Source organism: Canis lupus, chromosome 5 (genome assembly GCF_048164855.1).
Source record: "Canis lupus baileyi chromosome 5, mCanLup2.hap1, whole genome shotgun sequence".
NCBI lineage: Eukaryota > Metazoa > Chordata > Mammalia > Carnivora > Canidae > Canis > Canis lupus.
The window spans coordinates 10,839,028-10,911,116 of NC_132842.1; the positions used below are offsets into that span (position 1 = coordinate 10,839,028).

The 72,089-nt window shown below is 38.9% G+C and overlaps 3 long non-coding RNA genes across 3 annotated transcripts in view; 2 read left to right on the plus strand and 1 right to left on the minus strand.

Annotated features, from left to right (window-relative positions):
* Positions 1 to 23,789: 23,789 nt before the first annotated feature.
* LOC140632873 (uncharacterized) lies at positions 23,790 to 33,554 on the minus strand. The gene is made up of 3 exons (XR_012030531.1): positions 33,406 to 33,554; positions 33,121 to 33,301; positions 23,790 to 23,959 (listed from the first exon to the last, which is right to left on the minus strand). It is a non-coding gene; the product is annotated as an uncharacterized lncRNA (long non-coding RNA).
* A 23-nt stretch (positions 33,555 to 33,577) lies between these two features.
* Positions 33,578 to 39,316, plus strand: LOC140632874 (uncharacterized). Its single transcript, XR_012030532.1, has 3 exons — positions 33,578 to 33,847; positions 35,370 to 35,531; positions 38,534 to 39,316. It is a non-coding gene; the product is annotated as an uncharacterized lncRNA (long non-coding RNA).
* A 32,405-nt stretch (positions 39,317 to 71,721) lies between these two features.
* LOC140632875 (uncharacterized) overlaps positions 71,722 to 72,089 on the plus strand; it is a 5,776-nt gene continuing 5,408 nt past the window's right edge. The window contains exon 1 of the long non-coding RNA XR_012030533.1: positions 71,722 to 71,966. This is a non-coding gene — a long non-coding RNA (uncharacterized lncRNA). The remainder of the gene's footprint in view (positions 71,967 to 72,089) is intronic.

Here is a 72,089-nt window from a genome sequence, read left to right on the forward strand (position 1 = left end):
TTACTACTGCTTTTCTTTTCTAGAATTTATACTCTCTAAGAACAGGATTTTGGCAACATAGTTACATTTGGAATATACACTTAGTAATGACAACATATCAAATGAAATAAACCCATTTTATAATTTCTGTCCTTTTTTTTAGGATAAAGACTCAACCCCAATTGGATTTTTTAAAAAAACTATTTGCTATGAAATTCTGGTCCCCTTCCAGGTATCAACAACTATCATATAGGAAAAATCTCCTGTATATAATTCTTGCAGGAAAGTCATAACTAACAAACAACAACAAAACAGAAAAAGAATGGCCACCTTGTTAACCTTTTGGCTTATAAACTCTCCTGTGTTTTCTTCCATGCAAATATGTTTGTGTAATTATATAGGCATCATTCCATTATAAGTGCATTTAATCTTTCTAGTTCATATCATTTAATTTGTTTCCCTAAATATTTTCCCTGTGGAATATTTTCTCGGCTGTTCATATTTAGGAATAACTCTTTTTGTGGCAGTTTTCTGATGTTCTCCATGGAAAGCAACGGATTTGGGGCTAAAAAAAATTTATGTCTCCTGACATCAATTTTGCCCCCCATTTATAAAACAGGAGCAGAAAACCCTGAATGCCACTTCCCAGGACAATGTTCCTTGGTTTTGTTTGCTTGTTTTTTCATTATTGCCCCTGTAAGGAGCCTTTTCAGATTTTCTTTCCTCCTAATTTCCCACTAACGACTTTTAGTATTACAGATACATTATAGCTCATGCCGATGGCCCATGGGAGGGTGTATTAGATTTGCAATGGTGCTGTAACAAAATAACCACAAATTTAGAGGCTTGAACAGGGATTTGTTACCATACTGTGCTATGGGAATAGAGACCTGACTTGGGCCTTGTGTTCAAATAACAAGGTTGGTGAGGCTGCATTCTTCTATGGAGATCTAGGGGAGAATCTGTTAGAGCTTTCCGAGGCCCATCCCCACATTCTTTTTGCTTGTGGTCCCCTTCCTCTACCTTCAAAGCAAACATTGTATCTCTCTGTGCTTTTCTTCTGTAGCTACTCTTCCTTTTCTGCTTTTAATGACTCTGGTGATTACACTGGATTTATCCAGATAGGACAGGATTATCTCCCTATTTTGAGGTCAGCTAATTAGCAACCTTAATTCCACCAACAACTTTTTTTTTTTTTTAAGATTTTATTTATTTACTCATGAGAAACACAGAGAGAGGTAGAGACATAGACAGAGGGAGAAGAAGGCTCCCCGTGGGATGCCTGATGGGAGTCTCAATCCCAGGACCCTGGGATGATGCCCTGAGCCAAAGGCAGATGTTCAACCACTGAGCCACCCAGGCTTCCCTCCAACTACAGCTTTAATTCTGCTTTGCCATGTAACATAAGGCATTCACAGTTCCAGGGATTAACTAGGGCATGGGCTTCTTCGATAGAACAGTGTCTGGGGTAGGGGAAACATTATTCTGCCTACTATAGAAGGTCACAAAACATTGCAATACCTAAAATTTTCTTGCCCTTAAGAGTCACTTCCACCCGCTTGAGAGCAGTATTACCCCCGCTGAGAACACATGCACGAGGGATCAGCTCTCCAACTATCCCCTCCTCTTTTTATTTTTGGGTTTTCAGGCCAATGTTCAATATGCCTCCAGACAAGAAATTCTTCATAGATGATAAACACTGTTCTAGATGCACATGTGCATCTTAATGCACAAACATTTTTCAAAATGAAATCAACAACACCCATCTTTTTTCAATATAGAAAAACTCATCGTTGACCCTAATACATCACTGCCCATTTTTTTTAAAGAGTTTATTTATTTATTTGAAAGAAAGAGAGAGTAAACATGGGTGGTGGTGAGGGGGCAGTGGGAGAGGGAGAAACAGGTTCCCTATGAGGGTCGATCCCAGGACCCAGGGATCACAACCTGAGCTGAAGGCAGAGGCAGACATGTAACCACTCCTACATCATTGCCCATATTAAAAGCTTTTTATTTACCCGGTTAGTCTAATAATCAATATTTCTCTATGCCTCATTAGAAATACTAACCAAATTTAAATTGGGGAAAAAAGTGAAGTAAAAAGGTTTTTCCTAGACTGTTCAGTGTTTCTATCTCCTAAATGTACTTTTGCTATGTATTAGCTATCTCTGGGGCTTCTGAAACACAAACTATAGAAATAGCAGTTTAAAATATGTGGTCTTGGGATGCCTGGGTGGCTTGGTGGTTGAGTGCTTGCCTTCCACACAGGTCATGACCCCAGGATCCGGGATCAAGTCCCAAATCAGGCTCCCTGCAGGGAGCCTATTTCTCCCTCTGCCTGTGTCTCTCATGAATAAATAAATCAATCTTTAAAATTAATAAATAAAATGTGCAGTCTCCAGGGAAATGACCAATTGTATTTTTTCCTTTCCTTTCCTTTCCTTTCCTTTCCTTTCCTTTCCTTTCCTTTCCTTTCCTTTCCTTTCCTTTCCTTTCCTTTCCTTTCCTTTCCTTTTCTTCTTCTTCTTCTTCTTCTTCTTCTTCTTCTTCTTCTTCTTCTTCTTCTTCTTCTTCATTTTGTTTGTTTGCTGTTGTTAAGTATTGCTGTGGAAGCAGCAAAGAAAGTTGACATCTTAGACCTTGAAGTTTTTCTTTCAAGAGAGGACCTAAACTCAAATTATCAGGTTCCTGTTCTCTGTTACGTCAGTTCATGCTACCTGAAAATCCAATTCAACTTAATTTTCTTGAAATGGAAATCTAAGGAAAACTCCTTCTCTTTTTCAAAGGAAACCTCCGTGAAAGCTGTCCTGGCTATCAGAGCTGATGGCACTGGGCTTCAGGAGGGCAGAAACCAACTCATGGTAATGGTGTCTGGAAAATAAGACAATCTTAAAGCACATTTTACATTATCTCTTAGATAATTTTCTCTTTAGATAATTACTTGAGAAGTAAGCCACTGATTCTGTGTATTAAAAATAAAATTGCCTGCGATAGAGAGTTCTCTTAATAATAAAGCTTCTCAGCCTATTTAAAGATCAAAGGACTTGGTGATTCCCCACCCTGACCTCCAAGGTGATATTATGGAAAGCCAGGACTTCTTTCAGTAAGAATCCAATTTTTAATTAAATTGTGCAATAGATCAAGTGAGTTTTCAATAAGTTTGATTTGCCAACCCCCTTAAACCTAGCCTTAGGTCTATTTAAGATGGGGCCCTATTCAGGTGGTCCCAAAGCAGAGAGTACCAGGAAATTCCTTCTGGCAGCCTGATTTTGTTCACAAACCACCCCAAAAATAAACAACCCTTTGCTCATCCCCTAATGAATAATCTGATTTCTTTCTTTTTTTAAAAAAGATTTTATCCGCTTATTCATGAGAGACACACAGAGAGATAGGCAGACATAGGCAGAGAAAGAAGTAGGCTTTGTGCAAGGAGCCTGATGGTGGGACTCGATCCTGGATCTTGGGATCACGCCCTGAACTGAAGGCCGATACCCAACCGTTGAGCGACCCAGGTGTCCCAAATAATCTGATTTCTGAACTAATAAATAAACAAATGAACCATTAAACCCTCTTATTGCTTCAAATAGAAATAGTCTCTCCAAAGTACCAGACCACTTCTCACCGCTCCATCACCAGCCACTACTGCTGATCAATCACTGCTCAGCTGGAGGTTTTCCAAAGACTTCCAACTCCATCGCCAGCGACCACCACCCTTGCCCTTCTCAGTTCTCCATGGCAACCAGAGGCATCCTTCTGAAGTGAGATTGTGTCACTCCCTTTAAAAGTTTCTCATCTCAGAATAAAAGTCAAATTTTCGTCCTGCCTACCACACCCCACCTGATCAGCCAAGCAAACTTCTCTCCAAAATCAACTCCAATCACTCTTGGCTCCCTCCTGGTGTTCCAACCACACAGGTATCCTCACTTGCCTCCAAATACTGCAAGTGTGATCCTGCCTCTGGGCCTTCGTATTTACTTTTTCTTCTGCCTGGAACTCTGGTCCAGGCCTTTGCATTGTCTGCTTCCTCTGCTCTTCCCCAGATTACCTGAATGGCTCATTCTTCTGCTTCACTCAGGCCTCTGCTTGATGCCACCATTTTGGAGAAGCTTTCTTTCATTTACATTAGCACATCTCTATCCCCTCTCTGCCTTTACCCAGTTTTATTTTTGTTCCAGGGTCTTATCACCCTCTAATATGTTCAGAAGCTTCCTGCTTCCCCTCATTATAGTGGAAAGTCCACAAGATTAGGGTTTTGCTTTATTCACTCCTGTACATCAAATGCCTGACCTGCGCCTGGCACTGCGGCTCAGTATGTATTCTTTATCGAGCAGACATTTAAAGAGCATCTCTCATGTGGACAACAAAAGATGGCTCTACCATGAGAGAGCCACTCTCCAGATAGTGATATTTGAAGGGATGAATGGATAGAGGGTGGAGATGATGAGAGAATACTGACTGGGCCAGAAATCAGCTGACCCAGCTTCTAATCCATTTATGCTTCTTAAGAGCCTTGGAACTTTATGTAATGAATTTACTATCAGCCTCAGGAGAATCACCTGTAAAAATGGAATTAATAATCTTTACCACACTAAATCATTGCAAGTGTTAAGTGAGATAATACATATGAAAGTGCTTAGCACGCTACCTAGCAAACAGAGGAAGGTCAAATATGTTCATTTAGTGAAACAGCAAATGATGAACCAACATGGAAATATCAGCTGGAACAGTGGCTTTGCTACAGGCCACTCTCTGTCTACATGGAAGAGAAAAATATCATCTTTCTGGTTTCTTTTCATTAAGGCACTGATCCCATTCATAAGGGTTCTGTCTTCATGACTTAATTGCCTCCCAAGGGCCCCATCTCCAGATACCACTGCACTAGGAAGTAGGACCTCACCATATGAATTCTGGGGCGGGGTGGGGGGCACAACACTTAGTCCATAATGAGTAACTGTCAAGGAATCCTTGCTTTATTCTTAGACTCCGTGACTTCTGAGTTGGTAGCCACAATATGCGGAATGCTTGACCATTTAAAACACACTCAAGTAATTAATCTTGCTAGAAAACCCTCCAGTTAATGAGAAGTAGCATCATCTGGATTTGAACCTGTGACTTAGGACTATAAATCCAATGCTTTTATGATCTCTGCAGGTGCTTAGGTGAATCAGAGGGTTAAGTCAGTAGAGAAATGGTTGAGTCCACAGCCCACTTATACTTGAAATGGTGATTGGTGTTGCTGACCTGGGTGGGTGGGTAGAAGCATCTTGTTTTCCGTTCTTTAGAAGTAGTTGCCATTTTGGGACAGCAAATTCTTTTTTTTTTTTTTCTTTAATGTATTTATTTATTAATTCATGAGAACATAGAGAAGGAAGCAGATACATAGGCAGAGGGAGAAGCAGGTTCCCTGTGGGGATCCTGACATGTCGCTCCATCCCAGGACCCCTGGATCACACAGAGCCGAAGGCAGAGGCTCAGCCACTGAGCCACCCAGGTGCCACCTTTTGTTTACTTAAAGAAGAGCAGATATAAATTACTAATAGCATTTCATTCACAGCATTGCCCTGGCTAATGTCCTGCCACCATCACTATCTGCCATTAACATCTTATTTCAGCCATGATTATTGGGTAAAGTACAGGTACCTTCCAGTGTATTCCTGATCCCAACTTTTCCAGGTCTTCAGTGCATATGCAGCATGAAGGCTTTATTTTCAACTTCCTGCTGCCTTTTGTAGCTCAGAACATGAGTGTCACAAAGGGCATGCCTTAGATATGAATTTAACAATTAACATCTTGAGGCATATTCTCTTTTTTGTATTAGTAATTTCTTTTAAAAGTTACAAATCCCAGTAAGTGTCATTCTAAAAGATCTAGCTGTCTGCTCATGGCTAAAAATGGAGGGTCCATATTAATGGACATTTCACGTTTTTCACTGAAAATAATTTGAAAATCACCTTTAAAAGTCTTTATGTAAACTGAATGAAATGTCTTGTTAGAAAAGATGGTACACACACTTATTTTCTACCTACATTCACATATGATTAATGATTTCTTAGTTGTGTATGTGTGTGTGTTGAGATAACAATTCATGCTAAGAATAAATTTCTTGCTTTATTATTTCCTGACATTGGCAATCGGGTAAGATTTAAGGAATTTGTACTATATAGGTAATATATATTACTTGATGAAAATTTAATTTCTGATTTTAATATATTCATATGAAATGGATTATGTACTTAGGGTTTTGAAGTTATTTTACTTCTTGAAATGTTCTCTGGCTTTTATGCTAAATTATAGTAACAAATATTAGCTACATTTGCATTTAAAATGTGCCAATTAAACTATTATGCCACAAATAAATTTTTCTGAATAGAAACATATAAAATACATGGTATCTGACTCTCATATGGGCTGTGGAACTATCTAGACTTGTTAATATCAACAAATGGCTATTTCCTTTTTTTTAAAACAAAACATAATAGAAGTCAAGGGTATCAGTTACATTTAATGGTATCATAAAAGTATAAACTTTGTTTTGAGCTGTAATATCTGTTTTAAAAAGCAAAACAATAACATGCCTTCTCAAAGAACAAACAGCTCTTATTTATAATTTATTACTATAATTAATCCTTTTTATTATATATGCAGCATAAAATAATGAATTGTTCTTTCAACAGCATGGAAAGAGTGATTATGTAAAATTATTCCAGAAGATTTCAAAGCATAGCTCGGTGTTCTCAGTTTGGAATAGTACATGATTCTAAGTTAATAAATTGCATCCGTTTTACATTTATATCTGTGGTTCTAAGAGGCCAGAACGACTCTTAAATTTTTTCTCTCTTGCTCTTTTCTTTCAGAGAAGTCCAGTCATTTGAAAATTGTCATTCTTTCATCAAGCATGTATCTAAAACTCTTGCCAATTGGTAATAAATGTATAGGCTTTATCAGTATTCTAATCTCTGTTGCCTGTGCCTGGTTTCCCACAGACTTTTAGCTGAAAGAAATATCAATAAAAGAAACCCTTAGACACTTTATTTAATCAGATGGTACCATCAGTCTCTGTGGTGTCTCTTTAGGTCAACATGCATGTAACACTATATCCCCATTTCCTTTGAAATGTGTTCTGAATGGTTCTGAGTACACTTTCCCTTTGGGAAATATAAAGTACATTCACAGTGATAAAGGGAGAAAATTCTAGTGAAATGCTCAAGGTTTTGAATTTGTTCCAACACTGTATCAACTCAATTTTTATCATTTTTGGATGCCCTTTATTGCCCTCAAGTCCATTTTAAAACTATACTTTTATCTTGGTAATGTCCTCAAGGCAGTTCTTAGAGGAATTAGGGTAATGTGCAATAAGGCAATTGAGAGAATTCTCTCAGCCCATCATATGCTCTCTCATCTAATTCAATTTTTTCAATTAGATGTCAGAGTGGAAAATTCTAGAATTAAGATTAGTTTGGCTGAAGCTGCAATTTGATTGGTTACAAATTGCCTCAAAATGCTAAAGAAGAATATAACGGAAAGATTTCTTGTGTCAATTTGCTGCCACAATTGCACATAGTATTTTGAGGTCCCAGGAATCTTGACATTGGTTTCTGGAATCATTAGCCTGAATCTTTTGACCCCACTGTTCCTGCTGTGTTTGGGGTTGTGTTATTCTGGCTTTAGAAGTGCTATTAAGTGGAAGTTAAAACATACTATTTAAAATTCTCAATTATGATATTCCTCCCACAATTTGATGTGAAATGAACACATAGGCAAAGGAACAACGTATAAAGAAAAGACTCAAAGGAAATGTAAGAAAATAGTCACGGTTTTTCACTAGAGGAAGGTAGTGATTTTTCCCTATCTTCTATTCTCTTTTCTAAATTTTCTATAAAAAGAAGCAATTTTAGAATAGTAAAAAAAAAAACATACTTATTTAAAAAATCACACTGGATGGCTCAGTCAGTTAAGCACCTGCCTTTGGCTCAGGTCATGATGTCGGGGTTCCGGGATTAAGTCCCACATCAGGCTTTCTGCTCAGTGGGAAGTCTGCTTCTCCCTCTTCCTCTACCCCTCCCCCTGGTCATGCTCTCTCCCTCTTTCTCAAGTAAACAAATAAAATCTTTAAAAAGTTAAAAATAAAATTAAAAACCAGACTGTTTAAAGTAAGGGAATACCTTTACTGTTTAGAGATACACACTTAGCTATTTATACATAATCTCTGCACATTTCACTGGGATTTGTTTAGAAAGCAAGAATAAGAATTTAAAGCTGGTGAACCATTTTAGATTAAAGTAAATGAGGAGATGACAGCTAAATTCAACACATGATACTTTATTAAATCTTTGATTTAAAAATGTTATAAAGGATATCACTGGGAGATTTTGAATTATGGCTAAATATTAGAAGATATAATTGTATCAATGTTAAATTTCTTTTCTTTCAGTGTTAAATTTCTTGAGTGCAATTATTGAGTTATGGTTATGTAGGAAAATATCTTTGTTGTTAGGTAATATAGGTTGAAGTATTCAGAGGTGAAGTGTCAAGATAGCAACTGTCTCTTAAATAGGGCATGACAATTAGAAGGAGAGAGAGAAGTAAATCCAATGTGGCAAAATGTTAATAATCAAATCTGGGTAAGGGATGTAGACATGCTCATTGTTTTATCCTTACAACTTTCCTATAGGTTCAAAACGTCGCAAAATCTCAACTCGAGGGTGGGGAAGGAAACATGAAGACGTCTTTTTAATTTTAAATATTTTTGATACCAAGAAGAAAAAAATAGCTTGTTTTGCTTAAATTTGTAAGATTGGCTTTCTATTTTAATCAAGATGGATTAATCCATTAATCTGTATTAATCCAGGTGGAGGTAGTTCATTACCTTTACTTATTAGCTTTATTACTTTCAATTTCTTCCCATGACAGAACAGTCAAATAGAGCTATATTAGTTCAAGTCACTGAGTTTGAATATTTATAAAGGGTTGCTCTTTGAGTGCTTTCAATTAAAGAGAATAGTTTTGGGAGTGCAAAATCTGAGTTTTGCTAATGGACAGGTAATTTAGGATGCTTTCGATTCAAATTACATGCCCCCTACAATGTAGTTTAAATGTATATCTTCTAAAGTGGTGTTTCGCTTTTTAACTGCCTAGAGGAAGATTGAGAAATAAGAAATGAAAATGGGGGAGATATTATTTTAAAAGACTCCATTTAAAGTAATGTGCTTTTTTTTTCCTTTCAGCTTAAATTTTGGATCCTGATGCAATATCCCTGAAATACCTGAGCTATATATTACAGCCCAAAGAACTGGCACAGCAATTCGAAAGCTCAGTAGGACCATCTTCCTAGTTATAAACTAGACTGGTTGGGATTTCTCACATTATAAATCACATACCACACGAAATAAGTACTCCATAAAATTGGTAAGCGGGTTTTTAAAAGTGCTGATGGAAGAGTGAGCTTTTGAAACTTGGAAAACATGTGCAATGCTCAGAACAAGTGAGAGCAGAATGACTTATAGCCTACAGGCTCCAGGCTACCAGAAGATGAGGTTGAGAGTCTGGTGAAAGGAAAGTAGTCTTTGTCTCTCTGTCTTCCAATGTAGATATCCTGTGCATTCTCTGAACTCCCAAATCACTTAACAAGTTCCCTGACCTTGGCAGGGAAATTTGTGTGGCTCGCCCAAAGTTCTCCTGCTCCTGATGCCAAAGTTTACCATGCCCCTGGGGTGGCTGATGTAAACGCGCATTGGTTTTCATTGTGACATCTCTCTTAAAGCTCACAGTTGAGGCTGTGAGTGGCTTGGACCCAGGCACTGTTCTCTTGATACCATCACTCACAGTTTGGCTGTGTGGTCACTATGATGTGGCCCTGTCATCACTGCTCCTCCCTTACTTGTTCATGCTGATGGAGTTGCTTCCTCATTCCCAGTGTTACAAACTTTTGTGCATTTCCTAACATGGTGGGCTTGCCTCACTACTTTTTTTTTTAATGTAGTTTTTATTGCTTTAGCATATCTTCAGGTTAATCCATGTCAGATCTCATGGTCAGGGCCATAGGATATCTAAGTCAGGGTTGGGGGGTGAGGGTGGGAGTTATGGGGGCTGATAGGTCTGTTCTTTCAAAGCACTTCTTCCTTGCCAAGGATGAATCTACTGTCTAGGAGGGGCTCCAATGTTTAACTGCTTCTTCCCTCAGAATGAGGAACTTTCCTACCCCATACTTTCAAAAATTTTATTCTTGGGGATCAATAATTATTTCCCCTATTCTTTTATTTTTCTAAAGAGACTTATCAGGAGTCTGTGAACAAAGAGTTCCAGGAAGTCTAATAGTCGCATTTATGAAATGGATAACCTTTTCAGAACTCTCAAGAGCAGCCTAGTAAAATTGCTACGATAATTGTTCTTTTGAAAAGATGGAACTCTCAGGTATATATAAAATAACGGACTTAACAAGGTGAATGTTTTTAAGAGATAAGAAAATTTCTTTGTTGAGGATGCTGTCTGCAAAGAACTAGAAGTTAAATTTGGTTGCTTAGCTTCTCTTTTGTGACTTTAGGAAAATATAAATTTGTACACCTCCGTGATTTTTTCTTTCTTTCCTCCCCCAATTTTGGGGGTGGATAGTATGCTGATAATGAGAGTCTGTCATACAGAAACACGGTTTTCCCTAAGAGGAATGAATTGGCTATCAGAATGAAAATTACCTTGGAATTAGAATTTTAAGAACATTAATAATCATTAAAATATAATAAAATTAAACATAAAACTTCAGTGGCAATGTGGCCAGTCTATTTAATTGTGACTATGGAAAATTAAGATTTGTAGCCATTTCTAGTTCACTGCTTCCTCTTTTCTAAGCAGAAAAATTCATTTTAAGAGTTTTCTAAAATCTTCATTTGGAGATTCCCAAACATACAGTTAGCTTTGTGATGAGAATTAAATCTTCCTGGCTCCAAAACCTATATTTTCCATCACCCTATTTCACCCCCGCAATGTGTCAGTCTGGTCTCAGAAAAAGACATTTTAAATGTACTATGTCCATGAACACAAACAGTAAAAGAATGGTAAATGTGCTCATTTTTGTGTTCACATCTTTTTCCCATTCTCCTTTGGATTATTTGTCTTTTTCTTGTTGATATATAAGCATACATATATTCTAGATCTCTGCTATCCACTATAGTAGTTATGTGGCTGTTGAGCATTTGAAATGTGGTCTGGCCAAACTGGGATATTTTTCAAGTGTAATATAAAGACTTAGTTATAAAAAGAGTATGAAAAAAATATAGACTATCTCATTACTAATTTTATATGGATTTCCTATTGAAATAACATTTTTGTTTCATTGGGGTATACAAAATATATCATTAAAGTTATTTTAGGGGTGCCTGGGTGCCTCAGTTGGTTAAGTGTCTGCCTGTGGCTCAGGTCATGATCCCAGGGACCTGAGATCCAGCTGTGCATTGGGCTCTCTGCTCAGTGGGGAGCTTTCTTCTCTCTTTCACTCTGTGCACCCCCCACTCATCCTCGTTCACTTTCTCTCAAATAAATAAATAAATAAATAAATAAATAAATAAATAAATAATTTTTTTAAAAAAGTTATCTTTATGTGTTTCTTTTGATCTTTTTGGATATGACTATTAGAAAATTTGAAGTTTCATATATGGTTTGCATTATATTTCTACTGAGTGTTACTGTTCTAGCCTTACATCAGTCTTTGATAGAAAATCTGTGCATGTGTTTGTGAGTGTGTGCGTGTGTGTGTGTGTGTGTGTGGTTTGCCTTTCACTGTCCTATGTTATGTTTTGATGAAAAGAGATGTTATTCCTACAGAGTAGACACTGGAGTGGTCCAAAGAGAGAAATTAATGAATTCCAGAAAAACCTTTGGAAAAACTACTGATGTGGTGAGAATGTGGCAAACAATGATGCAGAATTTTCAGGTATGACTTCCTGGGTTTCTCACTGGATCGTGGTGCCATTTATGGTGATTGGGAGATCAAGGAAAGAGTAGGTTTAGAGGGAAAAACAGTGTTCAATTTTTGACATGTTAAGTTTGATGCATTCAAGTGGAGTTATAAATTGGGGAAATGAATCTGGAGTGCTCATATTCTAAATTCTGGGTGAGCAAAGGAATGAGGTTTGTCTCCATTAGCTACTGAAGTATAAATAACAGCCATAAACATATCCATGGAGCATAACAATAAGTATTTATTTCCCATGCATTTGCAGGATGGTTGAGGTTCAGTTGAACGGGGCTGGGCTTGGCTTTGGAGTGCAGATGGGGCTTTGGTCTATTCCAAAGAATGTTTATTCTAGGGTTCAGTCTGAAGATACAGCAACTAGCAATCATGAATGCTTATGAAGTAACTACATACTCTTGTCAAAACATGCATTGCCTCATTAACCTTGCCTGGAACTGGCACATATTTGCTTTTGCCTATATTACATCATTCAGAGCAACTCAATGGCCAAATCCAGTATCAGTGGAATTGGGTGCTGAACTCTGCTCTGCTCACTTTAGAATTGGTTTTGAAAAGTCAAGTGGCAAAGGTTGTGGATACATAAGGAATCAGGGGTGTGGTGTGGGGTGGGGTACATAAAAAATTGTGAATAATGATTCAATTTATCTCGGGGTTTATCATTGTAAGATAAAAATAAGGACTCTAGATACTTTGTTTAAAAAATATTCTCAAGAGTTAGTAAATATTCCTAATAAACGATTATAATCTGACAGCATATAAGGGTAAATCTAGATGGGAAGAAGCAGAAGAATGAGATTGAGAGGATATTAACAATCAATAGAGAGAGTGCTAACAGAATGATTGATGCTTCTCGGTCTGTGCTTTTCTTACTGCTGTATAATTAGCCTGACTGAAGGGATAAGCAGAATGAGTCTCGGGGATGCTACTTGACAGATAGAAAAACCACTGTTTTACAATCAGGAGGATATTGGTTTGGGTTTCCATTGTGTTACTTATTAGTTTTTCTGACCTTTTAATAAAGTTCCTTAACTTTCCTGAGCCCTGTATTTCTCATTTGTGAAGTAGAGATGGAAATATCTGATTTACAGGGTTGTTGTGTGTATTGAAATGAAACAATGTATGTAAACCACCTCAACATTTGCTAATATTGTATTTCATTTCTCGCTGCATATCCTATAAAATCTCTTTTCTGGTAAGACAGTCATTATATTTATTTGTTTATATCTTCCTCCTCACCCCTCCCAAACTAGAACCCCCTTAAGGATAAAGAGATCACATTTGTGATTGTAATATCTAGTAGAATACTTGGCATATAGTAGGCATTTAGCAAAATTCTCTTTAAAAAAATTGAATGAATTACTCACTTTTATGTTGTAGGGACTAGAAAACAAAAGGGTACATCCTTTGTAGTTGCTGAACTTCTCTTGAATAATTCTATTATGAACTGTTTTACCACGTAGTAAAATACCTTATAAAGTACCTGGCACACACAAAAAGCTTACTAATTCCTGGCTTTTTAAATTTCCTATATGCAGATATTTAGAAAGAAAAAGAATACACGACAGTGAGCAACTGTACCATCAGACATCATACTAAGACATCTTCAATAATTAAGTTTATTTTATTTTTTATTTTTTTAATAATAAATTTATTTTTTATTGGTGTTCAATTTGCCAACATACAGAAAACACCCAGTGCTCATCCTGTCAAGTGCCTCCCTCAGTGCCCATCACACACTCATCCCCATCCCCAGCCCTCCTCCCCTTCCACCACCCCTAGTTCCTTTCCCAGAGTTAGGAGTCTTCACATTCTGTCTCCCTTTCTGATATTTCCCACACACTTCCTCTCCCTTCCCTTATATTCCCTTTCACTATTATTTATATTCCCCAAATGAATGAGAACATAAAATGTTTGTCCTTCTCCGATTGACTTACTTCACTCAGCATAATACCCTCCAGTTCCATCCACGTTGAAGCAAATGGTGGGTATTTGTCATTTCTAATGGCTGAGGAATATTCCATTGTATACATAGACCACATCTTCTTTATCCACTCATCTTTCGATGGACACCGAGGCTTCTTCCACAGTTTGGCTATTGTAGACATTGCTGCTAGAAACATCGGGGTGCAGGTGTCCCTGCGTTTCATTGCATCTGTATCTTTGGGGTAAATCCCCAGCAGTGCAATTGCTGGGTCGTAGGGCAGGTCTATTTTTAACTCTTTGAGGAACCTCCACACAGTTTTCCAGAGTGGCTGCTCCAGTTCACATTCCCACCAACAGTATAAGAGGGTTCCCCATTCTCCGCATCCTCTCCAACATTTGTGGTTTCCTGCCTTGTTAATTTTCCCCATTCTCACTGGTGTGAGGTGGTATCTCATTGTGGTTTTGATTTGTATTTCCCTGATGGCAAGTGATGCAGAGCATTTTCTCATGTACATGTTGGCCATGTCTATGTCTTCCTATGTGAGATTCCTCTTCATGTCTTTTGCCCATTTCATGATTGGATTGTTTGTTTCTTTGGTGTTGAGTTTAATAAGTTCTTTATAGATCTTAGAAACTAGCCCTTTATCTGATATGTCATTTGCAAATATCTTCTCCCATTCTGTAGGTTGTCTTTGAGTTTTGTTGACTGTATCCTTTGCTGTGCAAAAGCTTCTTATCTTGATGAAGTCCCAATAGTTCATTTTGCTTTTGTTTCTTTTGCCTTCGTGGATGAATCTTGCAAGAAGTTACTGTGGCCGAGTTCAAAAAGGGTGTTGCCTGTGTTCTCCTCTAGGATTTTGATGGAATCTTGTCTCACATTTAGATCTTTCATCCATTTTGAGTTTATCTTTGTGTCTGGTGCAAGAGAGTGGTCTAGTTTCATTCTTCTGCATGTAGATGTCCAATTTTCCCAGCACCATCTATTGAAGAGACTGTCTTTCTTCCAATGGATAGTCTTTCCTCCTTTATCGAACATTAGTTGACCATAAAGTTCAGGGTCCACTTCTGGGTTCTCTATTCTGTTCCATTGATCTATGTGTCTGTTTTTGTGCCAGTACCACACTGTCTTGATGACCACAGCTTTGTAGTACAACCTGAAATCTGGCATTGTGATGCCCCCAGATACCGTTTCTTTTTTACAATTCCCCTGGCTGTTCGGGGTCTTTTCTGATTCCACACAAATCTTAAAATAATTTGTTCTAACTCTCTGAAGGAAGTCCATGGTATTTTGATAGGGATTGCATTAAACGTGTAAATTGCCCTGGGTAACATTGACATTTTCACAATATTAATTCTGCCAATCCATGAGCATGGAATATTTTTCCATCTCTTTGTGTCTTCCTCAATTTCTTTCAGAAGTGTTCTATAGTTTTTAGGGTATAGATCCTTTACCTCTTTAGTTAGGTTTATTCCTAGGTATCTTATGCTTTTGGGTGCAATTGTAAATGGGATTGACTCCTTAATTTCTCTTTCTTCTGTCTCATTGTTAGTGTATAGAAATGCCACTGACTTCTGGGCATTGATTTTGTATCCTGCCACACTGCCGAATTGCTGTACGAGTTCTAGCAATCTTGGGGTGGAGGCTTTTGGGTTTTCTATGTAGAGTATCATGTCATCGGCAAAGAGGGAGAGTTTGACTTCTTCTTTGCCAATCTGAATGCCTTTAATGTCTTTTTGTTGTCTGATTGCTGAGGCTAAGACTTCCAGTACTATGTTGAATAGCAGTGGTGAGAGTGGACATCCCTGTCTTGTTCCTGATCTTAGGAGAAAGGCTCCCAGTGCTTCCCCATTGAGAATGATATTTACTGTGGGCTTTTCGTAGATGGCTTTTAAGATGTCGAGGAATGTTCCCTCTATCCCTACACTCTGAAGAGTTTTGATCAGGAATGGATGCTGTATTTTGTCAAATGCTTTCTCTGCATCTAATGAGAGGATCATATGGTTCTTGGTTTTTCTCTTGTTGATATGATGAATCATATTGATTGTTTTATGCGTGTTGAACCAGCCTTGTGTCCCGGAGATAAATCCTACTTGGTCATGGTGAATAATTTTCTTAATGTATTGTTGGATCCTATTGGCTAGTATCTTGTTGAGAATTTTTGCATCCATGTTCATCAGGGATATTGGTCTGTTATTCTCCTTTTTGGTGGGGTGTCTGGTTTTGGAATTAAGGTGATGCTGGCCTCATAGAACGAATTTGGAATTACTCCATCTCTTTCTATCTTTCCAAACAGCTTTAGTAGAATAGGTATGGTTTCTTCTTTAAACGTTTGATAGAATTCCCCTGGGAAGCCATCTGGCCCTGGACTTTTGTGTCTTGGGAGGTTTTTGATGACTGCTTCAATTTCCTCCCTGGTTATTGGCCTGTTCAGGTTTTCTTTTCTTTTTTTTTTTAATTTTTATTTATTTGTGATAGTCTCACAGAGAGAGAGAGAGAGAGAGGCAGAGACACAGGCAGAGGGAGAAGCAGGCTCCATGCACCGGGAGCCCGATGTGGGATTCGATCCTGGGTCTCCAGGATCGTGCCCTGAGCCAAAGGCAGGCGCCAAACCGCTGCGCCACCCAGGGATCCCCCTGTTCAGGTTTTCTATTTCTTCCTGTTCCAGTTTTGGTAGTTTGTGGCTTTCCAGGAATGCACCCATTTCTTCTAGATTGCCTAATTTATTGGCGTATAGCTGTTCATAATATGTTTTTAAAATCTTTTGTATTTCCTTGGTGTTGGTAGTGATCTCTCCTTTCTCATTCATGATTTTATTAATTTGAGTCTTCTCTCTCTTCTTTTAATAGGGCTGGTAATGGTTTATCTAACTTATTCATTCTTTCAAAGAACCAACTCCTGGTTCTGTTGATCTGTTCCACAGTTCTGGTCTCGATTTCACTGAGTTCTGCTCGAATCTTTATTAACTCTCTTCTTCTGCTGGGTGTAGAATCTATTTGCTGTTTTTTCTCTAGCTCCTTTATGTGTAAGGTTAGCTTTTGTATTTGAGTTCTTTCCAGTTTTTGAATGGCTGCTTGTATTGCGATGTATTTCCCCCTTAGGACTGCTTTTGCTGCATCCCAAAGATTTTGAACGGTTGTATCTTCATTCTCATTGGTTTCCATGAATCTTTTTAATTCTTCCTTAATTTCCTGGTTGACCCTTTCATCTTTTAGCAGGATGGTCCTTAACCTCCACGTGTTTGAGGTCCTTCCAAACTTCTTGTTGTGATTTAGTTCTAATTTCAAGGCATTATGGTCTGAGAATATGCAGGGAATGATCCCAATCTTTTGGTATTGGTTCAGACACGAGTTGTGACCCAGTATGTGGTCTATTCTGGAGAAAGTTCCATGTGCACTTGAAAAGAATGTGTATTCAGTTGAGTTTGGATGTAAAGTTCTGTAGATATCTGTGAAATCCATCTGGTCCAGTGTATCATTTAAAGCTCTCGTTTCTTTGGAGATGTTGTGCTTAGAAGACCTGTTGAGTGTAGAAAGCTCTAGATTGAATTCACCAAGTATAAGTGTATTATTATCTAAGTATTTCTTCACTTGTTGATTAATTGATATATTTGACAGCTCCCACATTCGGGGCATATATATTGAAGATTGTTAAGTCCTCTTGTTGGATAGATTCTTTAAGTATTATATAGTGTCCCTCTTCATCTCACTACAGTCTTCGGGGTAAATTTTAGTTTATCTGATATAAGGATGGCTAACCCTGCTTTCTTTTGAGGACCATTTGAATGGTAAATTGTTCTCCAACCTTTTATTTTCAGGCTGTAGGTGTCCTTCTGTCTAAAATGAGTCTCAATGGTCCTGCTTTTTTATCCAGTCTGAAACCCTGCGCCTTTTGATGGAGTCATTAAGCCCGTTCACGTTCAGAGTTACTATTGAAAGATATGAGTTTAGTGTCATCATGGTATCTATTCAGTCCTTGTTTTTGTGGATTGTTCCACTGGACTTCTTCTTAAAGGGGAATTTTAAGAGTCCCCCTTAAAATTTCTTGCAGAGCTGGTTTGGAGGTCACATATTCTTTCAGTTCCTGCCTGTCTTGGAAGCTCTTTATCTCTCCTTCCATTTTGAATGAGAGCCTTGCTGGATAAAGTATTCTTGGTTGCATGTTGTTTTCATTTAGGACCCTGAATATATCCTGCCAGCCCTTTCTGGCCTGCCAGGTCTCTGTGGAGAGGTCTGCTGTTACCCTAATATTCCTCCCCATAAAAGTCAGGGATTTCTTGTCTCTTGCTGCTTTAAGGATCTTTTCTTTATCTCTGTAATTTGCAAGCTTAACTATTAAATGTCGAGGTGTTGAACGGTTTTTATTGATTTTAGGGGGGGGGGGGATCTCTCTATTTCCTGGATCTGAATGCCTGTTTCCCTTCCCAGATTAGGAACATTTTCAGCTAGGATTTGTTCAAATACATATTCTGGCCCTCTGGCCCTTTCGGCGCCCTGGGGACCCCCAATTAAACATAGGTTTTTCTCCTCAGGCTGTTATTTATTTCGCTTAATCTATCTTCATGGTCTTTTAATTGTTTGTCTCTTTTTTCCTCAGTTTCCCTCTTTGCCATCATCTTGTCTTCTATGTCACTCACTCGTTCTTCCACTTCGTTAATCCTCGTCGTTAGGACTTCTAGTTTGGATTGCATCTCATTTAATTGCTTTTTAATTTCTGCCTGATTAGATCTAAATTCTGCAGTCATGAAGTCTCTTGAGTCCTTTATGCTTTTTTCTAGAGCCACCAGTAGCTGTATAATAGTGCTTCTGAATTGGCTTTCTGACATTGAATTGTAATCCAGATTTTGTAACTCTATGGGAGAGAGGACTGTTTCTGATTCTTTCTTTTGAGGTGAGGTTTTCCTTCTAGTCATTTTGCTCAGTGCAGAGTGGCCAAAAACAAGTTGTATTGGGAAAAGGAGAAAAAGAGAGGAGAGAAAGAAGGAAAGAAAAGAGAAAAAGAAAAAAGAAAAAAGGAAGAAACAAAGAAAAAAGAGAAGAAAAAGAAAGAAAGGAAAAAAAAAGGGTGGGGGAAGCAAACAAATCAAAAAGAAAAAAAAAACAAAACATGAGGGAGTATCTTCTGATTCTGTATACTTTAAGTCCCTTGACTTCTCCTGGAACTTGTCCGTCTAGGGGGTCTTCTGGGGGAGGGGCCTGTTGTGCTGATTTTCAGGTGTTAGCACTTGGGAGAGCTGCTCTGCCCCTGCCTGGTGCAGGGCTCAGTGGGGGTTGTTTACCCCGTGAGGCCCCAGGAGGAACCACCACAGTGGTGGCGGCCAGCTCTGCAGCCCTGGAGTCAGCTCCCGCAGTAACCCCGGAGCTCTCCGTCTGCAGGGCCTGGAGGCTCCGGGGCGGGGCCGCTGATCTGCTCAGCTGGGGCAGGAGCGTCCTCGCTGTCCTGGGCCCTCCCGGCCTCTGCCTGTCACGGGGGGAGGCCGGATCCTGAGCTGTGTCCCCCGCGCCCTGTGCTCTCGGTCTGCGCTGTTGGATTCGCGCTCCAGCCCCGCAGCCCCCTCTGCGGAGCCGCCCCCGAGCCCCTCCGAGCTGCTCCGGGTCCTGCCGTGAGCGCTGCAGCCCTTAGGGAGCTCGGGGCGCTCTCCGGGGCACAGGTGTCTGTTAATGTCCCAGGGAGCCCGAGGGCATCTCCGCCCTCCTGGGTCCTGCTCTAACTCCCTGCGAGGCCTTTCCACCCGGGAAGGTTGGTGCAGCTCCTGCTTCTCCAGACGGAGCTTTCCTGTCCTGGGGACACTCGCCCCGGCCTTAGCCCGGCTCCTCGCCAATAATTAAGTTTAATAACTTAATTATTTTGCTTAAAGATATTTTAAGCAACCCAAAAGTTCCCTTTGGAAAGCTAATTCTCTATTTAAAAAATCCAGTAAGTACTTCAGAATTTAGAATGGCCAGGGAAGTTTTACTGCTCTAGTGAGTTTTCAGAAAAGTAACTGAAGAATTACTATACCAGATAATTATATATGAGCTGTTCCGAACAGCTCATATTTTTCTATAATGAATTTATATGGGGAATTTTTTTTCACCACTAACCATTAACCATTAAATGTCATCCTAAGTAAAATCATCTATTTACTGATCATTATATGATATAGACCTGATGCCCTTTAGGATGCTATATATCTAACTTAATGATAAAGACAAATTCTTATAATAAAGAAAAAACATAGACTTCACCAAAATTAAGGACTTTTGTGCTGCAAAGTATACCATTAAGAAGGTGAAAAAGCAAACAACAGAAAGGAAATATTGGCAAATGATATATCTAGTAAGGAAATTATATCTGAAATGTATAAAAGTAATACAACTTAATAATTAAAAAGACAAATAATTCAATTAAAATGGGCAAAGGATCTGAAGAGACTTTGCTCCAAGAAGACATAAAAATAGCTAATAAACACATGGAAAGATACTCAGCATTATTAGTCATTAAGAAAATACAAATCAAAACTGTGATAAGCTACCACTATACACTGAGTAGTTTGGCTACAATCGAAAAGACAGACAATAATAACAAGTGTCTGGATGTAGAGAAATTGAAATTCTCATACATTGTTGGTGGTTATGTAAAATGGAGCAGGATCTTTAGAAAACCAGTTTGGCAATTCTTCAAAATGTTAAACAGAGTTACCACATGACTCAACGATTCCACTTTTAAGTATATACCCAAGATAAATAAAAAACATATGACCACACAAAAAGTTATAAATACATAAGCAGTATTATTCATAATAAACAAAATTGAGAAAAACCCAAATGTCCATCAACCAATGAATGGATAAACAAAATATGGTATATGCATACTATGAAATTGTATTCAGCAATTAAAAGGAATAAAGTACCTATACATGGTATAAAATGGATGGACCTTGAAGACATGTTAAGTGAAAGGAGCAAGTCACAAAAGAAACACCTGTATGAAGCCATTTGTATGAAATGTCCAGAATAGACATACCTATAGGGAAAGAATGAGGAATGACTGCTACTATGTATAGAGTTTCTTTTGTGAGTGATGAAAATGTGCTAACTATGTGGCATACAACTCTAAATATACTATAAAACACTGAACTGTATACTTTAAATGCATCAATTATATAATTTGTGACTTGTATCCCAATAAAGTTAAGAAATTCAGTGTAGTATAAATGCAGGTAGTGTAGTTTTGAGAAAACCTCAAGTCATCTATGGAAAAGCTCAGGCCGGTTTTAATTTTTTATTCCATGAATAACAGCAATATTGTTTCCATAGTGCATTACTGGTTACCTATCACATACCTAGCTCTGCTCTAAGTTTTAGACAGTGGTTAATGAGAGAGAAGGTATAGTGTTTATCAAACTTGCATTCTTTTGATAGCAGGAGTAACAGATGATAAAAAGCTCAAAAATAATAATTTCAGATAGTTATAAATAATATGAAGAAAAGGGAATAGGACAATTGAACACAGTACAACTGGTAATGGGGACAGGAGGAATGGAGTTGGCCTCTCTGATATTTGAGCTGAGACACAGGGGCTGAGTCATAGGAAGAACTGAGGGACAGTGCTCCAGACAGAGGGAGTTATTATTATTATTAGTTATTATTATAGAGGCCCTGTGGTGAGACTCTGGCAGTATATCTGCAGCAGTAAGTGAGGGGAAGAAAGACCTAATGGGAGCTGGGATGGCATAAGACATTGCTGAAAGTTTGGGTTTTCTTTTCAAGAAAATGGGAAAACATTAAGGGATTTGACAGAGAGGAAAAAGATGAGAAATCTAAGTTTTGTTGGCCAATCTGCACCCAGGGGCCTCATCTACTTCTGGATCTGATTTAAATAATGAGATTCTGAACTTGATACTGAGTCTGATACTGTAATGGAATAAAACTTTTGAGAGAGACCGTGAGCATAATTTGCACATGACAAAAATGTAACTGTGACCAGAGGACAAACTATAATGATTGAAAAAGATGGCAACAATATTTTGAAGGTTCTTTCTTCTGAAGGAGCTGTTTGCCCTGTGTGATGGAAGTGACACGTGATGAGTTTTAGACTCTAGACTTTAAGTGGCCTTAATCCAATAAAGATACTGCCCAAATAGAACCATGCCAAAAGGATCCCTAGGGTGAAAGGTAGAGTGGAAAGAGGGGTCCCAGCATCCTATCCATCCCAGGTGAGTTGTGGCCTAGCCATCCTGCCCACTGAAGGCAGACACATAAGCCCAGACAAGACCTTCAGAAGAACCACCCAATCAACCACAGATTCATGAAAAATAATGAATTCCTGCTGTTTTAAGTCAGTAAATTTAGATTTGTTGATATAGTAATAGATGAGTGATATTTTCTCTCTCTAATGGCTTCAATCTCTTTCTCCCTCATCCTCACCTCTGTGTTTATAGTAATTTGTCCTAACTTCCAGCCCCTTAGCCCTTCTTAAGTTCATAAATTCATTTGTGAATTTACTGTTTATTCTACTTAAAGTGATTTTCCCTCACATATTCCTATACCTGCTTCTTCTTACCATTGATGGTCTTGGCCCCAATTGTCACCTCCCCAAAGAAGACAGCCCTGTCACAATACCTCCACCCCATGCCCAATTCACTTTCTGTGGCACTGTCCTTTTGTGTTCATAACAACACTACCTACAAGAACCTATTTCTTTTTTTCTTGCATTTTGTCCATCTCCCTCCATAGAAGCGTAAGGCTTAGGAGAAGAGAGACTTTGTAAGGTAAAATACTGTATTATCAGTACTCATATCATTTACTGACTTTTACTTATTAAATAAATGAGTGGCGGATGCACAAACGGATAAATAGAGATTTTTTTTTTTTTTTTTACAATTTCTGTGTCTAAAATTTTTAAAAAAGATTTTATTTATTCATTCATGAGAGACACAGAGAGAGAGGCAGAGACATAGGCAGAGGGAGAAGCAGGCTCCCTGTGGGGAACCCGATTTGGGACTCAATCCCAGGATCCTGGGATCATGACCTGAGCCAAAGGCAGACACTCAACCACTGAGCCACCCAGGCACCCCCAAGAAATTCTGAATAAAGTAAATGTTCAGTGATCCTCTATATGCTAGTTATTATGCTTGTCATTTTAAAGGTAATGAACCCGAAGTTCAGTAAGATTAAAAAATCGTCTATGATAGAAATTGGCAGAGTAAAATGTAAACCCAGGGGTGCCTGGGTAGCTCAGTCAGTTAAGCATCTGCCTTCAGCTCAGGTCATGATCCTGGAGTCCTGGGATAGAGCCTCATATCTGCTCAGTGGGGAGTCTGCTTCTCTCTTTCCCTCTGCCCTTCACGCCACTCATGCTCTTTCTCTCTCTCTCTTCTTATAAATAAATAAAATCTTTTTAAAAGCATAAACCCAGATCTTTCATGCATCAAAGACCATGTGCTACATTAAAGTGCTGTTCTATTTAAAGTAGAATGTGGGCCACCTGGGTGGATCAGTGGTTAAGCATCTGTCTGCCTGTTTGCACCCACAGACCAAAAGAAAAATATTTGTAATTGCATTCAAAATGTGTAAGCTATTCTTATACTCAATAATAAAAGACCCACTTCCCAATAAGAAAATGGTCAAAGATAGGAAATAAGCACGTGAAAATATAGTTTAACATCATTAGTCTTCAGGGAAATGAGACACCGTTATTCATTCATTTTAGCATGGCTAAAATAAAAAATACCAACAGTACCAAGTGTTGGCAATGCTGTGTAAAAATTACAACTTTACTACATTGTTGCTGGGAAATGTAAAATGGTACAATCACTTTGGAGACTAGTTTGGCAATTTTTGAAAAATGAAATGATCACTTATTGTATGATTTACCGATATTCTTAGACATGAACCTGTGTTAGTTTATCAGGGCCTCCATAATGAATTACCACAAACTGCGTGGCTTTAAATAATAATAATTTATTCTCTTACAATTCTGAAATCCAGAAGTTCAAAATCTAGGTGTTTGTAAGGGAAGGGTCCAGGAGGGGATACTTCCATGCTTCTTCCAGTGTCTGGTGCCTCCAATTTCTTCTTCTGTCTTCACATGGCCTTCTTTTTGCCTGTTGTCTGTTTTTGAAGGACACAATTATCAGATTTAAGACCCACATTGTAATCCAAGATGATATTACTTCAAGATCTTTAACTGAATTAGGTCTGCAAATGCTTTTTTCCCCAATAAGGTCATATTCATAGTTCTGAGTAGACATATGTTTTGAAGAGTTACCATTCAATCCACTACACTACCTAACAGAAATGAAGATGTACATCTCTACAAAGATTTATATGCAGCATCATTTATAATATCTTCAAATGGAAAAAAAAACCACATATGTTCATTTGCAAATGAACAAATCAACAATGGGGTACATCCATACAGTGAACTCATATTAAGAAAGAATTAACTGGGGCACCTGGGTGGCTCAGCTGGTTAAACCTTCAGCTCAGGTCATGATCTCAGGGTCCTGGTATCAAGCCCTGTGTCCAGCTCTCTGCTCAGGTGGGGAGTCAGCTTCTTCCTCTCCCTGTGCCCCTCCTCCCTGCTCATGCTTGCTCTCTCTCTCTCTCTCTCTCGCAAATAAATAAATGAAATCTTAAAAAAAAAAATGAACTGTGGATACACACAAAACCATAGATGAAATCTTGAAACACGCTAAATGACAAAAGACAAATAGTACCTCTGCATATTATATGGTTCTATGTATATAAAATTTCTAGAAAAGCTAAAACTATAGGGATAGAAACATATCAGTGGTTTTCTTGGGGCTAGTGGTGGAAGCAGAGATTGACTGCAAATGGTGCAAAATACTCATTGGTGTGATGAAGTGTTGCAAAATTGTATTGTGCTCATAGCCACACCACTCATAAATTTACTAAAACTCATTGAACTGTTCACTGACAAGGAGTTAATTTTATGACTTGTAAGTTATAAAACTGTTTAACTTTTAAATTTCATATTAAAATAAACTGAAAAGAGGTTCTTTGCTAACACACCAGTACCCATTCTCTGTTATAGCCCTGGCCCCTGGTCCTGGGATAGCATAAAACAAGAAAGATGGGATCCCTGGGTGGCGCAGTGGTTTAGCGCCTGCCTTTGGCCCAGGGCGCGATCCTGGAGACCTGGGATCGAATCCCACGTCGGGCTCCCGAGGTGCATGGAGCCTCCTTCTCCCTCTGCCTATGTCTCTGCCTCTCTGTCTCTCTCTGTGTGACTATCATAAATAAATAAAAATTAAAAAAAAAAACAAGAAAGATATTTGGCTGCGTCTTGGGAGAGTTGATGGTGCACGTATGTATTTCACCCCATGACGGTCCCTAGTATGCACTTTCACATACGAGGTTATTATTTTCACAACCCGTTAGTCAATCTTGTCAGTATTTGGTCATATTTGCTTCCTGTCTTTGTTCCTCAAGTTGATATTCACAATCATTACATGAATAATATGTAATTATATCATTTTTCTTAACATACAACGTATTACAACCAAATAAAGCTCTTCTAGGGGTGCCTCAGTTGGTTAAGCATCCAACTCTTGGACTCTTGATTTCAGCTCAGGTCCTAATCTCAGGATCATGAGATCAAGACCCACATCAGGGTCTGTGTTGGGCATGGAACCTGACTAAGATTCTGTCTTCCTTGGGGCGCCTGGGTGGCTCAGTCAGTTAAGCATCTGCTTTCAGCTCAGATCATGATCTCAGGGTCCTGAGATAGAGCCCCCCAATGTGGAAGCCTACTTCTCCCTATCCCTCTTCCAGCCACTCCCCCCACTTGTGCTCTCTTTCTCTCTCTGTCAAATAAATAAATAATTATCTTTTTTTTTTAAATTACCTCTCTCTGCCTCTCCCCCACTGCTCATGTTCTTCCTCTCTATCTCCAAAACAAACCAAAAAGCCCTTCTTGACTCTAAACCTGGTCCTGATTTATTCTCCTGTTCTTTGTAATCATGAGTCTAGAGTTATAATTTGTTTTATATATATATATGTGCATTTATATATAAATATAAGTATTTTATATAAAATATTTATTCATATTATATTAAACACAGCAAATATAAATATACAAATTATATCAAATATAAATGCACATTTATATAAATACATATATTAAATATTAAATATTAGATGAAAACAATTAATAATTAATATATGGTATATAATATGAATATATTTATATAAATATAAAGTCTACTCTCCATATTTTTACATTCACATTTAGTAAACTGTAGACATTTTCTTTTGAGTATGTTTGTACTTTTAATAAATGTCATCACAGCTGATTATCCCTTTCTTCAACCTCTTATTTTTTTTCCCACAAAAGCTTAAGGTTTAGTGCTCTATTCAAGATAGCACATAATTATTTCAAAGTGAAACATATATAGTTTATCCTTTTAATGACTGCTATTCCATTATATGAAAGTGTTATGTTCTCCTTTATTCATCCCATTAGCGACCAACACGTAGGTGGTCCTAACATTTTGCTGCTACAAACAAAGTGGTGAAGGACAACATCTTGCGCTTGGCACCAATGTGTCCAACAAACATCAAGAAGTGAAATTACTGGATGAAAGTGTATGTCTACTTTCAGTTTTTCTGTGTCAGGTCACATTGTTCTCCACAGTCTCCGTTAGGCTGGGAAGCTAAGCTGATCAGATCCAAAAACAAGAATCCATCCCAATCGTTCCCAGTCTGTGGTTCACACTTCTCCATGTGGTAAATAGGAAATGTGGACTCTTGGGCATGTGGGTGGCTCAGTGGTTGAACATCTGCCTTTGGCTTAAGTGGTGATCTCAGGGTCCTGGGATCAAGTCCCATATGGACTCCTCGTGGGAAGCCTGCTTCTCCCTCTGCCTCTCTCTGTCTCTCATGAATAAATAAACAAAATCTTAAGAAAAGTGGACTCTTGACCACTTGCATTTCTGCTCCCACTGCATCTAGCTAGCAGAATGGGAACCTGGGAGTGCAGGAGGCACACCTGCTTCATAAAGTTTTTGTTTTTCAAGTGGGTATTTCTTGATTTCGGCTGTGAGAACTATTCTCAAGGCCACAGTCAGCTGATAGAAAGGCAGGAAAATGCCATCGGAGGCTAGTGTGCCAACCACCTTCCAGCTAAAACCATGTGTTCTGGGGCGTGAGGCACTTAGCTAACAGCTAGCCACATCTATCACAGTTTTGTACCAACTCTGAGTCCCATCGACATCCTCCCCAATACCTGGTGTTAGCAAAATATATTTGCCAATCCTATAGTAAAACAGTACATCTCATGAGAGTTTTCCTTTGTATTTAACTGATTTTTACTGAGTTAAGAAACAAATATTTATATTTTTCCTCAAATATAGAAAAAGAAAGGGAACAGGTAAAGATGATATTAAGATCTAAATGTTGGAGTCTCCCCTGAAATTCATAGGTTAAAACCCAATCTCCAGTGTCATATTTTGAAGTGAGGTCTTTGGGAGGTGAATAGATCATGAGGGTGGAGCCGTCAAGATTAAATCATTGCCTTTATAAAAGAAGTTAGAGAGCTAGCTAGCAATCTTTCTGCCATGGGCCATGAGCAGATAAAGGTGTCCACATCAAAGGACATTGGTTGTTTAGTGAAACTATGACAGAAGGTCTGTGTCCTATAGACTCAGGATCATGATGACATTCTATTTTTTTCTATGTCATAGTAGCAAGAAAGCTCCTCAGGTATGTGAAAGCCTGGAGGTAAAACGGCTGCCGTCAACTATGCTGGAGTTCAAGGTTGCTACTGCCTTTTGAACCATGAAATGTTTTGGGTCCCAAAAATGGAGGGCAAACTGGATACCACAATTTTACTTGAGATTCAATATATGTCATCCACAGTTGCATTTGAAGAAAAAAAAATCCATCTTGACATACAAAAAAGACTTCACCATAAATAATAATCAAGCAACAATCAGGCCTTTAAAAAGAGATTTTAAGTGCCAAAAACTAATTCTACCCTAAATCATAGCAACAAATGCCCAAGGAAGCTTCCAAAAACAAAAGAGTAACTACAGTATTTCTTGGCATTCAGAAGCAACCTAATTTGTCTCTGTGGTGTTATACTCATTCACGGGGGTATATTTGACTGCTTAAATACTATGTCGTTTGCCAGTATCTATAAATAGCTATTCATTATTGTGTTTTCAGATCACTATCTACAATTCTGCATCATTTCCCCTCTTTATTTCCCCATATGTCAGGTAGCAGAAAAATAACGTTCCTTTAAGGTTCCCAAAGATGTCAGGAATCATTACAACCTGGAACTGGGATTCTGTTGTTTTACTTTTGCAGCATATAACACATCAAATATTAATTCATGATAATGATTCTCTGAGAAACTTTAATTAAATTAGATTGGCCCATCTCCTAGACTGCTAATTACTATAATATCAACTATAGTTGAATATGAATACTGTGTATGCCAAAATAGACAAATAAATTTTGGGAATATAGACCATAACCCTGTAATTTTGAGTTCCTGATGGCTATGAAAGCAATGTGAGATTGAATCCCTCTGAACTTTTTATCTTGGGTTTGCTGTTTCTGTTTTTATATTTATAAGTCATAGTCCTATTGCAAGACACTTAAGTTCTATTGATAATTTTACTTCCTGCTTTGTTTCTTGCCCTACAGTTTCTTAATTTTTTTTAAAGGATAGGCTTTGCTTCTCTCTCTCTGTGTGTGTATATGTATTTTTATGTGACTTTTGTTTCAGAAGTAGTTTTACTCTCCTTTTTTGAAAACAATGCACTCTATTTTTCAGTTTTCGGTTTACAGAAAAATGAGTGGAAATTAGAAAATTCCCGTATGCCTCCTTCCAGCTGCCAGATTGTCTTCCAAAATGGCTATACCATTTTGCATTCCTACCAGCAATGAATGGGAGTTCCTGTTCTCATCAGTATTTGGTTCTGTTAGTGTTTTAAATTTTGACCATTCTAATGGGTGTATGATGATATCTCAATGCTGTTTTAATTCACAATTCCCTAATAATGTATTATGTTGAGCAAAGTCTCATATGCTTATTTGCAACTTTATATCTTTGGTAAACTGTCTGTCTGCTCAGCACTTTAGCTCATTTTAAATTTTTTTTTTTTTGGTTATGTTTTCCTATTGTTGACTTTCAAGAGCTCTTTGCATATTTTGGATACAAGGTCTTCATTGGATATGTGCTTTGCAAATATTTTCTCCAAGTCTGTGGTGTGTCTTCTCATTCTCTTAACAGTATCTTTCATGGGGCAGGAGTGTTCAATCCTAATGAAGTTCTACTTATCAATTTTTTCTCTCATAGATCTTACTTTTGGTATTTTATCTAAAAAGTCATCACTAAACTCAAGGTCAACTAGGTTTTCTCATATGCTTTCTTACAGTTTTATAGTTTTTTTTATGTATAAGTCTATGATCCATTTTGAGTTAATTTTTATGAAGGGCATAAAGTATGCATCTAGATACACTTTTTTGCTTGTGGATTTCTAGTTATTCCCACACCATTTGTCGAAAAGCCTATCCTTTTTTCTTTGAATTGCCTTTGCTCCTTTGTCAAAGCCCAGTTGTCTATATTTGTGTGAGTCTATTTCTGGGCACTATCTGTTCCATTGATCTATTTGTCTCTTCTTTTGTCAATAACTCAATGTCTTGATTCCTGTAGCTGTATAGTGAGTCTTGACTTTAGGTAGTGTCGGTCTTATAATTTCGTTTTCTTCTTAATGTGTTGGCTACTCTAAGTCTTTTACCTTACATATAAACTGTAGAATCAGTTTGTTGCTATCCACAAAATAACTTGCTGTTTTTTTATTTGGTCACCTTTTTATTTTCTAGTTCTTGTGGTTCAAATTTCCTCTTCCTTTCACTCTTACTGTCATGATAAGTCCCCAACTTTTTTCTCTTACTTTTGTTGCTTCATTGAAACAGAAAATTAGCATACACACCATTTACAAAGATATTTACAACTCATTTGGGAGAGACTTGAGCCTTTCAGAGTTCTACAAGTGAGTTTGAAAGCTACCCATACCTTGCTCAAACAGACCATGAACTCTTTTCAGTCTTACCCTTCATTCTCTATCAGTGATTCATTTATTCCAAATATCTAAGGAATATGTAAACTTGACAGGAGTCAAAAGTAGTTGCTTATCAATGTGAGAAAATATTGACGCTTTTCCTTTATGTTGTTATCTTATCAAACTTTCTGTTGACAACTCTCACATGCAGAGATAGCTCTTTGCCTATTGTCTATGTCACTATATGGAACATGATCATTGGCCTCCATAAACATTGCTAAATGAAGAAATTTGGAGTCCCCCAGGCACAGTTGAAACTGCAGGACATCTTTTTCAAAGAGTGTCCTGCTTTCTGTGTAATCACATACAAGTGGTGCAGTAATCAGTAAATATTCACCAGGAAGGTATTTTCATTTGAAAATATGGGGCTTGTATTGAACCCAATGTCAGGGGCACATTCACAACATAGCATGAAGCAGCCTTCACAAATTTTATCATCTTGTATGTGTGATGGCAAAAATAAAAAACGTCCTTTAAAAATAAAACTCTTAAGTCAATACCTGTACAACTACTTTTCGTGTGTGTGTGTGTGTGTGTGTGTGTGTGTCCATGCAAGCACACGCACAGGCATGCAGGCACATGTGGGTAGACTTTGCTTAGCATCTAGCTCCCAAAGGCAGAGAACTTACACTTCCTGTTCACCATACATGAATGAATGAATGAATGAACAGCTCATGTATGAATGAACAATTGCATGAAGAGCTCTATACACTTTGTACTTTAATACTAGTAATCAGGGTCTTGTTGGGAAAATATTGATTTTCTCTCTTATTCTGTGAATCTCTTGAAGGTGAAGATTGTGTTGTCCAAGACTGTATGCCTACAGTTTCTAGTACAGTGCCTGGAACATAGCACTCAATGAATCTTTTTAAAATTAATAAATAAGTGAACTAGAGGGTGGCCTCAAAGGGAAATTCATTTATCTCTGACTGCCTAAAACTAATTAGTAGATAAAAATTGAAAGCCTTTAAGAGGACAGAAACAAGGATATGTTCCTAGAGAGTCACATGCCTCTGTGTGTGTGTATATGGTGTGTGTGTGTGTGTGTGTGTGTGCACGCATGCACACCACACACATAGCTGGCTTCATCTACCCTTCATGTGGATGAAATGTTGGAAAAACCTTCTACTATATTTTATATTGTATGAAACTGAAGTAAAAGAAGAAGACGCTGAGATATTTGGGGTATAGGAGAGGCCAGTGAAGGAAGAAAGGAGAGGATAAAAGAAAGAGAATGGAATCAATGAGAAGATACCTTTATTAAATTAAGATACGAATATTGAAATCATACCACAGCAAAGTCATTTTTAGGATGTTTTCTTTAAAACAGATGTGATTCTAGAAAAGGGCCAAAGAATAGGAAGCCCAGAGGAGTCAGGAGTCCTTGCCCAGTTAACCTAAACAAACCCAAATCAGGTAGGCCTGTTTGCCACTTGGTCAGTGGCACTGAGGGGAAAGAGTGGTGACAGCTGATAATGCCACCTGGTTGAAACGATTAAACAATTCTTTCAAGGTGACTATTTAATACAGAGTCCTCTGTAAATATTCCCAGTGCTTTGTTGAATTTCATTATAGAGCTTTGCAAACTCTTTTAACCTTAGTAAAATTACTATTAGTTAAACAAATCCTTTTCCTCACAATAGTTCTAGCTTTAAGCAGCATCCTAAATTTCCACTAAATGGAATCTGGGCATCACAAAGGAAATCTTTTCCTGAGTTAAACCATCAGCCAAGGCCAAAACAACCAAAAAGAAGTTCTGTGAACATTGGAGAAATATATCTTAAAGCATAGAGCGTGACGTTGCCTATAACCTGTTATCTAATATGACTATTGCTTCAATTTTTACAGTGGAAGTCACCCTTTAAAGATTCATTGTGTTAAGGGCATTTCCTTTGTACATCATTGCCAAATCTAATTAGAAGTAAGTGTCTCCTGGGGAATCTAAGCCGTGTGTCATTGTGTGTGTTTGTGACCAGGTCATTCTCTCTTTGGGATTAATTCCATCATGCCTACTACTATTTTAATCCTTTCTATTATTGTCCAAATTATAATTTTTCTCTTATCATTCCTCTACCTATTATATTATTAGCAGTATCATTGTGTTGAGACAGCAGTTTCTCAAGCCACAGAGACCATTTATGTTAACTTTAAAAATCTAGCTCTAGAGAATGTTGGGAAATTTTTCCATTATTTAAAAATTTCTTTGCTACTGAATATTATTTGTCACTATCATTCATTGAATCCATTCACCTATATTGTTCAGTATGAATGGAACAAATACCATGTTATTTGCCTTACAAATTAATATACCAACTCAATAAAATAAAAATAACGATACTATGGAAATGTACAAATTAATGTTTTTTCTATTTATAGAAGCACTTTGAATACAATTAGATAGCTTAATATCTACAGTTATACATTTGCTTCCAATTTTGAATAGATTTTGTAAAACTCAGTATTACATGTATGCATAACTATTGTAACTTTGTTTATCAATTTCTATCTTTCTGGAGTCTATTTACTAAGTACAGAATTTTAGAATTTTAATGTGAAAGAAATAATATCCAGGGGCACCTGGGTGGCTCAGTTGGTTAAGCATCTGTCTTTGGCTTAGGTCATGATCTTGGGGTCCTGGGATCGAGCTCCTTGGTGAGTTTCCTGTTCAACTGGGAGTCTGCTTCTCTTTCTCCCTCTGCCCTTCCCCTCTCCCCCACTCATGCTCTCTCTCTCTCTCTCTCTCAAATGGATAAATAAAATCTTAAAAAAATCATATCTGTAGAATTTTGGAAGGTATGAGGTTTCTTTCAATATTTAATCCACTTGAATCTTTGCTTGTTATACCTGCTGATGCCCGTCTACATTTCTTTAATCCTCAATTACCTGTTTCTTATATATATCCTGTGTATTTTCTACCTAAAACTAATTTAACTACAAAGTCGATGAATTTGAATCTTGTCTTGAGAAATCTATAATTACCTTTGTATAGCAACTTGCTTAATTTATTAAACGTTTCATATTTTCAATTCACTTTGTTAATACAATCTCTTATATATTATGGTCTGTGTAATTATCTTTGCCTCTCAAGAGCTTATCTGGGCCCTTCTATAGACTATGACACTGTCCCTAACCAGTGAAACAGCATTTCACAAGCTTTTGCAACTAGAAACTTACCTGTGAATAACCGCAATGCTTGAGAGAAATCTTTGCCACAGTAGATATATTTCATTTCAAAGTCCTGGCAGCTCAACACTCCACAGAAAAAGTGATGAAACTCTTTGGCTGTAGAAACCCAAGGCAAATCTCTTGACCTTTTAAAAGTGTAGTCACTATCGTTCTATTTCATGAGAAGTTTCTGAAAGTAGAAAACAACTTTTGTTCTCTATAGGAAAAGTTTATTGAAGCCAGAAGTGAATTTTGTTGACTCCAAGGCATTTCTCTACATTCGGGCGATCTTACTTGGTTTGGATGTGGCCCTTCAAAGGTGTGGTCTGATTTTGTGAATTCGAGATAAGGACTACATGCTGAATGATCCAGGCCGACTCACCCACAAGCAGTTCCTGAGTAGAAATATGGCAACTTTCAGAACATAAGAGTGTAGAATTTCAATGACACTCTCAGAATATCTTCAGAATATACACAATTGTTATACTTGATGGGTCAAGCCATGGTTACTTCGCTCTGCCTGTGATGCAGAGTGCAGTCCTCTGACCACCAGCATTGGCATGTCAGACATGCAGACACTCAAAGGCCCGCACCAGAACTACTGAGTCAGAATCTAATTTTTTACCAACATCCTCCAGTTTTTTACATCTGTACATTAAATTTTGAGAAGCATAGGCCTCATCAACTTCCTGCTTCAAAAGATGAAAATTCAGGCAGATTCAACAGTGGGCTTCAGGTAAGGTTGAAAACAGGCAATGGAAAACAATGAAAGCCACAATTTGTTGGTGAAATCAAGTCGGTTTACATAATCAAATCATTTGTAAGAGGAAATAGGAAAGTTTGATCTTACATAAGATGCATTCTCAAAGCAAGTGCAATTTAAGACCCATGTTGGTCCGCCCAATGCCAGGACATCCGGATGAGAAAGGAAAGACTGGCAAGCCCTGTGGCGGTGGTCGATTCTAGACATCTGGTCCACTTCAAGAACATCCTGGTGACTTGATTTTAAAATCAGACATTCGAATCAAGATTTTTGACTTCTGATTGATGCAGCTAGCCAAGGTCCATAGCTCCCTTTCAGAATTCTCCAGATGGCACAGAATTTACTTATCAACTGCTGTATGCGCATAGAGGGAAAAAATGGGGCTGTTTTCCTGAGTCATTGTAGATGTCCTGACATTTCAGCATTTGGCCTGTGAGCAGAGAGTGTTCCCATGTGATCCTGGTGTTAAGCTATTGAATAATGGATCCTGTGGTGGTACTTTTAGCTATAGAACTTCAACTGAAGCATAGTTAGCATTTTTCACCAATGCGTTATTTCCAGAAGTGGTTGAAAGTTGTACCTTGAAGAGAGACCTTGATTTTACTTTTAAATTTTCTTACTGGAGGGAGGAATAAGTTCTGATCCTGGTTACATAATTGGAAGCCCCTAGTGCATCTGTTCCAAAGCAGATAAAGGGCAATAGTTTCTGAATCAAATTAAGCCAACCATTATTTTATCACTAAATTACTGGAGTCATCTGTTTATTCTTTTAGCTCCAGCTGGAACATTTTAGGATTAGAGGTGACTTCCTGTTAAAGAATTATCTTCATTTGACTGATCTAATTTATTTGTTGTTCCGATAAAACCCTGGCTTATTTCCCCTGCTTTGGATACAATTATTGGAACTTTTGTGAAACCAGGTGAATCCTGATCCAAATTATGGACGAACTGAGCTCAGCTTTTGTCAAGGAACAAGATCATGGCAAATCAGCCACATTCACTGAGGTCACGTTTCTTCAGCTTAGAGTTAGCCTTAATTTTGAACAAAGAACATAGAAATGGTGAGATTGGACCATCCACTTCATTTCACAGGGAAGCAAAGTGATGAAAGAATTATATAAATGTGATTGTAACAATGATACTTTCAAAAATAAATGTAAATTGTTAAGAATCATTAGTAGTCTTCTTGGACAAGAAAAAGGGCTGTTGGAAAATTTTTTTCCTAGAAACTTTGAGAGTGTGATGATGTCATATATATATATTTATTTATTTTCCTGAATTTGTATAGTTTCAGAAGCTTCTCCCCACTGTTTCTCTAAAATGCACACATTTTCTCACTTCTTCTGCAAGTTAATGATTAAGGAGGATGTACTTCAGCAGCTTTTTGTAAAGTCACCCAGAATCTGTTGTCAGGCATGGTGCTAGGCTCTCTGGGAGAAAGCAGTGCCTTTTTAATGTATGCATTCTGATTAATTTCTTCTTGGACTGCACTTAGACTCACCTCTAAGAGCTTGCCTGCAGTAAGAGCACAAGAATCAGGAGTGGATTGGGTTTACTATCTTACCCAGTCCAGCATTCGAAGATATGAGATATGGAGCCCAAGAGATGTGTTTCTGGAAGATGGATGTGTTTGACTCCATGAGCATCCCCTATAAAGGTAAGAAAAGCACTATGATCTATGAATGGTCCACTTATATTATGAACTTGTTAATTTTTGAGTTTTCTTCAATTGTTTTATTTTCTTGTTCGTGTTAGACTCCATAAGGCTAGTTCACACTGCACTTATATCCCTAGTATTAACCTAAAGCTTCCCTCACTGTAGGTGGAAAAGATTTCCTCCTTGCTTTAATAACCCAGGATTTGATGAACTAGCTGTTATTCTCACCTCTCTTTGCCTTTTGCAATTTTTAACATCAAAAATAGTCTCACTCAATCTTTACCTTTCCAATAAGGTTCTAAATGTTTTCATTTGTGTTCATTAACACCCACCACCACCAATCTTACCATTTTCTTGTCCTTTCTGGACCTCTTCCAGGTCGATTTTATTTTATGCATTACAAATATATTAAATTTTGTGTTAGTGAGCAGAAAAAAAGGGAGATCTTGCCACATAATAAGCCTCATGGTTAATTTAGATCAATGATTAGTATGTATAGTGAACTTTTAATGTTGGCATTTCTTTTTTTTAATGTTGGCATTTCTTTAGCATTCTATTCTACATTTAAAATTCTCAGTTTAACAATGTTTTTATATTTTATGGTATTATTTCTACAATTAGATATCTCAGACTTTACCACTTGGTTATAAGTTGTAAGTCATTAACAATGAAAATAATATTCCCTGACAGGTAAACAATTGTTTCTGATTGTTCTGCTAATGTTGATGTGTTTTTCTGATTTTTCTCACATGAAAAATTTTAAGCATATTTCCATCAAAATGTTTTAATAGTTCATACCACAGTATTGTTAATGTCTAGTCTAAAATGTGAAAAAAGGGGGTTGTTTTTCTTTTTTTAAAAAGGTCATTTCCTATGCTTTTAAAGTGAGATTTTTATTATCTTACAAAGTTGATGTTTTCATTAAAATAGGCCTTATAAGACAGCAGGGTTATATACATCCTATAATTTCGTATTTGAAGGATTCAATTCCATGACTAGATATGACTGTTCTGAAATTATGATTAGGTCAGCAGATATTTTCTGGCATGCTCCCAAATAGTCTTATTATTTATATCATCATCTTTTAAAAAAATTATGTGTATCTAATATAATAATTTTGGTGTGGGGAAAACGTATTTAGTCACTTATCCTAAGTCATATTTGATAGAGCACAACTGACAAATTAAAATCCACTTTTTACGATAGATTTTTATTTATTACTAGTTCATTTGCTTTTTCAATGCTTAGTTGGAATGTATTAATCATTTTTGTTGTTGTTGTTCATCCACAAAGCACAAATTCATCTGTGGTTCTCCTTCCTGGAAGAATTTATTGGCATATAAGCTTGGGAATTTCCTCATATGTATTCTCTACCATTTTATGTAAAATATATTTAAAATAGGACTGACCTTAGATCTGATTTTCTAAGGAATACCACCCTTTACACTTTTTTCTTGTAAAAGTGTTACCTGTTATGCCCTACACATTTTATTTTATTCTTTGTGCTCCTTTTCCTGTTGGGTTATGGATTTGGGGGAATATGTCTTACTCGGTATTTTTCATAATTCCTAACTAAGCATGTAATAAATACTCATTGAATTAAATGTCAATTTTCTGTAACAGTAAAACAGTTTGCTCCTATTTCCAATGCCATGGTGATTTAATTAAAACATAATAGCCTTGGTGTAAAACTTTCTCCAAGACATTCTGAAAGTTTAAACAAGCCATATTTGCAGTGTCTGTTTTTCCACATAAATATGTATCACCTCAAGAAGTCTATTGGATTAGTCAGGCATGATTTATGCTTAGGAAAACCACATTACCTTTTTTCAAATAGATTATGCTAGGGAAAGGGTTCAGTGATCTGCCCTTACTTTATATATATGCAACTCATTCTAACCAATTTTCATTGATGCCAGGCACAGGATACCTGTCATGAGATGCCAGTTTTTAGAGCTTTTACAATTGGAAGGTACTCATAACGTATGTACTGCTGATCCCACAGTATATCTAGGCACATATTTCCCTCCCCCCTTAAAATGTCATTCAATGGACAAAAGTCAACTGAACACAATAACCAAAAGGTGGGAAAACCCCAAGTGTCCATCACTAGACAAATGGATAAACAAATATCGTGTAAACATACAACGGAATGTTCTTCAGTCATAAAAGGAATGAAGCTCTGATATATGTATGCTACAACATAGATGAACCTGAAATACATTATGCTAAATAAAATAAGCCATACAGAAAAAGGCAAATAGTGTCTGATTCCAGTTATATGAATTATCTAGAATAGACAAATTCATAGAATAGAGAAAGTAGATTGAAAGTGACCCACTTGGGGTTTGTGAGAGAAGGGAACAGGCAAGGTCTGCTTAATGGCTACAGAGTTTTTGTTCGGGGTGATGAAACTGCGCAGGGTGAACAGATAGTGGTGATGTTGGTACGATATTCTGAATTTAATTAGTGACACTGTAAAACACATTTAAAAATAGTTAAAATGGCAAATGTGTTTTATATATATCTTACCACAATTTAAAGAAATTAATAATTTAATGTAATAAAAACCATGACTGCATACTTGAAATGGGTGAATTATATGGCATAGGAGTTATATCTCAATAAAGCCATTAAAGAAAAGTCAATGAAAGATTAAAGGTGAAAGCATATAACCATTCAGTGCTCTTGTTATTCTTTCTTTAAAAGAAAAGATGGGAATAATAATAATTATAAAATGACAAGAAAAGTGTCTACCTTACTATGAAATCTATGGAGTCGGGGCTGATTCTGACACATGTGTGGGAATCAATACACGAATGACATTCTTTAATGCCCAATCTCATATACGCATTTTAAAACTTTCAGAATAAGTTTCCTACTGGAAAGATTTGTTACATACATTCTGCTTCACTCTCTATCTTGGCAGAGCTGTTCATATTTCCAGAATGCCTTTAGGTGCCTGTGATAGATCATTTCTTTCTTTTCCCTCCCCCATCTAGGAACTCTGCAAAGTGTGAGAATTGCTTTGTAGTCCGAAGGGCCCCTGAGTCTGTGAGCCGTGTGGTTCTGCCAAGATTGCCCAGCCTGCCAAACTCTCAGCTGCCAAAAGACTAGCCAGGGCTTCCTTGTATAATGAAAGTACAAAAAAGGCCATGTGCTTGGCGGACTTGCCTGATTCCCTCTGCTTCATAGAGAAAATAAATCTCTGAAGAAGTCCAACAGAGAGCTACCATCTGGTCAGACTCCTGGCTTTCTCAACATGGCTCCCACCACCCATCGCCAAGTGTCAGGAGGGCTTCCTGTGTTGGAGGAAGGCGGGCCACGATGTTTGGGGCCAATATGCTAAAATCAGATGGGAGCTTAATGAGGGGGGACTTGGCAGACTGGTGTCGACCTGCCGTCTCATCATTGCTTCTGGCACATTCACAGAAGGGTCAACATTTCAGCAATAAAAATTGGAGCAATTTAAGAGCTGGACCTGGAGTTGCTGACTATCTGTTAATTTCTTGAAGAATCTGCAACACATCCAAGTAAAAACCTACCCAACAGCCACAATACTTTTCATCCCGGATGACTTGAAGGCTGCGCTGTTGGAAAAAGCTGCAGAACTATTTTATAGTGCTGACGCTATGCACTGATTTTGGCCCACTCTCTGCACACTTAGGTTTTCAGTCCTAAAAGCCAAAGCCAACTTTTCTTTCATGTAGGGCAGTTCCTGCTCCACAAAAGTTCATGTCTTGTAAGAAAACTTTCTTTTATAGTAAATGATGGTGTGAAACTTGGTCATTTATTGTATCATAACTGGCCTTGGCGATCTGCTTGGTTTAAATAATAATCATGTTTATTCATTGCAGTTTTGCTTGTAACCTCACAAGTTGACAGTAATTAGTCAAGTCAAAATATTAAACGATATCCATATTTCAGGTTTTTTATGATTGGAAGTCACAGATGGGAGATGCAAATTTTGACCCACAGGGAAGGTCAGTATCACTTTTTGGGTCTCCGTGAGAAAATAGAATAGTTTTCTTATTTGTCTCTTAAGTTCATAAGCAAGGCTTATATATTAATATTTTTCTTCTTCAACTGAAGACTCTTCTGTAAGTTCTCCAGGCCAGCAAAACATCTGTATAAAGTTGTCTTTTGGACCAAATTTTAGCACAAATTGAGCCTCAAGATCACATTGTGAGCTAGATGCTTCTCCTAGCTAGGCTGTGTTGTTGTCACTTCAAACTCAACATAGTCAACCTTCTTCAGGAGTCTCTCTCTCTGTCTCTTTCTCTCTGGTTCCTTACTATGCTTCACATCTCTTCAAAATCTGGGAGGCCTCTAAGACATTTCCCTTGTCTTCCATTTTCTCTGCCTAGTTAGGCATCAAGTCTTATCTCTCTTGTCCCTGTCTCTTCAGAATATGCCAGTCCCAAATAGTGCCACTTGGGCATATTGAGTATTTTGAACAGAGGATGCTTGGGAAACTGCAGATGGAAGAAGTGTTCTCTGTCCTCTTCTTTTCTACCTAAAAAAGAAGGTTGTGAGATTTCCCATGAGAAGTGTGCCCTCCCTTCATCAGGAAGAGAAGAACATTCTTACCATTGGAGACTCAGTGCTGACGCCAAAATAAATCTGTATAAGCCAACCTACTAAAACCACCTTTAACTTTCATTAGTTCCCCAATGGATTGCCTACTTACCAGGCCACAATTTACTGCCCTAGCCCAAGCCCCTTTGTTGTATCCTATCCCCACAATTTATTCTGTGTTTGAAAAGTATAAGCGCTCACAGTCCTCCCTGCTTCTTTGGACCTTCCATTTTCCCTATGAAGATGCACATATGCACATAGAAATATTAAAGCCTGCATGCTTTTCTCCTGTCAAAGTATCTATGTTAGTTTAATCCTCAGGCCCTAAGACCTAAGAGAGTAGAAGGAAGTTTTTCCTCCTATGCACACTGTTACTGTTATCCTCATTATGTCACATGGACGACTACAAAAATTTACTCTTTCCCTTCACACTTTTTACCTCTGCAAACTGTCATGTTAAATGTTCCCAGAGGTTGCTTTTACTACATTTGGTTAAAAAGAAAAAAAAGAGAGAGAGAGAGAGAATTCCCCATTGCCATTAGTATCCTATGGAATAAAACGAAAATGTATGGACATGTTTCCAGAATCAATTATGCATGGGCTCTTCACTTCAGCTCATATCATCTCTTCTGCTAAAAAGACAGCCTCGGGATCCCTGGGTGGCGCAGCGGTTTAGCGCCTGCCTTTGGCCCAGGGCGCGATCCTGGAGACCCTGGATCGAATCCCACGTTGGGCTCCCGGTGCATGGAGCCTGCTTCTCCCTCTGCCTATGTCTCTGCCTCTCTCTAGCTCTCTCTCTGTGTAACTATCGTAAATAAATAAAAAAAATAAATTCCTAAAACATTTAAAAAAAAAAAAAAAAAAAGACAGCCTCTCCACTTAGCTAAGTTGCTCTATTTTTCTGGTTATCACCTTTGTTTACTCAGCCTTGCTTCGCCATCCCAAGCCACAGTCCTTGCTCCATTAAGTCCTTGTACACTTCATGGAAACCATAACTTTAAAAAATTTATTGCACATCTGGTTATTCTTTATTTTAATGTTATTTGTTTGTATTTATGCTTATTTGTGTTTCATGCCCCACTAGACAATGAGCTCCCTCAGATAGCTTCTGGAACTTGTTGTCCTCAGTACTGAGTACACTGTCTGTATTAATTCACATTTATCTAAATCTTTATTGTATCTATTGCCTGTATCTGAGCATACAGGTGGTGACCAAAGCATTCTCTACCCTCCTGGAAGTTATAGTTTATTGAGGAACAAAGAAATAGGTCAATACAATGGCAGAATGTGGATTAAGAGTTTATAGCGCTGAACCTGTTAAGGTGTGTATTAGCAGGTGACCAAATCTAGGCAGGGTAGCCCAGGAAAGTTTTATGAGAAAGTGATATTTAAGCTGAGACCTAAAGGTGAGCAGTAAGTGCTTAATAGCCAATAATAATTCTTTAATAACTGAACCACAGAACTGACTTTACTGTGAAGAGCAGACAAAAGGTCATGGGGGATTTGGAGAGTCAAGCGATTGTCATGGTAACTTCAATGCAGGTGATGGACAACTAGGAAAAGAAATAACTTGATTCCCAATTTCTCTAAAATCTTTCTCTAAAACCTTTTTGTTGGTTTTTTGGTTTAGATTTTTTAAAATATTTTTTAATTTATTTTTTATTGGTGTTCAATTTACCAACATGCAGAATAACACCCAGTGCCCGTCACCCATTCACTCCCATCCCCCACCCCCTCCCCTTCCACTACCCCTAGTTCGTTTCCCAGAGTTAGCAGTCTTTACGTTCTGTCTCCCTTTCTGATATTTTCCACACATTTCTTCTCCCTTCCCTTATATTCCCTTTCACTATTATTTATATTCCCCAAATGAATGAGAACATATAATGTTTGTCCTTCTCCGACTGACTTACTTCACTCAGCATAATACCCTCCAGTTCCATCCACATTGAAGCAAATGGTGGGTATTTGTCATTTCTAATGGCTGAGTAATATTCCATTGTATACATAAACCACATCTTCTTTATCCATTCATCTTTCGATGGAAACTGAGGCTCCTTCCACAGTTTGGCTATTGTGGACATTGCTGCTAGAAACATCGGGGTGCAGGTGTCCCTGCGTTTCATTGCATCTGTATCTTTGGGGTAAATCCCCAACAGTGCAATTGCTGGGTCGTAGGGCAGGTCTATTTTTAACTGTTTGAGGAACCTCTACACAGTTTTCCAGAGTGGCTGCACCAGTTCACATTCCCACCAACAGTGCAAGAGGGTTCCCTTTTCTCCGCATCCTCTCCAACATTTGTGGTTTCCTGCCTTGTTAATTTGCCCCATTCTCACTGGTGTGAGGTGGGATCTCATTGTGGTTTTGATTTGTATTTATAAAATAAATTATTCTCTACATTGAATGAACAGCTTTAATTCAGGCTAGAATTGGAAACAGGATGGGAATCCTGAGTAAAGTAGACAAAGAAATGAAGTTGAGGTAATGGGATGAGAGAGTTAAAGCAGAAGGCCAAGGCAAGACGAGGGGAAAACAAGTCTGAGTCTACAGACAAATGGCAGGAGAATTTCATGGTCAAGCTCACAGTCAGGGCAGTTGGAACCAGGCCGGCTATGCTGATAGCCAACCGATGGACAGTTAAAAGACAGAACAAATATTTATTGGAGTCATTGTCTTTAAAAACAAATTGTTCTCAGTTTAACCAGGTCAGCTCCTTAATAGCATCTGATTTTATCCCAAAGTGTTTGTGAATATTACATGAATTAACCAACAAAGAAGCTTTTTGAGAATTCAAGGTCTCCAAGGATAAAACGCCTTCCTTTGTGTGCTACATGGAGGGAGTTTTCTGTTTACAGAATATATAGTAAAGAGTAATGATTAAGCATGTCCTCAAATAACATTGTTGTGTACAAATAAATAACTACTAAAACTATATGGAGGCTCATGAAAGTATAAATAATAATAAGAAAAGACAGCTTCAGAATCTTTCCCTATAGCCATGTGAGACATCCATGTTCCTTGGAGGCAATGTTGCTCTTTTGGTCCTTCCTGAAAGTGCACAGAAAACAAGAATAGAGTCTACAAACCGACACTAATGCAAGATGAACGGATGTGATCTCCCTAATAACCAGTTTGCTTCCTACAAAATGTCTACAATTAATCAATTAGACTCCAGAGAAACACAAACTTAGTGATTGCAGATAGATCCCTGGGTACCTCCTTTGACGATTATAGCTGGAGTTAAAAATGGAAGGTTATAGGTAAATGTACACAGATGGATCTGGAAAGCGAACTGCCTAAGGACTCCATGAAACGCACACCAGAGAATGTTGTCCTTGCCTCCTATTTTGTGAACTGATTATAAAGCAGTACTTTATAAGGATTAAAAAGCAAAATTCCTTTTGAAAAGGAATTCAAGAAGAGATCTCCATTTTCAAATAGAGAGTAACTGGAACTCTATATAAACACAAATGAAAATAAAGATGCCCTGATCGAGGCTGGCGGTTAAAGGCAACAACTGGCTCTCTCCTTGGCCAGTCTCCATGGTGATGCCACTGCTCTTAGAGTCTCACTCTGGGCAGACATGGATCTTCCATGAATGGCTAAACCCAGGTCCGCCTCTATCTCCTGGAAGCCAGGGTAAGTTGCAAGGCCTGGAGTTATATGCCCACCTTCTGTGATGGCTAAACTAGGCAATTATAAAAGGAAACATTGCCTCAGAGAGACAAAGTTGGTATAATAGTGGTCTGATCACAACTGTGGATATGAAGGTGTCAAAATGGACAGACAACAGGATTAAGTTTAGTAAGTGGTGAGCAGTGCAAGGCGGAGCGGGGTAGGAGTCAGCTCAAAACAGCCAGCAAGGTTTATGAACCTAGAGCAAAGTTGAATTATAATGTATTGAGATTTACCATGGTATTTGAATTTCCATGTTTTCTTTGCAGACATCTGAAGAAACTTCATTTTGTACTTCAGTTTTTGGTTCATGTCGTAATGTTCCCAGACAGAGGATATGTATTTAGAGTTTAGTAAAAAGACATCATTAAAAGGTATCAGAATTTGAAATTAGGCACTGCAGCAATATTTAGCCAGTGACTATTAAGAACTCAATGTGAAAGAAGAAAAGATAAAACTTTCATGTGTTAGGGATTTATTTTTAATGAAGAGCATTTTCTGTCTACTTAAATGAAGTAGTGTAAATCAGAGGATCATAAATTATGGATGCTGATATTTGAAACGTGCAAATGTAAACTTAGACCACTAGAGTCATTGCTGTCCTTTCATTATGCAAAACAAAACATAATCACAGCAGAGTATTTCAATGCAGAATAAAATCCCTAAGATTCACTTTTGTCTCTGTCATTCCAATCAGTTTGGAAATAGGGTTCCAAGTTGACAATATTTTATTCATTAATGTTTTCTATCTGCTATATGTGGCTCCAATGCTCATGACTTCTTCTGTGTAAAATAAAATTTCAGGGCAAAAAAAGAGAGTGCAGTCCTTGACTCTCACTGCTTTGGTAATTGTCATTGGTCTGAGTTCAGCATTGGGTTTGGTGTAGCTATTTATATATAATACCTTATGACCCACATCTACCTGTTATTTAACCATGTATGTAGTATGTGGCCATTCCATTCCACAGTCCTAAAACTTGCTTTAGCTCGAGAATAGTGGGAAGAGCCATCTACTGGCTCTGGGATGTTCTATTCCTTCTCCGCCCCCCCAGTCAGGCCCAACAAAAGATGGATGTGGTTGGGCAATGTTTCAGGCACTTAAAAAAAATATCTATTCATGAGAGACACAGAGAGAGAGGCAGAAACATAGGCGAGGGAGAGGCAGGCTCCATGCAGGGAGCGCAATGCGGGACTCGATCCCAGGACCCCGGGATCACAACCTGAGCCGAAGGTAGATGCTCACCCACTGAGCCACTCAGGTGCCCCTGTTTCAGGCACTTTTATCTTAATTGGTTTATGACTCCTCAAGACCCTGCTGAAGGAACCCAAGGCTTTGGGGAATCCTTGAGGTCCTAACCTGGCAAACATGGCTTGACTGCTTTCTGTGAGTGCCTTCAAATCTTAGGGATTGGCTGTCCCTTCTACTTCAGCTCCAGAGTAAGTCTACACAGTATAGACTTGAACATAACACTTCAAAACTGACCCGAGACCAAAACTAGCTGGGCCACAGCCTGAGACAGAGCTGCTCAGCTGAGTCCACCCTGAACCAACAGAATCATAGCTAACCTGCAGATTTACAATGATGGGAATAAAAGTGTGTTGTCTTAAGCCACTTTGTCTTGGAGTGGCCAGTTTCTAGCATTGTTGTGGCAATAACTTATCAACATAGATCTTTAGCCCATCCTACTCCCTTTCTTCTTCTAAAGCAGGTCTGAAGGAGAAAGGAATCAAAAAGACTTGGGTTCAAACATGTAGAAAAATAGGTTGCAGCTACATCATTGGAGAGTGCTTCTATCATCCTGATGGTTGTACTTAAAGCTAAAAAGGAATTCATCACAGGCATCTACAGGGCTTTGTTGCTCATAAAATATAAGATGAAGATTCCCACAAAAATCCATAGATGAAGTAACTAATGAAATCTATACTTAGGATAAGAAGCAAATCTAATTCTCACAGTGATCAGAGTTTGCATATTTTGTCCCTTTAGAGAGAGAGAGGTTAATCCCATGTCCTGGCAGGATTATTAACGTCCTGACTATGTTCTGCATGGTTCATTATTCTTCCCATTCAGTTGGTAGAAAATATATAGCTTTCACTACCGCACAAAGACATTTCACTGATGAAACAAGAAATTGCAGACAATGTGTTATGGATCAAAAGGGGAAAAAAAGAAAAGCAGAAATCCTGGCTTTGTGCCTCATCGCCACAGTTTTTACGGGCACGGGCCTCTATCTCTATGCTGGGGCACAGGATAGAAGCGCTGTCTCCTCCACCTACCTCATGGTGCTGCTGGGAGAACCCAGGTAAGGAGGCTCCAAAGCTACAAAGAGCAAGACCTGTGTTACCGTGTGGAACACATGTTGGCAGGCAATGCATCACAGCATCACAGGGCCCTGGCTGTGAAATCATGCAGACTTGGGTTCGAACTCCAACTCTCCCATTTCCTAGATGGGTGACCTTGATCTAGTGACTCCACACCCCCCACTCCCAGACCTCCAGTACCTCTGCCAAAAGTTGGGTAGTAGCATTTCAGGCCTGTGAGTGCTCAAGGAGATAGGGAATGTGAAACATTGAGCGCATGGATGGGCATAGAGTAAGACTCAAAAATATGACAGGTGCTTAAAGCCCATGCATTGTCTTTTCAACACTCATTGATTCAGTGGCGGTGGGCACAGGCATTGGATCTCTGCTGTCACACCATCCTCTGCACCTGGGCTTTTGGTTGCAATGTTGCAGAAGACCCATCCCCTTTACCCTGACGTCTGCTTTGATGATGGACCCTGCTTCCTAGGCTGGGGTTTTTTTACCAGTTGCCCTTCTCTCATGTTTCCTCCACTGGTTCAAATCTCCAGTGGCTCACCTTACATGGTAACATCTGAGCCGGGCTGAGACTAGGAGGATCAGGACGACTGTGCTGGATCTCACTCCGCCATAATTCATTACCTCACGGTGTGGTATCTCTACACTTGGCAGCTGGAATGTGACAGAACATAGCTATGGTTGATTCATATAGAGGAAAGAAATCATTGGACCTTGTTCTCAGCTTGTACAATAAAGAAAATAAATCGTATTATTGATTATAGCATGAAAATAGGGAGAACTCGTACTCCACCAATGTTGGAGATCAGAGGGCCCCAGGTTTTCTTGTTCTCTACCAGTAAATAAACACTTCAAGGAGGATTAGAGAATTTAATAATTCACTTATAAATTTAAGCTATTTACGAAGCTAACATGTTCACTTTAGAAAGGAGCTGGCTTTCTGTTAGATGCAAGGTAACATTCGATTAGAACGTTATAAAATATTTAGTTTTATCTCAGTTCAACACCATTCGCCGTTTCATTCATTCCCACTGTAGAAAATTTGGGACATAAAGAGAAGTTTAAGAAGAATGAAGTCACACAGAGTTCTCTTACCTGAAAATGATGACCGCATCTTGATGTATTTTTTTTTTTTCGATCATTTTTGCTGAGGATTGTTTTGCCTAGAACATTCCCAAGTGAAATGTCTTCATACTCTTCTGGCAGAAAGCTGGATTTCAATAAAGATATGCCAGTGTCCATCACAAAGCTAGGCATTTTCCAGAGTCACATTGGATAGTTAGCATCTTTGGCTTTGAGCCTTTTGAAGCCCAAAATATCTAGGCTGGCCTTCCAGGGCATCTAGAAAGATTGCTGAAACAAGATGCTGACAAATACTTGTCTTCAAAATCTGTGTCCAAACCTCAACTAGTTAGCCGAAAAATTAAGAGACAGGTTTCAGCAAATTGAACTGTGAAGTGTTATTCTCAGTTCTACTAAAAGGAGAATAATAGATTGCGATTGACAATAGCAGAGGCACCTTATTTGGATTTATTTTTTCCGAGAGTCTTCCATTTGCGATTTACAAAATCTACACAAGCTTCGAAAAAGCTGCAATTTCCTGTCTAATAAACCCCAAATGGAAAAATAACAAATACAATGAAAAACAGCAACCTAGTTGACAGACTAATATATATTAATCCCATCGCCATGGTTGAGAGATGGAAAATTATTATTGAATAAGACTCTTTCATCAAACCAAATATTTCCTAATGCTCCAAAGTACATATCTGGCATTGCTTCTGCTTTACACATCTGCTTGTCTCTTTGAACTCTGCTATTAATCTGAAGGTTGCATGCAGCTGCACAGTACTAAGATAATTAGCTCTTTCCATTATATATTACGATTGATGGGGCAGACCTTAAAAACATTCAGAACTTGGATTTGCATAAACTCTGGGCAGTTAGAAGACTTTTCCAAAACTCAGATCAATCCCCTGGAAAAAACTTGTACTGTTTCCCAGTGCCTTCCTGGAATCTTTCAAATATCCCCTCTTCTTGAATATTTTCTTTTAGCCCATTTCTCCTTATTTTTATACTTAATTACTGGCAGAACTTTATGATCCTCCTTGGAATATTTCCAAGACAACCAACCTGCAGGAGGTGACACCTGCCCTGATCAGTGTGCCAGCAAAGCACTGGGCTGGTTTTTTATTTTAAACATGGAGGATTTGGGTGGCCCTGCCTCCAGAATTTGGAGGAATTTGGAAAGACCTATATAAAGACTTTTTTATAGTTTTCACCCCCCAAGAGATGAAACCAGCCACCCCCAAGGATGCTGACAAAGCTGTGCCTGTCCTGTATTATAATTTCCTTCCACAGCAGAGCAATCGTCCATGGAGAGGGTTCCAGGGCCTCTCAGGGAACAGACTCCAGATGTTCTCATCTAATGTCCAGTGCTTTTTGTCCACTGAAGGAGAAGGGGGAAGTTGGAGAAAAAGCAAAGTGAATCCTGGCATCCTGAGTGGGTAGGAACTGGAAGGTGAAGAAGGCATCCTAGCATAGAAGAATATTTTAAGCAAATCGCAGTGTTCACTTCCAATAAGTGCAAGTCAGCTTGTACTTGTCCAGAAATACCACCCAGGCGGGGCAACCTTTACAAAACTCACTTTAGTGGACATAGTTTGAAAAGGAAATTTCTGTTGTCAACAGCTTTCTATTGTCTTACTTGATTTATACTTCGTGAAAATATGTGCTGTATCTTGGCTTTTAATTTTCCCTGAAGATTGTCCTTCTCCTTAAAAACAAGCAAATGAAAAGGCAAAATGTCTGACTCTTGTGTAGAAGGACAATTTGCAGGTATGCTCTTGGCTTTTGCTCCTCTTCCTCTTCCCTGCATATTGTTCCTGTTAGGAATATGTCCTGCCCAGTCTAGAAGTGTCATGGCTATCAAGTTTATTAGGTTTTCAACTTCTTCCCCTAGAGATTCACATTATTTAAATATTTCCTTTCTTCTACAAAAACAAATTTCATAGCCTGGTCCAAACCCTGCTGGTAATTTTAACCCAGTAGGAAAGTATGCTGGTTTTTATTTGTTCTATATGGGCTGGCAGGAAGCCTGATGGGGAAGAGCACACATGTCACTTGATGGCTCTTTCTCTCTTCTGTGACTTGCAAAACACCACCCTGGACTGGCTTTCTCCCTGACTCTTCCTCTGGCTACGTTGTCAGCTGCTCCACTACCTGAATCGGAATTTCTCAAACATTAGCGTTGAGCCTTCTTCTCTTCTACTTTCCAGGTAATGGAATTCGTTTTCAGAGCTCTTAGATTCTGCTCCCCACTCCCCACCAAGCTCAGAGCTCTCTTCTGGGATCCAGAGTCACATCTAAATGCCTATCTAAAATGTTAACTGTGTCTTGCAATGTCAGTATGCTGAATTGAACTTTCATCTTCAAACCTGCTCTCCCATCAGGCTTCCCCATCTGTGGTAGACTTAAAGATGCCTCAAATTTATTTGACAATACTTCCATAAAGAAATGGCATCTAGGGTGACCTGCGTGGCTCAGTCTGCCTTCAGCTTAGGTCATGATCTAAGGGTCCTGAGATTGAGCCCTCTGTTGGGCTCCCTGGTCAGTGTGAAGTCTGCTTCTCCCTCTGCTTGTGCTTTCTTTCTCTCTCTCAAAATAAACTAAAAAAATTTAAAAAGAAGAAGTGGCATTTGAGCATACCCTTCCCTTGAATCTGAGCAAGTTTGATCAGTGAAGTTTCTAGGTCCAGCCTTTAAGAGGCTGGCAGTAACCTGGTCAATCTCTTGGAGTACTTGCAATGTATCTGGAACAGAATTTGTTACCTAGAAGTAGGATGCTTCCGTAATCAGAATCCTAAACATGTAGCATCAGCTTCGGGACCAGCTAGCAGGTGGAAGCTGGAAATTCCTCAGGAGGTAATTGGTGAGGACTTGAATGAAGAATGGTGAGAAAAGTGCTAGAGATGAAATGACCTGTATTATGTAGTGGTAAATAGTATAGCAAAACCGTCATCTGTAGAATGTAGAAAACAGAAAATGTATCTGATGAGCTTATGGATCAGGGTAAGGTTATTTTCAGATAGAATATCAAAAGAGTCAACCTCATAGAAGCAATGTCCACAACAGCCAAACTGTGGAAGGAGCCTCAGTGTCCAACGAAAGATGAATGGATAAAGAAGATGTGGTTTATGTATACAATGGAATATTCCTCAGCCATTAGAAATGACAAATACCCACCAAAGTGGATGGAACTGGAGGATGTTATGCCAAGTGAAGTATGTCAATTGGAGAAGGACAAACATTATATAGTTTCACTTATACAGAGAATATAAAAAATAGTGAAAAGGACTATAGAGGAAAGGAGAGAAAATGAGTGGGAAATTTCAAAGAGGGAGACAGAACATGAGAGACTCCTAACTCTGAGAAACGAACAAGGGGTAGTGGAAGGGGAGGTGGGCAGGGGGGTGTTGGGGTGACTGGGTGATGGGCACTCAGGGGGGCACTTGATGGGATGAGCACTGGGTATTATGCTATATGTTGGCAAATCGAACTCCAATGAAAAAAATACAAAAAAAAAGAGTCAACCATTCCTTTTTATCTACATATGATGAAATATGAAAAGAGAGAAATGAGTTTTAAAACAAATCTTGTTACATTTCAACCTGAGTGTAGAGGGACTCTAACAGAGCCAGGACTTTCTGGGCTCAAAAATAAAGTATTTTTCATCCCCATTTTCATCCAGGAAATAATTCTCAAAGTAAGAAATGGCTTTTGGGCAAAGACCAAATCCAGGGCTCTACTAGGAAAACATGGTCTGGGGGCAAAGTCTCACGATAATGGCTTTAAGATCCTTTGTTAAGACTTCAGAAAGATTTAAGAGTATGCCTAGTAGAATTGAAAGGCCTGTGCTTAAAAATCATAGATTCTTTAGGTTAAATAACAAGGCTTTTAGGTATTAAGAGAAATATTTCACACCTGCCTCACCAACTACGCAAGACACTGAAGAGTCTGTCTTGGAAAGAAATACGGGTATGACTTTGTGTAGTGGAATTGATTATAAATTGATAAATAAGAAACTCAAAAAAAATTTAAAAGATTTTATTTATTTATTCATGAGAGACACAGAGAGAGAGGCAGAGACACAGGCAGAGGGAAAAGCAGGCTCCATGCAGGGAGCCTGTTGTGGGACTCGATCCCGGGACCCCAGGATCACGCCCTGGACCAAAGGCAGGCACTAAACCACTGAGCCACCCAGGGATCCCTAAGAGACTCAAAATTTTTAACAAGACTCTATTGATTTCTTTTGGAAGGGACAAACAGCACAAAATAAAAAGAGGTATTTGGATTCCCAACCTTCCATGGAGGGAAGAGGCTGAGAAAGTACTCACTTGCAGTATGAGTTATTTCTTATGGAAGGAAGAGGAAGGAAGGACCCAGAAGGTTAAACGAATTGCTCAAAGAGCAGAATCATTGACTCTACAAAGTAATTGCCAAAGATTAGGAATTACACTAATCAAGAAACTGACCACATGTGCTGGAGTGAACTATCAAGTTCTAAAGGACCAGAGACTGCCATGTGACTATGTTCTGTCTCTTTTTAATGGGACTATTCCAGTTATCTTATGCTTAGTCAACCATTGTTTGTAGGTCTGGTGGGGGGCATAGGTTTTTAGGCTGAGAGGAACCACACCCAACCAGCCTAATCTGATTTCAATGATGATGAGGTCCTGGAATAATTCGAATCAATGCCATAATGGGACTGGATTTTTGCAGGCCTTGGGAAGGGATGAGTTTATTTTTCACATGGGAGGAATATAAATCATTCAAAGCCAAGGGCCAGATTCTGAGGGGTGAATAATAACCACAGATTCTTTGATTATCTTCCCACTGCAATTGAGTTGGCTTGAAAACTAGAATATAGCATGAGTGATACTGTGCCGATTCCAGGCCCAGATTTCAGGATACTGAAGCTTCTACTTTCTGTTCCTTGGAGTACTAAATTTTGAAACCTTGTTGCCATTTTGTTAAGCATCCCAGGGCACATGGAAAGACCCACATGTAAAGAAACTGAGGTCCCTGGCCAACAAACCATTTCCAGCCACCTATGGGAGCCACCTTGGAGGTAGACCTGACCCAGCCAATGCACATGGGGCAAAACTGAGCTTTCAAGCCCAAATTGCAAACTTGTGAGCAAAATAAGTGATTGTTGTCTTAACGCTATTAAATGTGGGGGTGTTTTGTTATGTACGGAGCAACAGAGATGGTCGAAACAATGTCACAATAATTGGTGCCACAATCAACCCTGTTACTCAAGGCATTGGCTATTTCCTTCGGGTCACTAATGGGCATTCCCTCCTTGGTCTACATGACTGTGGACAATAAACCAGAAAATGTAAAAGTTGTGTTTTAAAATAGGTGTCAGATTCAACCACTTAACAGATGTGCAAGTTTGGACAAACCCTTAATATCTCTGAACTTTAGCTCCCTTATCTATAAAATGGAGCAGACAGTATTGAACTTGAAGAAATGTGGTAGATATTAAATGACTTGATGTATAGCGAATGCTTAATATACTGACTGGAGTATATTAAGCACTTCATATCTAGGAGCTTAATTGGAAAAATCCTAGCCCAAGCCCAGCGAGTGACCCATCTGCCTATAAAATCAGTGGCCCTCCCTGTTGGCAAACTGCATCCTTGTCTGAGCACCTGATGCTCTTATGTTCCACGCTAGCCTCTTGCCTCCAATACACCATCGGTTTTCCTGTTTCATCATTAGCCTCTGCCCTCCTGCCTTTCCATTGCTTGGCCTGTCTCTTGTGCTGCACCCACCGGAGGACTAGGGAATAAGGTTCAAACCTTTCAGAACCTGCCCAACTTCCGTATATGACTCCGAAAAGTCTCATGTTGGATTAAAGTAAAAACCCATTAGTTGCTTTAAGGGGATGTTTGGAACCCCATTAAAGGGTTGTGTGATTCTATAAATGGAGGTGTATATTGTAGATTTTCCGAAAAGATGGAAGATGTCCCCCTTTATGATAAGTATCTTGGCTTCTTGGAATAGCTCATCAGAATCTGAGATATCTCAGTGATAGTATTCTAACATAATGTCTTCTAACAAATTTGAACAGTAGGTGAATCCAGGGGACCAAAAATTAATTTGCTCTTATCAAAAGACATCTGTTTGTTATCTTACTACTAGACCATATGGACAGATATAAATGAATCAAGATAATCTTTGGGGGAATAAAAACAAACTTTCCTGAGCCTACACTCTTCTCTTTCTACCTCCCATTTCTCTGCTCCTCCTTTTCAGCAAAACTGTCTAAACATACTGTCTCCACTGTCTGTCTCCTCACCCTCTGTTGAACTCCTTCCAATCAGGCTCACATTTCCTAATTTTATCAAAAATGCTCTTGTCAAGGTCTCTAATGACCTCCTTGTTGCCAAATCCGAAGGCTGATTCCTGGTTTTCATCCTATTTATCTTTTACTCCCTCCTTTCTTTGGAAACACCTGCTTCACTTGGCATCCTCACAGCCATTCTCTCTTGACTGTCCTCTACTTTGCTGGCCCTGGGCCAGCAGTCAACCTCCTTGCCTGGCTTCCCATCCTTTCCACAGTCTTTAGACATCAGAATTCCCCACGGCTCTGTCCTGCTCCTCTCCTTTTCTCTGTTTGTACTCCCTCTCTGGCTGATCTCATCCTATCTCATGTCTTTATGTGATATCCATGCTGGTAATTTCCAATTTTTTATCTCCAACCCAATTTTTTTTCTTGAACTCCAAACTGATTTATCCTACTGCTTACCTAATACCCCTACCTGGATGTCTAATAGACATCAAAAAAACCTAACAAGTTCAAAATCAAATTCCTGAGCTTCCCTACTCCTGGTTTTCTTAACCTTCCCTATATGGGTAAATGGCAGCTTCACTTTTCCAGCTGCTCAAGTCAACAATATTGGAAAAATTTACGATGGTCTTTTTTTCCCCCTCTCTCATCCCACCTCCAATCTATGAGCTAAGTCTATTGGATCTGTTTTCAAAATAAATCTGGAGTCTTACCACTTCCTACTTTCAGTACAATCACCACATTCTAAGTCACCATCATTTCTTGTCTGGTTTAAATCACTTGTCTTCTAGTTGATTTGTCTACTCCTGTCCTTTTTTTTTTTTTAAAGATTTTATTTATTCATGAGAGATACACAGAGAGAGAGAGAGAGACAGAGAGAGACAGAGAGAGAGACAGAGAGAGAGAGAGAGAGAGAGAGGCAGAGACACAGGCAGGGGGAGAAGCAGGCTCCATGCAGAGAGCCCAATGTAGGACTCCATCCCAGGACCTGAGCCAAAGGCAGATGCTCAACCACTGAGCCACCCAGATACCCTGTACTCTTGTCCTTCTTCTCATAGTCTAATGTTCTTCATAATAGTCCTCAGCTTCCCCTCTGATTTCACTTGCTTCTGCCCTTTCCTCCACTCTGACCACTTTGGACACACTGGCCTCTTTGTTGTTCCTCAAATAAACTGAATATATTTCTGCCACAGGACCTTTGTATTTACTTTTCTGTCTTTCTGGGATATTTCTTTTCCAGATTATTAACATGGCTCCCTCTCTCTTGGTTTATTCAGGTTTCTACTTAAATATCAAGTTAAGCAGAAACCTCAATTTATTCAGGTTTCTGCTTATCAATAAGACCTCCACTCCTCATGCAAAATAAAGTTTCTCACCCTGAGTTCTCATACTCCCCATCCCTGTTGTATTTCACTCAACAACACTACTGCCTGGCAGGATATGTATTTGTTGTCCATCTCTTCATTGTCTAGAATTAAAGCTCCATGAGAACTTGGTGGTGCAGCCCTAGTTCTAAGAAGGGTACCTGGCTTGTGGTAGATCTTTAGTAGATGGAAATGAATGAGGAAATTCATGAATGAAGATCGACTCAGGAACCACTGGGGGAATTCATCCAGCCGAGAGCTGTGAGGAACCATTTCAAGATACTTGAGATGGGAAAAGAAGAGAATTTTCTTTGCCTTAAGAGAGCATCCTGGGAAATTAGTCAGAACACAGAATAGATTACAGGAAATCGTATGTGAAAAGGACAAACAAACAAATATTTTCCCATCTTTCTCCTCTTGATTTGAAATGGGAATGAAGGCAGCTGGGCAGGAGGCAGCTCCTGTCACATTTTGAGGAATGACAGCTGACAGCAAGGGAGGGGAGGGCAGGGTCAGCAGCAGGCCAGTTTGCATCTTTTGTCACCAGCACCAACAACACATCACTTTTGCCATCTTTTGTGTCTGACTAGGATATATTTATAAGGTATGGCCTCTGATCTTAAGCAACGTCTAATCTAATGACAGAACCATGGCCTGATGATGACAGTGTTTTAAGGATGCTACTTAACCATTTTTCCTCCGGTTGGTTTGGTATCCAGTCACCCTGGGCAACAAACAAACAAACAAACAAACAAACAAACACCTCAGCTGCAATAATACTCAATACACCCTGCAATGTGTCTTGCAGTTAGCTTACTTGGATGGCTTTACAATTGTAGTGGAGATCCCAGTCTGGAGCTACATTTTTATTTTTAGTGGCATTACCGCAGGTGGTGTCGTAGGGTTACTAGCTTCATAACTGGATTAGCAGCGCCATTCTTAGATTAACAGTTTCATAATTGAATTCTTATTTCCTTAAATGGTAGGGGGCTCCCTCCTTCCTCAATGTCTTACATGCAGTCTACCCGACAGCTAGATTACTTTGTTTCACTACCCCTTAGAACCAAATTAATAAATTTATCCTTGGGGCACTTGGGTGGCTCAGTGGTTGAGTCTCTGCCTTTGGCTCAGGGTGTGATCCCGGGGTCCTGGGATCGAGTCCTGCATCAGGCTCCCTGCAGGGAGCCTGCTTCTCCCTTTGCCTGTGTCTCTGCCTCTCTCCGTGTCTCTCATGAATAAATAAATATAGTTTTAAATTAATTAATTAATCCTTATTTCATTTCTATGCCATTGATTTCCCTTATTCTTCCAGGCTGTTCCATGTTGCCTCCCTTGTAAGCTGCTGCTCTTTGATAGGGCCTTTGAGACTCTCTCAGGTCAACACAGACTTTTCTCATAGCTCATTTTGACCTTACAATCACCTCCACATGGTTTAGCACTTGTCCTTAGTTTCATGGGGCTCAAATTCCATCTAGTGCTTGAGGGTGGCACCAAACCTTATGCATCTTTTTTTTTCTTTTTCTTTAATTAGAGAGGAAGGGGGTGAGAGGCAGAGAGACAGAATCTCCAGCAGACTGCCCGCTGTGCTCAGAGTCCACCTGGGGGCTCAATCTCATGACCCTGAGATCATGACCTGAGCCGAAACCAAGAGTCAGACACTCAACTGACTGAGCCACCCAGGCACCCCCCTTACACATCTTTTTATGACCCACAGCTCCAGGCAAAAGCAATATATTAGGTGCAGAATAACTTTGTTCAATACAGCATGGCTGAAGCAGAGTGGCAAGCTATTATACCTGGCAACATCAAGGAATATCCTGGAAATGAGAGGGTTTCTTTGAATATTAGTGATTCCATCTTAGGGCTTGAATGCCAGTGGTGAGCAGGAGTAGAAGACAGAACGTGTGCTTAATTTTGAATGGTAGGTAGTAGCAATGGAAAATCTTTTCAAGAATACAGAATGGGACTGCCAGTAGTAATAAAATGTGAGGCAGACTTTGGACAGTAATCACTGCCCTTCACAGGTAGTTACAGTCAATTTAACCTTTATCTTCCTTGGGGTCCCTCAGGAACACACAGCTCAGGCTGCATTAAATGCCTCCTGGCTTAATTGGTATTTGTGTCAGGGAGCTTTCCTTGCTTATCTCCTGGGCCACCAAGTGCACCCTAGACAACAAGCCTGTCATCCCTGAGAAGATTTAGGAGCAAAACCCAAAGACAACATAAGTGACAACCATCGGATGTTGGTGCAAGAAGCCCCATTTCTTCTTAGGTCCTTGGAAGTCCAGGTTCCCATTTGGCTTGTTTAGCATGACCGTTCACTGCAGTGATGCCATCACTGTGGCTTTCTGGGTTGTGATTTTACCACCGACTTGAGTCATTGGAAAAAAAAAAAAAAAGATTTGGAAGAGACGACCCAGAAAAACAAAATACTCCAGAATGACATCAATTCAATTAGGAGCTCTTAAACAGGCATGGAAATGGATGGAATATGGCCAGAAGGGGTGGGGGGAGAGAAAGAAAAAGAGAGACAGAGTGAGGGAAAAAGACAAAGTGCTATTCAGTTGATGAATTAAATGATTGTTCTTCCCCACACTGTTAACGTTGGCGAGAGCAGAATAACTTCTTAATGACTATTTTTAAGTATGCTTGAAGTGAATATACCCAAAGGAAAAGACTTGAAAACATATTATCTTCAGAAGAAGCAAATGTGTCTGAGTACTTTCTACCCAAATCATCTGCAAGTTAACGACTTGCCTCAGGTTCCCATCTCTCTCTCATTCTCTCTTTCTCTCTCTTGCTCTCTCTCTGACACACACACACACACACACACGCACACACACACACACATACACTGCAGACAGGGCCCCTCAGGCTTCAAGGGTCAGACACACATTAGGTTACCTCATGTGATGGTAATGATGAGGATTTAACAAAAGCTGTAAGTTTATAGAGGGAACAAGATATCAACAATTAAACTTAATTAAACCTAAGATCCGTTTCTACAGAAACTGGCTCCCTCAGAGACAGAGATTAGATGTCGTTGACCTCTCTTTATCCTTACTTGTCATTTCCAATCCCATGTTCCTGTCAAATCTCCTCATATTGTAATGATTTCTTAACCCATCTCTCTGGCTCCAGTCTTTCTACATTCTGATCAATCGTATGTGAATCCACTAGATTAATATCTCTAAAGCACTACCTCAGTTATTAATGCAAAAATTTCTGAGTGCCTATGACCTGTGGTCTTTAAACTTGACATTAAAGAGACAATAAGAGCAAGACAAACCTTCTACATTTCAGGAGCTCCCTGTGTATTATTATGTGCCAGCAATAATTACAATAAAATGGACTACAAATAGAGGTAATAATAGAGACTATGGCATGTTTGAATCTATGCCAAGGGGTTTAAGCACTTTATTTAAACTTTTCAAGAAGCCTGTGAAGTAAATACTAAATAAAGCAGACTAAAAAAGGACTAAAGACAAATAAGGACTAAAGACTAAAAAAACCAGTATTTTATTATCTTAATAGTAAATATATTATTATATTTACTATGAATATATTATGTATATATAGTATTATACACACTAGGAAAGTAAATCTCAAAAGGCTTTTGTAACAGCAAGCACACGGAAAAACTAGGATGTAGACCTGTCACTTTGATGATAAATACTAATTATGATGCTTTCCAGCTTTTCACTCATAAAGTGCTCATGTCTTCATGGAAGGCTCCTGAGACTATAACCATTAGCAGTCTAAGGATCTAAGGATGAGAGCCGGGACCCCAGGCTTACATGTCCTGGAATGCTGTTTCCATCATGGACTTCGGAATTCTGGAGCATTTCCTAGACATTACTTAGCTCAGGTGGGGCGGGCCCCTGCATTCTGGGTCTGTGCATCTGTGAGGAAAGGAAATATTTTGGTCTCAGGCTTTGAGACTTGAGTCCTCTCTTTGTAAACCTCGAGTCCACACCATTTATCCATTTAAAATAATTGTGGAGTTCATGATGGAATCTGAAAGAATGTGGACTTGGCTATTATTTCTGTTTGTATGATGTACACCCGAATTGTGAACATTTCAATACCCTACAATGAATGAACAAAAGAAAGAATGCATAGCTTTGATCCTCAGGGAAAAAGTTCAGTACTGTGTGTGTGTGTGTGTGTGTGTGTGTGTGTGTGTGTGTTTATAGAGTTAAAGGGGCCCAAAAAAATTTCCACTAGGTTTCTGACTCAGATGACTGAGTCAGTGCAGACCACCATCTCCAAATATGTGTTGAAATGCTAGATAAAATACAGTGACAACTAAACTTAAAACCTGAGTCAAATAGGAAGAGAAATCTTTAGTTGACAGAAACAAACAGGAAGCTAGGAGGCAAAATTGTGAACTAGAACTGACACAGAGGCTGACGGTGGTGGAGTTGGTGGAGAGGTAAATTGTAAAAGTCAGTTGTTATAGACAAGAGGTAAAACGGTGGGGGTGAGGACAAGGGTATCAGCCTGGGTATGTTAATCTCACCACCAGCAAGCCTTCCAAAGTTTTGTTAAGTTCTATCATTTATAACTGCTTTGGCAGCAAATAGTAAGCATTTGTTACTTCCTTCCCAATGAGCTTACTCTTTCTTTTTCTTGCCTTTTTTCACTGACTGAGTCTTCTAGAACAATTCTGAATAGAAAAGTTGATGTAGACATTCTTGTTTCTGGTACTAAAGAAATGTTTCAAATATTTCATTATTGAGAATGATGTTGTAGATGTTTTAAAAATATTCTTAATGAGTCTTTGGAAGGCTCTTTTATTGGTAATTTGTAAAAAGACTTTGAGTGAGTGATAAATTTTATCTCTTTTTTTCATTTTTGAGATAATCTCATTATTTTTCTCCTCTTATGGTTAACATGGTGAGATAAATCAATATATTTTTAGTACTCAACTAACCATACATCTTACATTAGTGGAATAAATCTAGCTCAACAATTTTCTATGTATGTGTACAGAATATTATGACCTTCAGATAGAGGAAAATTTCTTAAGATCAAATAAACTCCTTAAAGCAAATGGTGTGGTTAATAATTTGGCTTCATTAAAATTAAGAATTTTAGTTACTCAAAAGAGAGTATAAAGAGTGATTTAAAAAAAGCCACAAGCCACGTATTTAGAAAATATGTCTGTAACACATATAAGTAGAAATATCAGTATCCAACACATAAAGAATTATTATGATTAATAAGAAAAAGGAAAAAATCCATTTTTTCTTTTCTTTTTAATTTTTTTTTAATTTCTAAAATTCTAGTTAGTTACCATGCAGTGTAATATTAGTCTTAGGTATACAAAAGAAAACAAAGTGTGTAATTTCGAGGTGGAAATGGTTTTGAAGTGTCACTGCCTTCCCCATATTCTCTTCCCACATTCCCTGTGAATGGCCAGGAGCCTGAGGAGCCAAGAATCACAGAATGGCAGGCACTTGACAGGTTTTCTTGGCTGCATGGAGCGGAACGTAGACTCCTGTCCCACTTTTAAAAGATACCATTCCTGAAACAAAGATTTGTAAGCAGGAGGATTTTTAAGCCAATCCCCTTGGAGCAACCCCCGTAGGGATTGCAGGCTAGGGCAGAAGGAGAACAGCTGGGATACCACTGCAAAGAGACCTCTGCGGACCCCAGACACCCTCAGATTGGGAGACTCTTCTGGATTATCCCCAGTGGAGATGTAGGAAGCACGGGCCAGGCCTTTGGACTCTTGTATCAGCAGATCTTTGGAAGCATCTCCTGCGGGTGTGGGCGATTTTGGGCGAGGGACCCAGCTGGAGCTGCCAGCAGCCAACACTCGCAGCAGCCGGGAAAGGGAATGCTTGGATCCTGAAGGCGTGATCTGGGTGGCACCCGACACAGTAGTATTTTTTTTTTAATGCCACGGATGACTGCGAAACAGTTGGACCTCTACAACACGGCTTGCCTGTTTGGCATTGCTGTCCCAGGAACCCAGAGAACCATTCCTGCTGGGGATTTGTGGGGAAGAGGACTGAAATGAACTGACCCCCAGAGCAGAATGACCTTACCTTACTGTAGTATGTCACAGTTTCCAAAATCTCTTTCATTTTCATTATTCCTTTGGGGACTCAAAAGGATCTTCTGAGGGACTCCAGATTTACAGGATAGGACATTGAGACCAAGGACCATAAGAGCCCAGGTCACACACATAGAAGATTTTCAGACAAACTCCACAGCCAATTCTCACTTCATTTGGACGCAATGTGTGTTCTAGCTTCATGTCCAAAATGCCAGGGCATTAATAAAACCTCAACTCCCTTTCATCTCCAATTTTTGACAACCTTTTAAGCTTGCCAACAAAGTACGAGTCCAGAACATCCGATGACTTTAAATGTTGAAAAAAACCACAGAAATCGTGCATCACTGCATAAATGTCTGCTTTATAAGTCACCCTTAATAAGGAAGCCTATTAAATTATGCATTTTAGCACAAAATAAACCGATTAGTCTTGACAACCACTACATCTTACTTACCCACATGTTGTACTGGAAATAGATGAAATGTCATAGATATGAATAAACGCATCTGAGGAAAGTTTTTATGCTCACCATCTCAAGATACAGTGTAACAGTTCACTTTAAAGCAATACAGGAAAAATGGGGGAAATATAGAGAAAAAACTCTAACTCTCATTTTTATTTTCTTCTACTCATGCACATTTTTCTTACAGTCTGAAGACTCTGCGTCGAATTGGCAATAGGGATTTTCCAGAAACAATGGTGGTTACTGGGAGAATCACAAGCAAGCACAATGTGTAAGAGATTTTGTAGGTAGGTTGGGCCTTCATTCTGAAAAGATGGAAAATAAATCTGAATTCTTCAGAGCACTGTGGCTTCTTCTTTACCTTAGTGACAGGAACACTAGTCAGAGAATAATTTCATAGGGGGAAATACTGAAGTACAGCTCTGTTTTCTGAGTTAGGTGGCAGGGTGTGGCTGTTTTATTGCATTCTTTTTTCTTTTCTTTGTTCTTTTCTTTTCTTCTTTTTTTCTTTTCTTTTCTTTTCTTTTCTTTTCTTTTCTTTTCTTTTCTTTTCTTTCTTTCTTTCTTTTTTTCTTTGTTTGCAAAGGTCAAGAAAGATAGTTTAATTCTAGCATTTCTACACGTTACAAAGTCCTCATTTTGGAGACTTGGGGGCATTCAGAAATAAAATGTGTAATTTTTATTGGAAAAGGCTCCTTGATTATGTGGGGAAAGTCATGACGGATGGGAGGTCTGTGAAGAGGGGGCACGAGAGGCACTGTCTAGGGTCAGGACACAGGTTCCAATGTGGGTTTCTAACTGCCAACAACTGCAGCCCCGATTTCGCCTAGAAGCCCTCCAGGCTTCACTAGGGCTGGAAGGAAGAGGATATTGTGAACCAAAGTCAGGAAAAAAGAGAGATAGAGCTGAGGGTTCATGGAAGTAGTCCATGACCAGAGCCCAGAGGATACGAGGGGACATGTGGAGACTGGGTTCTCCTGGTCAGCAGGCTATGGAGTGGCAACAGAATGTACAGGGGTGGAGCAAAGAAAAGCCCTGGATGGGGAAAGAAAGTGTGGTTCTCCCCCAGGACAGGAGGAAGAGAGGCCAAGTCCCTGGGGATGACTCACAGAAGAAAGGAAGACTGAGATGGTTTGGCTCCTGGCCCTGAGCAGTAGGAAATCCCATGTGCAGATCCTTAACTCCAGAACCTTTGAAACCCCTCCTTTAAACCCTTATGGAATTAAAAAAAAAAAAAAAATGAACCTGACAATTTACTGGTAGCCAAAGCACAACCGCCGCTTTACAGTTGCAAATATGCATGGATTCGCTGTGGAAGGACATCACTTCCCCCAAGGCCTTCAGACCAGGAAGCCGAATGAGAGATCCTGATGTCTTTGGGCCGGCAGGTGTGCGGCGCTGATGGCAATTTCTAGGGAAGCCTAATTTAATATCACTCCCTTGCAAAATAAGAATCTCTCTTATGACTACATGATGTTTTCTCCCGACAGTGTCTCTTTGCTCTAAACAGAAGCACGAATCTAGTCCAGAGATAAAGGAGGACAAAAATCATACCACAGCAGCCACTGCATCCTTCTCATTTCACACAGCTTCTTCCTTTCTTGTCGCAGTCCCTTAACAAAATCACCTGGACATACAGATAAATGGCCTGGTGTGGGCAGGTGGGGTGGGGACTGTATATGCTCCCCCAATCAAGGACACCGAATTCTAGTGTTAATGGAATCAGTTTCTTTCTCTGTTTACCATTTGAGTAGCTAGAGCACCACAATGAAAGGCATGTAAAAACCTTACCCAAGTGTTCCCAAACCCAATCTTTGCCTTTAGGTGCTGAGGTCCAGCAGGGTTTAGCTAGCTGCAAAAATTATGGGTTCTGCTGGTTGGAATAAGCCTTCCTAAAGATATTTCCCCTTGGTGTTGTGACATGTGGCCTGGCACTTCCATAGAATCATTGGCCAGTCCTCCTCGAAAAATAGAGCCTCCCTCAATGGTCATAATTAGCAGTGAATCTGTGTTAGACATATGCTGCATGCAAGACCTTCTAAGACTAGGCATCAGCCTGGTATTTGGAAGACTTATGCATTTTTTGGTAATTTATTATTTATATGGCTGAGTATTTTCCTAGTCCATGTACTTTCCACCACCCTCCTGCCCAAGAATACTACTGGGCAATATTGGATAAAAGAATGACCGTAGGAACCTTCTGTCCTTAATACCTTACGAGAGCATAGCAGTGATATTCCCACCAGAGCAGAGGGAAACATCTACAGTAACCCTGTTGTTGCTTGTCACATCTAAATACTAAAGAGACATTTTTGCAAACATGGGTGTTTGTCAGAATAATCTGAGGAATGTTTTTTTTTGTTTGTTTTTTTGTTTTTTTTTTGAGGAATGGTTTTAAAATACATACTCCTAGGCCATATTCCCAGAGAGCTTAATGTCGCTTACTTACAGGGGACAATTCTTTAAATATCCCTGGTTGTTCTGAGTATTGAGACTACTCTTTTTTTTTTAAATATTTTATTTATTTATTCATGTGAGACACAGAGGGAGAGGCAGACACAGGCAGAGGGAGAAGCAGGCTCCTTGCAGGGAGCCCGACCGGGACTCGATCCCAGGACCCTGGGGTCACACCCGGGGCCAAAGACAGAAGCTCAGCTGCTGAGCCACCCATGTGCCCCTTCAGGCTTCTCTTAGATCAAACAGCTCTAAACCTCTGTAAAGCAGTGGCATCAATTATAACTTTTTAATGAAAATAATCAATTGCTCCATAAAGTAATGAAATGTACAATAACAGCATAATTAAGGCAAAGTCAGGTGGTAAAAGAAGAATACTATTTATCTAGGACTTTTTAACATCAGGTAGTAATATTATTATATGAATATACTCCATATCTTGTAAAGAAATAGACAAATGAATGGTATTTTTATAAATAAATTGGCTTTTGCTGCTTCCTGGATGCTTCGAATGTAAAGAATCAGATTATTTCCAGGGGTGATGATATGAATGAAGAGTTGCATATTGTGAATTCCTATAAAACTTCAAATTTCACACAATGTATCTTAATATGAATACAACTCTTGCAGACACAGAATTTTATATCTTCTTGTTTTTCAAGAGGATGAAAAGAACTAGCTTTTGGGGGTGCTTTTACAGACTTAGCCAGCCCTCACAGCTTACTGCATCCTTAAAAAACAAGATGAGAGGATTATTAATTACTCGGTTAACTTTTGATAATCCACTTTCTTTTTTTTTTCCTAAGATTTTATTTATTTATTTATGAGAAACACAGAGAGAGAGAGCGCGAGAGAGAGGCAGAGACACAGGCAGAGGGAGAAGCAGGCTCCACGCAGGGAGCCTGACATGGGACTCGATCCCGGGTGTCCAGGATCACACCCCGGGCTGAAGGCGGCGCTAAACCGCTGAGCCACCAGGGCTGCCTGATAATCCACTTTCTTTCTAATAATATTTAAAGCAAGTTAAGTGTGAATAGATTAAAACAGATGAAACAGGGGTGCGTGGGTGGCTTAGTGGGTTAAGCATGCACTCTTGATTTCACCTCAGGTCATGATCTCAAGGTCATGAGATCAAACCCCATGTCAGGCTCTTTGCTGGGTGGGGAGTCTTCTTGAGATCCTCTCACTCTGCCTCTCCTCTCCCCCCTCCCCTTATGCCCCTGCTGTCTTTCTCTCTCTCTCAAATAAATAAATAGATAGATAGATAAATAAATAAATAAATAAATAAATAAATAAATAAATAAATAAATAAAATCTTTAGAAAAATGAAATAAAATAGATGAAATAGACAAATGTTAACTCTTTCCAATATTTGAATTTTGGAGATGGGAGAAAGTGAAATCCAGAAATAATTAGATATTTATTCAGTTCATACAACATAAAGTGGCAAAAATTGAACTCTCCCTAAAGTCTGGCTCTATAATCTATACTCCTTCCCTATTTTATGCAGGATTAAAGCTAGTTTTGTAAGGGGAAAATATTTTCTGCACATATGTTCTTCCATTAGAATGCTTCAGGGAACAGGACTCTGAAATCAGCAGAAGAGATTGTGCTTCCCCCCACATTTATATGCATTTCACTTTCAGAAATGTTTAGATTTTAGGTTGTTATTTTTCATGCTTTTTCTCAGCCTAAAGGCGCTTTTTTTTTTCCTGAAAACTATGACTGAGAGGAATGCATGAATGGAAAATAGTTTTTTTCCATTTTAACCACAGGTTTTTGACTATTTCTGCATTTGATTATGTGAAAGGGCCAACCTGAAGAGCTGACATGTCCTGTGAGTCCAGTTTTACTTAGAAAGAAATTGTCAGCCCATGTAAAATGGAAAAACTAAATTCTATGATTGATAAACAATGGACAAAGCATGGTTTCTGAATGTGAACAATGCACAATCTTGGGTTGTAGAATCACCCATGTGTATGTGGCTGTGGTTTCTCTCATGTTTCTTTGCAGAATTGGATGCTTCCTTGCAGGATAATTAACTTTCTTTTACTTGCTTTCCCTTGACTATGTTTATAGTTTTATTAAAAATATATTAAATTATTTTCAATAGTTGATTGTGATTTTACACCATCAGCTAAGAACAGTTTTCTACTTTATTTCTATTCTTCATTGCTGTTTTCTCTTCTACTACCTCATTTCACTAATACTTTTTTAAAAAAAATTAAATGTCTTCATTGAAAAGATTTGATTATAGTATTAATTACCATATAAAAAAATTGAAAACAATGTAAAAGTCCAACATAGAAAAAGGATTTAATAGTCCTTCGAAATACTAAGAAAATTGTAAGAGATGTGTTCGGATTACTTAGTAATACAGGAAAAAAAAAACCACACACAAATCCTCTATTATTAAATGGGAAAGCAAGAAACACAATTATTTTCATTTTTATTCTGAAATATACCAAACACAAGGAAAACAACATAAAGAGTATATTGAACAATTTGTTCAAATCTACACTTAATGCTCTAATTTTGTACAATTTTCCAAGCACAAAAAAAAAAAAAACAAGATTTAAAATATGATTGAGGCCCTCAGAATCATCCCCTTAAATCTGTGGTCTTTCCTGCATCCTCAGAGTTAATCATGAACAGGAATTCTCTGTTTATCATTAGCATCCATGGTTTAAAATTATTATTCATATTTTTCTATGTGTAATCATTGTATAGAATTTTGGTGTAGCATTTTAAACTTTATATAAATTTGATAAATGTGTATATTCTGCAACTTGCTTTTTCCCCTACCCACCCCTACATAGTTTAGATTTACCCATACCAATATTTGCAAATTTGATTTACTAAAAAAATGAAAATATGATTAATAGAGGGATAATGAATTAAACTGCTACCAACGTTTGCATACAGGTCTTTTGTGGATGCATGTTCTTATTTCTCTTGAGTAAATTCCTGGGAGTACATAACTTGTGGGTTGTGTGATAAGCATGTGTCTAACTTATAAGAAGGTCTCTACCTTTTTACATTCCTACTGGCCAAGAGTAGCATCTGTTCCTCATCATGCAGACACTTGGCATTGCTTTTTTGTTTTGTTTTGTTTTATTATTATTATTATTATTTTAGTTTTAGCCATTCAAAAAGTGTAGTCACAGATCACTGTAGGTTGTTTTTTTTAAAGATTTTATTTATTTATTTACTTACTTATTTACTTATTTATAAGACACACAGAGAGAAAGACACAGCCATAGGCAGAGACAGAAGCAGGCTCCCTCCGGGAAGCCTGATGCGGTACTCGATCCTGGAACCTTGGGACCATGACCTGAGCCAAAGACAGGCCCTCGACCACTGAGCTATCCAGGAGTCCCAGATCATTGTAGTTTTAATATGTATCTTTTCATGGTTTTATTTTACATTTGCATATCTTTTCTTACTTAAGTATTTTTTCAAATTTATCTTTTTTTCATTGGGTTATCTTATTAAATTATAAAGCATCCTTGATATATTCTGGATACTAGTCCTCTATACGAATGGGTTTTGCAAATACTTTCATGTTTTTTAATTATTAATGAATGCTGAATTTTAGTAAATGTTTTTCTTTAATTGTTTTGAAACCAACATATGATTTTCTCCTTTAATCTCTTACTGTGGCTGATTATATTTTAGAAATCTCCAAATTTTTGAACTACCCTTAATAAATGTATCCTGGAATAGATATGAGTTGGTCATGCTTTTTAAAATATTCTGTTGGGATGCCTGAATGGTTCAGACAGTGAAGCATCTGCCTTCAGCTCAGGTCATGCTCTCAGGGTGCTGGGATTGAGCCTTACGTCGGACTTCCTGTTCAACAGGGAACCTTCTTCTTCCTCTAACCCTCCCCCTGCTTCTGCTATCTCTCTCTCTCTCTCTCAAATAAATAAATAAAATCTTTTAAAATATTAAAATAAAATATTTTGTTAAATGTACTCACTAATATGTTCTCTCAAATTTTTGCAAGTATATTTATAGATGATGTTAATCTGTGATTGTATTTTCTCTTGTGTTCTTAGGCACTCTTTACATCAGTGCTATTCTAGCCAGATGATAGGACTTGGTTGATTTTTCTTCATATTAATTTTCCAAAATGGATTGTATAAAAGTAATTATCTCTCACATACTTAATCACATCAGGTCATAAATCGGTTCCCTTCAGTATTATTGTTACTCGCTTTAGTCCTGAAGATGTATCTCTAAGAGTGCTAATTCCTTTCTTAATCTGGATTGGTGGTACCCCGTGCGCAGTTTTTCTTCAACATTCTCACGAGAATTCTTTTCTGTACACCTCTCCCTCTCTTTCTCTTTCTCTCTCCCTTTCCCTACAATCCTCCTTCTCTCCCTCTCTCTCTCCCTTCTTCCTCATTTTGGTGGAACATATCTTCCTGAGAAAGGGTCCATAGGGAATACATTGTTTCAAGAACTGGCGTGTCTGAAATATTCCAATCTACACTTGTACTTGATTTATGACTGGGCTAGATATAGAGTTTTGAGTTCAAATCGTTTCTGATTCGTTGTGAAGGCAATCTTCCATTCTCTTCTACCTTCCAACGTGGTTGTTGAGAAACTTGATGCCATGCTGATCCCTTTGGCATGTGACCCATCCCTGACCCTCCCTGCCTCTTCTTAGACCTGCAAATCCCTCAAATGTCACAAGGATCATTTTAATGTATCTGTCAATTTGTTAGGCAAAATGTGACATCTCATTATTTATTGAAATCCTGGGGAGATTTCTGCTGAAGGTCAGAAGTCACCTTCTGGATTCTTCTCTACAGAGGCAAGAAAGCCTGCAAACACCAATGTTCTCCCCAAGTGGAGAAATCCACCAGACACAGGACACTGGTTAAATTAAACCCATTTGTCAAATAGATTGAATTCTGTTCACATTTACTCCATTTATCAAATAAGACAACTCTTCTCACTTACGTGTGTATGATTTTGCTCCCCACTTTCATTTACCTCATGCCATAGAGGGAAGTAGATGGTTTGGGGTGAATGCCAGGAAAAGAAAGTGTTTAGCACAGACTCCTAAAAGACAAAATTTATTTAAGCCAAAAGATAAAGTGGAAAATTAGAAACTTCTGCAGGCAAAACTGATATGCCCCTAAAAGAATGTATCTTGGTTGCGATTTATCTCATAAATTAAAAACATGTTCTTAAAGTAAGATTTGAAATTATGTTGAAGTAAAATTTATGATAGTGTCCACAATTTCTTCTAGCAATTAATTTTAAATAGGAGAAAGATGTCAAAAGACGAAGGAAGGGATCCTGTAAAGATTTTTAAGTAGAGATAATTACAAGTCACAAAGCCCAAACAAGCCAATGACAGAGTTACCTGCCCAGAAATTCCTACTCTTACCTCCCCACCCACCCCTCACGTCCATGCTCCCCACTTCTCACCCGGAGCTGTGTGTTCAGGAAGGCTGGCCTGTTTGGGCTCTGGCTTCCTGGCTGTCCAGATTCTGGGTGGTTGTGTCTGACAAGAAGCACTGGCCAGAGATGGAGTGGCAGACGGGGAGAGAGGAGTTAATTATTCCTCACCCACATGGTGGTGTCACTGCTGCTCACGCCTAGCCTGATGTGGTGTCAGCCCCTGGCTCCTCTCACATGGCCACAGCTCACCCTGGGTTCCAGTAACAGGAACCCTGCCCCTTGCTCCCTCCTCGACAGCAGGCATTGATGGCTTCCTGTCCTTGTTAGACTTCAGCGTTGTTCCATTCCACTCACACTTTAAAAGTCCCCTTGTTAAATCTAAATCCTATTCACTTAAAGCCTTTTGAGCATGCTTACTTTTCCTCTTGGGATTCTCACTGATATAGTGCACCTCCTAGTCTCCCCTCCCTGTAGGTTCGGAGATGCCCCCTTTATTCCAGCCATAAAGCACTTGTAAAGAGACCTCAAAGCCTCCACACTTTAAGTGAGCCATGTCTTCTCATTTATCTGTGTATCCATCCTGTATTTGTTATTTAAAACTCCTCTTCAAGTTCACCTGCCCTGGATACCCTTGGCCCACTCCTGAATGTGACTTAGATTTACTAGAGTCTAGGCATTTTTTTCACCTAGTTATTACCTTTTAAGACTTTTTAGAAAATTTGAGGGCATTTGGGTGGCTCAGTTGGTTAAGCATCTACTTCTTGATTTTGGCTCAACTCATGATCTCAGGGTTGCGGGATCGAGGTCCACTTCATTGAGATTCTCTTTCTCCTTCTGCCCCTCCACACCCCTTGCACGTGCTCTCTTTCTCACTTCTCTCTCACTCAAGAACATTGTTTTAGAAAATTTTTAGTTTACTTTTCTCCCTCTCCTCACCCCCCAACCCCTGCACTGAACTGAAATCTTCAGAGCCGAGGAGCAGATGCCACATCTTGGTCTTCTTTGACCCTCCAGCACTTAGAAAGAGTCCGTGGGCTCAGATCAGCTAATGGAGAGAAATCGTAAGCATCATAGCCAATTAGGAGGTTATTGCAGTCGGTTGAACACAGGGAAAAAAGATGTTGGTGAATAAAAATAAAGAAGAAGAAGAAGACAAGAAGCTAACACAAATAATTTTGTGGATTCAGGTGCCCACAGCCAGAAGTCGGGATGTGCGGAGTAAATATGACTCAGGAGGAAGATGAGCTGAAGGCATCCTTCAGGGATGCAGGTGCTTGGGGTGAGCAGAAGCCTGGGGAGAGTGTGCTTGGATACAAATATGCATCTCTTTCGCTCTTAGAGGTTGAAACCAGTAGACTGGCTGAGATCTCAGAGGGAAATAGCTTGGCGTCAGCTGTGTGAGAGCCAGGGCTGTGGGAGGGGAGCCAACACAGCGGAACCAGGGAAGGGAAGAGGGACAAGTGGGGAGGGTACCGTCCCTGAGGGTCACAGGGAAATGGCTCGAGAGCTTCCAGAAACAGGAGGTTATGGACAAAAGCGTCAGGATCAGGCAAAGGAAAGAAGAGGGCAGCAAGATGAGCATTATGAAGCCTCTGGGTGTCTTGGAGGCAGCAGTCAGACTTTGGGGGGTTGAGAAAGGATCTGGGGGTGAAATGGCAGTAAAAGGATACTTAGGAATTCTGAGGGGATGACAATGGGAAGAGGAGATATCCTTTTAAACTGAGTAGGAAGAAGATGAAAGCCTACTGAGATTTCTTTGAAATTCTTTCCCAAAGCATTCGAGAAATACGATTCTCAATCTCTGTGCTTTCAGATTTGCAATTTGCTCTAAAGCTTTGCTCTAAGGCAAAATGTCCTTTGGTGGACAGGTCAAGAGATGATCCTTGGAAGCAATGCATTCCAGAGAGCATATTTGCATGACATTTTACTATTGTCATACTTCCCTCCAGCGCACCGAAACTTTGCTTTATTACGTTGTCCTCATCATTCCACAGGTGGCACTCTTAAGGCTTTGGTTTCCATCTTGTGATCTCTTGAGCACAGAGACTCCACTCCATTCAGAAATTCTTCTGCCCCTTTGCAATTTGTAGTCACCTTTTCAAGGGAAGGGACCTCAGCCAAGCCCCTTTAGGCAGCTCAGCAAATGATGGTTCACTCAAGTTTAAGATTTGGGAATTAGGTTTCCCTATTAGAAACTGGAAAATACCCATAAAGGAAGCTTTACTAACAGGAAGAAAAACAATCACATTTCCTTGATTTAAAAAAAGAACAGGGGAAAATGCTTATTCTCCCTAAGAAGGGTTATTGCCAAAGCAAAATCCCCAGGACTTTCATGACAATTAGCCATAAACTCCCAAGGTTGCTTTGCAGGACCTCGTAATGGTCTCTTAGATCCCTGCAGGAAAAGAAAAAAAAAAAGATCCCTGCAGGAAAAGCTGGAAAAGGTGGACACAGATACTGGTGTGGAGCTTCCTCAGAAAACAGAAAGGGAAGAGCAAGTTGATGAGAACACAGGATAAAATAAATTCCGTGACTAGACGCAAGTGACAGACACAGCCCCGCAGGCGGAAAACGTGGCGCAAGTGTTATTTTAGTTAGAAAAAAAAGGAAAGAAAATGGGATTCTAAAATTTAAAAAAGAAGCTGGAAGATAATAGCATCTGCTGAAATTGAAGATTTTGGTGCTTTGCAAAAGGTGTGTAGAAAGAATAGACCCAGTGAAGGAATATAAGAGAAGATCTGCAGGTGCGTGGGTGTGAGGACTTTTTCTCTCTCTCTCTTTTCTCGTCTTTGCCTGTAAAGACCCATTCCTAGCTAGGAGCGCAGAATCATTTGTATTCTTGCTTGGAGATAACGATCCATATTGCA